Raw genomic sequence first — 60,416 nt, 5'->3', positions numbered from 1 at the left:
TGTTGTTACCTTTTGATGAGATTTGGAAGCCTTTGCTCTGCTAAAAAGGGAGATAAGCAAATGTTAGAAAAATGTTAAATACATACCAGTCGCAAACACACTTTCTCTTTAGTTTGAAACAAGACTTTCTCACTCTGCCTTTCAGTGTTACTTAATGTCCTGTATATACATGCATCCTTACATCCTTTCGGTCACCCCAAATGGTTTATATATCCCACAGTTTAGGAAACAGTGTCCATCTTTTCTGCTTAACTTGGGCTCATCCTTCAGTTCTTAGACTTAATATAAATACCTCAGATTAAATATAAAGTCCTTCCAGGACTACTCCCTAACTGATTACCTTCTCCTTACATAGTAGGCATTAAATACACTTTTACTGAAAGAATATTTCCTCGTAATACTTTTTCATAGCAATTATCACAGTATGCCATGGCGCGTTTCTGTCCATAGTCAGTCTCTTCTTAACTTGGCCATAAATTCTTGTGCACTTCTGTACCCCAGATCTTGACAAAGTGGACCCCCAAGGAATGCAAACGAGATGAAGGAATAAACCCTGCTCTGTTCCTGCAGCCTCCGGCCGGTTTAGCCCCGCCTCCTACCCCCAGCCCCGTCGAGGGCGGTGGGCGGGGCCACGCATGACGCAGGCCGCACGTTGCAGGCCTGAGAAACCGTTGCGCTTCTGAGGAGACGCCTCAACCCGCAGTTACTACAGCGCTAGGAGCTTCCGCCTCGGCCACCTACATCACCCGCATCACCATGGGAGCAGTGCTGGGCGTCTTCTCCCTCGCCAGCTGGGTGAGTTCGGGGTCTGGTGTCTCCGTCGGTCCTGTGGTTTGGGGGAGGGCGATAAGGGCTCCCCAAGCGCAGACCCCGACGGGCCTGGCGCCCGGGGCCCGGGGTTTGGGGGTCCGGCCCTCGGCTGCAGAGGGTATCCGGGGGCGTCCAGGATAAAATCCGCGATGCCCTGCAATCAGGATCAGGCGGTTCGCCTTCTGTGATTGTGGAGGAACGTAAGAGGCCAGCCCTCCATTGTTTACAATTTTGATTGCCCCGCCCCGTGAGCCGTCCGGCCTCTGGGTTCCTCCGGAGCTGGAATGGGACCTGGGACTGAGCTCGGCTCCCGGGGCCCGGGCTCTCTGGTTCACTTCCAAGCACCTTCTTAAGGTGGCGTCATTTATTTGAGCGGGGGTGGGTGGGGCTTGAATAATATTTTTATCCCCTAGCACAGGATTTGCCAAAGCTACAGAGTCTATGGCAGAGGTGAGATTTTAACCGAGGCCTGTCTGCGGTTCTGGCGCAGTGGAAAGACGGCCTCGTGGGTTATTATTCAGAATTGGAAGTCATGGCCTGAACATTTGGGGACCCTGTACAAGTCATTTCTTTCTGGTTTACCTTAAGATGAGGACAGTCACCCCAGCATTCCTCGCCTCAAGAGCTGTTGTGAGGATGAAGTGGATAAATCGGTTGAATCACTCTGTAGATTGTAAACGCCTTTTAAAAATTCCTTTTAAAAAAGGAATTTTGGGATCTATGGAAGAGAATATGATGAGTTCACTCATACACTCGCTTCCGAGGAGCATGATTCCTTAACTGCCACTACTTTTTCTTAGGGACAGAATGTATTTTCCATCCTTTAAGGTTGTTGATCTTAAATGAAAAAGGCAGTTGGTCTTTTAAGGGCCTAGGTTGTAGTGGCTCTCCAGTTTTTCAACCTTGACCCAAAGTAAGAATAAATTTTACGTGCTTGATTTAATATACCCATTTATACACAGGTTGAAATAATTCTTACCTTTGCCCCCTGCTGTACAATTTTTCTTTTCTTTCACATTAAAAAAAAAAATCCTGGTCAGTTGATTTTCTTTCTTTCTTTCTTTTTTTTTTTTTTTTACAGTTTACTAGTGGGTCAAACTCACTGTTTACAAAATAGATTTAGAAAAAAAAATAGTTAAGAAGGAAATTAATTAGGGCGTGAATTGGTAATTTGAAACTGGAAACACATTTTGGCTTTGATGTAAAGCTGAGATTTGAATTGATGCCATCAAAGCATTTCTACCTATAAATCACTTTTATATTTTATTAATTCCTTTTGTTCAAGAGGAGCAGCAAGGAATTCAGTGTACCAGAGAATGGAATGAGTGAGGGGAAGAATAATAGAAAATGAAGTCAGAAAAGTAAAGGGAGCCAGATCACGTAGATACCCATTGGCCAATTTAAGGACATTGGCTTTTACTCTTATGTGATTATGGGGATCCGTTACGGAAAGGAGGAATGATGTGATCTGACCAGTGTTTTAACAAGGTTGCTGTGTGGAGAAAAGATGTTAGAAAAGAAAGGGTAAAGCAGTGTAGGGGAGGAAAAACTTCCATTCTCAATGGGTTAGTGGTTGGGGCCTGCGAATTAAACTGAGAAAAGACAAATTAGCAAGAGAAAAAAAGAGTTCATGTACTTGTGCAACCCACATACACGCAGGGGTTCTTGGTGATGAATAACTCAAAGAGGTGGTTAGAATATAGGGCTTATTATATGCCTGACTTAATTGGGGTTAGGGTTAGGATTGGGTGGGGCAGAAAAGGGCTTCCATGGGAATAACAAATAGGTTTCTTTAGGAAAGACAAATGGGTTTTTAGGAGAACAAACAGGAGATAAGAAAGTTTGTGATAGTACTTGTTTCTGTGAGTGCAGAGGTCTTTTTATCTTCTTCGTGGCCATAAAACTTCCTTGGAGAGACAATTTATGGCAGTTGTTGCTTTCAGTCAGATGAGAAAAGCTCTGAGAAGGCATTTTTTTCTGCTTCTTTTGAATCTCACATGTCTTCATCTGAAAATAATTTTTATACTAACTCAGGGTTCTGAATGGGTTGCTATAGCAGCGAGACAGGAGCTATTGCATTTAATCCAGGTGAGGGATAATAGTAGTGGCTTGGACCAACGTGATAGCTGAGGATGCTATGAAAGTGGCCAGATTCCGGATACATTTTGAGGATAGAGCTGATGTGCTGACAAATGGAATGAGGGTTTTGGAAAAAGAGAAGGCATGGAGGATGACTCCAAGATTTTTGGCAACAGTCACATACTCTTCCTTTGGCAACAGGAAGAGTATGTGACGCAACCTGGGTCCTTGGACTCTTTAATCAACAGAAATTGATAAGAGGCCAGAGGAGAATTTCAGCCAAGCAAGAGAGAGAAAAACAAGTAACAGATGGGGGAACTGGTTCCTTAAATGGGATATGGGTAGGGGCGGATCAGTGGGTTGAGCAAGAGGTGTGGCTTAGGTAATCTGCTCTCCCCCTTGGTGGGGCTCTGTGCAGGGGTCGCGCACAGTACCCTGCTATTGCTCTGTGCACCTCCGAAGTGGCAGTTGGTTTGTGGCTTTTTTGTATCTTACCGTTCATGTGTGCAGTTATTTTGAGTCCCTTATAGTTTCTTTGTATTCTGTTGCTCAAGGGTTAGTCCATGTGCAAGCACTCAGGTAAAGGGTCCCAGGCTCCAGCCTCTCTCAAATAGAGTTGTTTACTGAGAGGGAGAAGTGACATAACATAGAGTAGGACAAGTTTGTTCCACAGATTGAGTACCTACTGTGTAAAGGTGCAAGAGATATAACACTAGGTGGGCCCCCCTCAAGGTACAAGATGTAAACAGGTAAGTAGGTGTATTGGTTTGCCAGGGCCTCATAACAAAGTACCGCAGAATGGGTGACTTAAATTACAGAAATTTATTGTCTCATGGTATTAGAGACTAGAAGTCTGAGATTAAGGTGTCAGCAGGGTTGGTTCCCTCTGAGGGTGGTGAGGTAGACTCTGTTCCAGGCCTCGTCCCCGGTTCCTGGGGGTTTGGTAGCCATCTTTGCTGTTCCTTTGCCTTATCAGGCTCTGCCTTCATCTTCACATGACGTTCTCCCTGTGATGCATGTCTGTGTCCAGATTTCTCCATTTTATGACATCAGCCGTGTTTGATTAGGGGCCCACTCTTCTCCAGTATAACATCATTTTACCTAATTACATCTGCGGCAACCCTGTTTCCAAATAAGGTCACATGCTGAGGTACTGGGGATTAGGACTTAAAACCTACGAATTTTGGAGGACACAATTCAACCTAAAGCAAACAGTAGGCAACTATCATTAGTTTATTTAATTGGCTGGGGGGAAAAATAGCTAAAGGGAGTCAGGAGTGTGAGACTACAGACAAAATAAACCCGTAGCAATTAGTGTCATTGTTTTCAGGTGTAAAATGTCTGTATTTCTATCTGCGACCAGATACAGACTTCTATTACAGTCTTTTGACCCAGATTGCAGTTAAGAGTTGGAGATGAGCCTGGGTGGTCAGTTCCCCGTGGCTGTTTTGATTATGGATATTAACGGTTACCTTGATATACAGAGCCCCTGCTATGAAAGGCATTGTGCTAGGTGCTATGTATTCCTGACATTATCTCATAAAAGATTATTACTGGGACCATACTGTAAAACCAGAATCCCCCAGCGTTGCATTTGCTGCTTCTGCTGGTGATTCTGAACTAGCCTATCCTTGTAATGTGACTTCATAACATCACCTGTCAAAGCAATTCAGGTGGTTTCCTATTCAAGTGTATAGAAGAATGACAAAGTATATCCTCTCATCTGGAATGCTCATTAGGAGAATTTAGCTGACCAAAGATCCAGGTTACTTTTTTTGCTTTAATTGAGGTAAAATTCATATTACATAAAATTAACTATTTTAAAGTGACATTCAGTGACATTTAGTATATTCACAGTGTTGGGCTATCATCATACCTGTCTGAGTCCAAAACATTTTCATCACCCCAAAGACAAACTCGATTTCTGTTTAGCAGTCTACTCTCTTCTCCCCACTCCCTCCAGCCTCTGGAAACCACTAATCTGCTTTCTATCTCTGGATTTACCTATTCTGGATATTTCATATGAATGAAATCATACAATATGTGACCTTTTGTGTCTGGCTTCTTTCACTTAGCATGATGTTTTCTAGGTTCACCTATGTTGTACCAGCTATCGGTACTTCATTTTTATGGCCAAATAACATTCCATTTTGCAGGTATACCACATTTTACTTATCCATTCATCAGTTGATAGACATTTGGATTGTTTCTGCCTTTTGACAATTGTAGATGGTGCTACCTTGAACATTCATATACAAGTTTTTGTTTGAATACCTGTTTCAGTTCTTTCGGGTGTATATGTAAGAGTGTAGTTACTGGGCCATATGATAATTCTATGTTTGACTTTGAGGAATCTCCAGGTTACTTTTTTTTTTTAAATAAATTTATTTATTTTTGGCTGTGTTGTGTCTTCATTGCTGTGCGTGGGCTTTCTTTAGTTGCGGTGAGCAGGGCTACTCTTCGTTGTGGTGTGCGGGCTTCTCATTGCCATGGCTTCTCTTGGTGTAGAGCATGGGCTCTAGGCACATGGGCTTCAGTAGTTGTGGCACGTGGGCTCAGTAGTTGTGGCTCGCGGGCTCTAGAGCGCAGGCTCAGCAGTTGTGGCGCACGGGCTTAGTTGCTCCGCAGCATGTGGGATCTTCCCAGACCAAGGCTCGAACTCCAGGTTACTCTTGAATGGAGCCGAATGTCTCTTGCTTTCATTATTTATAAGGGTTTCCATGTAATGTTGCCTTATGCTGTAATATCAGATTTGGTAGCTAGGATTCCCAGAAAACAGCAAGTGGAGTTAGTTTCTATTTTTCTCAGTGTTATTGTTTTTAAATAAAATATGCTGTCTGTGAGAACATAACCAACATTTATTGGGCTTTTACTGTGTTTTAGGCACTGTGTTGTGTGCTCATTTAATATAGCAATGTCTGAGGGAGGAAGATTCTGTTATTGAGTTTAATTTACAGATGGAGAAATAAGCTTACATTATGTAACTTGTTGAGGTAAAGTGGCAGAAATAATATCAACTCCAGAGCCCATGCTTTTAACCACTTCCTCCCAGCTATAGTTCTCAGTTAAAACTCTCAAAGCCTGGTTGGCCTCATCTTCTGTTCTGGATGTCACAAAGGAGTCCACTGAAGGAGGTCTCAAATGGTAATGATGTGCTTATTACAGGTTCCATGCCTTTGCGGTGGTGCATCATGTTTGCTGTGTAGCTGCTGTCCCAACAGTAAGAATTCCACTGTGACTCGCCTCATCTATGCTTTCATCCTCTTCCTGGGCACTATTGTATGTTGTATCATGTTTCATGAAGGGATGGAAACTCAGCTGAAGAAGGTAAGTAGAGGTAACCATAACCTTATTTAACATAGTGGTTTTTATTATTTTTATATTTTGCAGAGTTTTAGTTGTAATTAGTACTTACTTCTTCACTGTTGTGAAAGTCAAGTTCGTTGGATTTGTTGGCATTTTAAATTTTGGTCATAGTCAAGACACAGAATATAAAGGTATCAGTCTTTTCCCAAAGTAAAGGTAGTCAGAATGAACATCTTTAGTCTAACAGCTTTGGGAAAGATATTAAAAGAGTGGCCCTAAAACTTTATCTTTTCTTATATGTTTAGTTTTAAACATTTAAACTAGACTGGCCCTTCACCTTCAGAAGGAGTGGGTTGTAGCATGAAAACTCATGGGAAAATGGGAGATAACCTCATCCACAGGTAAGGGCCAAAAAGAGAGCACTCAGGACTTCCCTCGTAGTCCAGTGGTTAAGAATCCGCCTTCCAATGCAGGGGACGCGGGTTTGATCCCTGGTCGGGGAAGTAAGATCCCACATGCCGTGGAGCAACTAAGCCCGCGGGCTGCAACAAAGAGTCTGCACGCTGCAATGCAAGATCCTGTGTGCTGCAGCTAAGAGCCAACGTAGCCAATAAACAAATAAATAAAATATTAAAAAGAAAAGAGAGAGAGAGAGCTCTTGCCTTTTATTTTCAAAATGCAACTTGTTTATTCTATTTGGTGACAAGATTGTAAGTGAATTGGAAGGCAAAGAGAGAAGTCCCACAGGAGAGTCTTGCAGTTGTTTAAGTGGTCAGTTTTAAAAATCCAGGCTTTCCTATTGTGGAATAGAATCTCTCTTTAAATGTGGATATTCCCATAACATTAAAATTGCTTTTTCCAGATTCCTGGATTCTGTGATGAAGGACTTAAAACCAAGGTGGCTGATATAATCATGGATAAACATTGTGATGTGCTGGTTCGTTATAAAGCCGTATATCGAATCAACTTTGCCTTGGCCGTCTTTTTCTTTGCCTTCTTTCTGCTCATGTTAAAAGTGAAAACGAGTAAAGATCCCAGAGCAGCGATACACAATGGGTTTGTAGGAATTATTTATTATTAACTTGTTATGTTATGATGTGCACCCTCCCCTTCAGCAGTTAATGTTGCCATTTTGATGAAAGCAGTAGAGTATGTAAATCAGTGGCCCAGATGTATTTCCGACCTACTATACATGGGAAGTTGTTTCAACATCATTTTCAGTTGGAGCCCTGCAGCATGGAAGAGGTAGAGTGGACAAGGACAATCTTGTCTTTTTCCTGTATTTTTTAAAAATACCTTTGCTTAAAGTGCCTAGATTTTTATGGAACACCTATGAAACAGTTCAAGCATTGTACTAAGTACTACACACACACACACATTTTTTCTTTCTGTTGTTAAAAGATAAACATTTACCTGACATATTTAAACAGTATACAGAAAGATAAATAGTGAATATATTTGGGCCCCTGATTCACATATTCTGTCGCTTCCCGTTCCTGATCCCCGGTTCCCCTTTACAGGGAGGTTAAATAAATTGCCTAAGATGTCTCAGCTAGTGAGGGTTGGAGCTAGGATTGAAACTCAAGTCTGTCCAGCTCCAAAGCTGCTTTCTTTACACTCTGCCATACAAGGCAGTCTTTAAAGATTGACTGAAAGCCAGGTTTGGTCCTGGCCTTTGCCAGTGACGAACTGTGTGATTGTGGGCAAGGCATTTATGTCCAATCGCCTGATGTGCGGCAAGCCAACCTGAGATGCTGAGGTTTGCAGCAGAGACGGGAAGACAGACCTCAGATCTGCCTCCCCGAAGGCGAGAGGCTTTAGTTATTTATGGGATAGAGAAGCAGAGTAGTCTTAGGTTTGGGGAAAGGGAATTGGAGGTAAGGAAAAGGTGAGGTAATCAGTGTTCTGCACAGGTGTATCTGAATTACATGCTTCTTAATAGGATGTATGTTCAAAAATGGAGATGCTTAGCATAATCTGAGGGTAGAGTTTTTGGCACTCTGACATAAAAAGGATCATTCATTTTTGGCACTGACATCAAAAGGGTTATTCATTGCACATCTGTGCAGGCCCTGTCTTAGGGTCAGTGGTCCCGACCAGTCTTAGGCAGCTTGAACTGGATAAAAACTAACTCCCAGTTTCTGAAAAACGGCTTAAGCCCCCGTTACTATAGTGACCCACGAGTCAGAGGCACGTTTTCTACAGGGGTAGTTAAAAAAGAGTCTTGTGGTATATTATCTAGGCCATATGAAGGTTGGAGGGTATGAAATTTGAAAAAAAAAAATTACGATGAGCCTTTTGAAGGCAAGGCTGCAAGCGGGGGTGGTTCTATAACCAGCTGTTCCCTTAGCACTGTTGTGTAAGGCAAGCTCAAGAATTTCTGTTGGGCACCAGTGTCTGTTAACTATGGGGCACAGTTTCAGGATGGGTTTTTTAACACTATGGGGCATGGTTTTACCATGTTGTAAAGGAAGGATTTGGTGATTCACTTTCCCCCAGATCTAAGTTGATTGCTTTATATTTAGCTAACATCGTTAGTTTAGAATGCTCCAAAATTCTAGAAAAAGGCCTATCTTTAAGTGCTAAAAGTAGGGAAATAACATGTTTCTTTCTTGTGAATGTGCATGATTTGGTCTCTGTGCTAACGTTTGTCCTTAAGTTGTGTGAAGTATTGAGTGAAATAGTTTCATGTCAAATGAAGAAATAAGCCTAATCATGTTGGAAGTGGCTAGTAAGGCTTTATTTTTGCATTTTAGAAATTCATTTTTCTCAGTGTAAGGGCAAAAATTAGCATTTCATAAGTGTACTTTTATATTTTAATAGGTTTTGGTTCTTCAAAATTGCTGCCATTGTTGGTATCATGGTTGGATCTTTCTATATCCCTGGGGGCCACTTCACCACAGGTATGGTTCACTATTAGGGGGGTCAATTATAATATATACAAACTCTACAAATGATTGAGTTAAAGCTACATTTTCATTACTGATTTTTGCAGAACTGGTAATTAAATGAGATGGTGTCCAATTACCATGACTTGGTACTAATATTAAGATATTAATTGATTGATTAAAGCCGGGAGGCATTCAGCCCACTTCTCAGCTATTCTGGAACCATATGTTCGTTTGCCAATATTTTAATAGTTTCTCTTCTCACTTGGCAATACCATGTTAATCGGAGAGCTTGTCAACGTAAGGGCTTGTAACCATGTGTTCCACTATTCCTGTCTTAACCTGCTTCCTTATCGTGACATCTGTGGATTTCCACTGTGATTTTTATCCCTGTAAGTAAAGGAAAGGGCTTATATCTTTTCCATTTGGAATGTCAGACCCTAGGCTCCCCTTGGCACAAGCTAGAACAAGTTTGAAAAGGTCTGAAACCCAACAGAACACTTCTCAGAGAATGCCTTTGAGTTTGGAATTGCAATAATCTTGCTGTACTGCTGGAGACAATGTCTTTATTACCTCTCTATTACTTGAATTGAAATCTTTTTAGAATGTTGGACAGTAACATTCTGAAATGTTGCTCCTATGGTGAAGAGTAACTGTGCTTTTGGTTTGTAGCCTGGTTTTTTATTGGCATGGTGGGGGCTGCCTTCTTCATCCTCATCCAGCTGGTGCTGTTGGTGGACTTTGCTCACTCTTGGAATGAATCATGGGTAAATCGAATGGAAGAAGGGAACCCAAGGTGCTGGTATGCGGGTAGGTATCTAAACCCCTATGAGAGCCATACTGCATTATGCTACGTTAAATAGGGTGAAAATTGGTCCTCGTTAGTATAAGAGTTTGTTATGACTGTGGGCATTCATGTTTGTTTTCTTTTTTCTAGCTTTACTGTCTGTCACAAGCATGTTTTATATCCTGTCAATCATCTCTGTCGTATTGCTCTACACATACTACACCAAACCAGATGGCTGCACAGAAAACAAGTTCTTCATCAGTTTTAATCTGATCCTTTGCATTGTGGTTTCTATTATGTCAATCCATCCAAAAATTCAGGTATGGTTGTGATTTCTGCTTCTTCCTCCTGTGAAGGATTTTTAATGAATGCTAAACTTGAAACCTAGGTGACCTGTTGTATGAATTTATGTCCAAGTTTATCTACTTAAACATTTTTCTACTTCAACACGATAAAGTCTTCTTAATTATAACTTAATCACTCTAAAATGTGCCATGGAGGGCCAGTAAATGAATAATTTCCCTATTATTTAAGAAAAAAATCTATGTAACTTGAGAATTTATCATTCTTATAAAATTGTTTATATCATGAGACTGATTCTTAGGAATCTTTAGCAAAGATATTTTAGGGGAATTCAACTAGAAAAAATAATTGATTTTAATATTTAAAACAACTCATGCTCCTGAGTTTCCTCATTTAAATACAATATTTTTAAAATTCAGATATGAATTTAGGTGTGAAAAGAACATCTAGACATCACCTCTCCTTTTTTATTTTTATTATTATTATTATTTTTTTTTTTTTTTTTTTTTTTTTTTGCGGTACGCGGGCCTCTCACTGTTGTGGCCCCTCCCCTTGGGGAGCACAGGTTCCGGACGCGCAGGCTCAGCGGCCATGGCTCAGGGGCCCAGCCGCTCCGCGGCATGTGGGATCCTCCCGGATCGGGGCACGAACCCGTGTCCCCTGCATCGGCAGGCGGACTCCCAACTACTGCGCCACCAGGGAAGCCCTCTCCTTTTTAAAAAAAAAAAAAGTTATTTTATTTTTGGCTGCGTTGGGTCTTTGTTGCTGGGCATGGGCTTTCTCTAGTTGCGGTGAGCGGGGGCTACTCTTCGTTGCGGTGCGCGGGCTTCTCATTGCGGTGGCTTCTCTTGTTGCGGAGCTCCGGCTCTAGGCGTGTGGGCTTCAGTCGTTGTGGCTCGCGGGCTCTAGAGCGCAGGCTCAGTAGTTGTGGCGCACGGGCTTAGTTGCTCCACGGCATGTGGGATCTTACCGGACCAGGGCTCGAACCCGTGTCCCCTGCATTGGCAGGCAGATTCTTAACCACTGCGCCACCAGGGAAGCCCACCTCTCCTTTTAAAAGTGAGAAAACCGAAGTTCCAGAGAGGTGATGGGTCACCAAGCTAGCCAGTGGCAAAGCTTAGCTTAGATTTCACTGTACCAAGGAACTAGTAGTAAATCTAAGCCTTTGTATGATCTACAGGAATTTCCAGGATTATGAAATGCCTGAGAACCAGTAGTGCATGCCTCCTCTTTCTTGGTTCTTTTTCAAGCTAACTCAAACTGAAAGGTTACTTGTCATCTTTCAACTGTCAGGCAGAATTAGAAGGTTCTCAATTAATAACAATTCAGTGGGTCCCAGGAAGTATGCTGGGTTTTAGAAATTCAGCCCTTGCAATTCCTATGGCATTGTTTTCTTTTTGATTCTGTAGGAACACCAGCCTCGTTCTGGCCTCCTGCAGTCCTCTATCATCACCCTCTACACCATGTACCTCACGTGGTCAGCCATGTCCAATGAACCTGGTAAGGGAGTTTTAATAACGCATTCATTTGGTGAAAAGAAAGTAAGAAATGAGAATGTCCCTGGAAGCCCAGTGGTTAGGACTCCATGCTTTCACTTCTGTGGGTCTGGGTTTGATCCCTGGTCGGCAAACTAAGATCCTACAAGCCGCGCCACGCAGCCAGAAAAAAAAAGAAAAAGAAAAAAGAAAGTAAGAAATTACTCCTTTGGTGGGTGCAGAAACTAGAGCTGGAGCAAATGTCAGACAAACAAATGAACAGACAAAAAACTTCACTTAAATGTACAGTGTCCACGGTATTTACCTTTCACGTTTTATTCTCCATGTCTATTCATGGCTATTCAGAGCTGACAGCCTAAAGGACCACAGTCCTTTATATAGTCCAGGCTTTTCCCTGGACTAAGTCAAACTAGTTAAGAGCTGAACAAGGCAACATTGTTTTGGCCCTTTGTAGAATTACTTTAATTGAGTGTTACTTTGGTGGTACAGGCTGCAGAAGAAACAGCTGCAGGAAATCTCCTTTTGTAGATCTTACGGGATTGTTTCTCAGTGGGGGTATTTTATGGACTCCTTTTCGAGGAAAACCATTATTTCAGACCATTCAGTGATGACTCAACTTATTTTTATTGTATTCCTATGTAACTATGTAGAAACAAAACTAGGGATAAACTCCTTGTGCTGTTTTTTTTTTTTTGCTAACCAGGCCAAGTTTATTGAATCTAGCCCTATTTTGCAAACAAATTAGTTTTTTTTTTAAGTTTTTATTTTATATTGGAGTATAGTTGATTAGCAATGTTTTGATAGTTTCAGGTGTACAGCAAAGTGATTCAGTTATACATTTTCCCATTTAGGTTGTTACATAATATTGAGTAGAATGTCCTGTGTTATACAGTAGGTCATTGTTGATTATCCATTTTAAATATAGCAGTGTGTACATGTCAATCCCAACCTCCCTAACTATCCCTTCCCCCCCGGTAATCATAAGTTTGTTTTCTAAGTCTGTGTAAACTTGTGCTTTAAACACAACTATAGAGCCAAAAAGACTTGCCAGTTAAATTTCAAACCCAGTGAAATCAAGATTGACATTTATGATATCTGACAAATACTTTGTTGTTGTAGTTTCATTTCCTTTTTTCTAAAACTAAGTCTGTAGTTGCAACACAGATGCGTTACTGACTGCCCAGTTGCAGGTTCTTTGAAGTGTAGCATTCCTATGTTTTAAATCACGAATGAGTGATGTATAGCACACCCCTCAAATCCTTTTGGACCAAGATGAGTTATACTGAAAGATATAAACAGTTTTTCATTTTCAGATCATTCCTGCAACCCTGGCCTATTGAGCATCATTATGCACATGACCTCACCAACCTTGGCTCCTGCAAATGCAACTGCTCTTGCCCCTACTCCTGCTGCACCGTCGCAGAGTGGGCCTTCTCTGAATAAAGAGAACTTTATTGGGCTGGTCGTCTTTGTTCTCTCCCTTTTGTATTCTAGGTAAGTTTAAAAGTACTTAGGACAAAATTCTTAGGAAGGTTAGTAATAGAGTGAAGAAGCTATTTTGCTTTCAAAAAACAGTGAGAAGAATTACAAAAATTTAACTCTTCCTTATTAAAGTCATTGACTTGCTTCAGTTACCTTGCTGTGTACATTTCTTTAAGTTCAGTAAATCCTCTCATCAAATAATTCCTCCCAGGCTTACTAAGAGATATGTTCTCCTTTGTATAGGAGGATAAAGCCTTTACCTGACTCTGGATCAGCTAGAATACTGGCTCTGAAAATTGGTTGGCTTATCTTTTTTTAAAACAATCTTTATTTTCTGATCACTGTAAATAAAATTTAAACAACTACAGAATTTTATACATGAAATGTTAGTCTGTAGTTAATCCAGGACACCAGATATAACCTATGTTAGCAGTATTCACTCATTCTCCCACCCATTTTTATTGATATTGTCTGTATAAGTGCATGTTACTTTAATAATTTTAAAATATGCAATAATCAAAATGGGCAAGGATATATTTATATAAATTAATAGCTTAAGTGAGAACAGTAGGAAATGAAATGGTCCTCCCTCTAAATTTACCTCTGCTATGATTAACATTTTGGTACATATTATTTCAGGCTTTTTTCCTTTGTTTATACTTACTGTCTATTGACCTATCTGTATCTATATAATTATGCATATTTTTATAAATAGTTACATAATTTTATTTATATCACTTGATATCTAATTTTTTCAAAATAAATTGGGAGCGGGCTTCCCTGGTGGCGCAGTGGTTGAGAGTCTGCCTGCTGATGCAGGGGACACGGGTTCATGCCCTGGTCCGGGAAGATCCCACATGCCGCGGAGCGGCTAGGCCTGTGAGCCATGGCCGCTGAGCCTGCACGTCCGGAGCCTGTGCTCTGCAACGGGAGAGGCCACAACAGTGAGAGGCCTGCGTACCACAAAATAAATAAATAAATTGGGAGCATTCTATATAACAGTATATATACTTTCTGAAATGCCTATGAATTGGTCATAATTTGGACAGCTTTGCACATAATGTGTAGATTTATCCTTTTTTCTTTTTTTAATGATTGCTTAAAATATGGGTTGGCAAATAACAGCCCTTTGGGCTGGCTTCCTGTTTTTGTAAATAAAGTTTTATTGGCATACAGCTATGTTCATTTGTTTTCATACTGTCTGTGACTGTTTTTGTTTGTTTTCCTTTGATTCTTGATATTGGGGGCAAAGCTTTTAGTCTTTCACTATTAAGTATGATGTTAGCCCTGACTGTCTGTTTGTTTGTTTGTTTGTTTTTGCGGTACACGGGCCTCTCACTGCTGCGGCCCCTCCCGTTGCGGAGCTCCGGACGCGCAGGCTCAGCGGCCATGGCTCACGGGCCCAGCCACTCCGTGGCACGTGGGATCTTCCCGGGCCGGGGCACGAACCCGTGTCCCCTGCATCGGCAGGCGGACTCTCAACCACTGCGCCACCAGGGAAGCCCAGCCCTGGCTATTTGATAGATGCCCTTTATCAGTTTGAGGATGTTCTTCTCTATTTCTATTTTGAGTTTTTATCATGAAAAAAATATCAGATTTTTGTAAAATGCTTTCTCTTTGTTGAGATGTTCATGTGGGTTTTGTCCTTTATTTGTATGTACTTTTTTATTCAGTCATTTAACAAACTTTTAGTGAATATCTGCTGTGTACTAGAAATGCATAGATGACTAAGGTCATTGTCAAAAAGTTCTATGAATAGCAAGGAAGACAGGAACAGTAAGTGATATAGCAGAAGGAAGAGTAAGGAGCTGTGGGAATTTAATCCAGCCTAGTGATAGGGTGATGCCAGGGAAGACCTCCTAGAGGGCACAGCATGATCAGAGAATTTAAAGGGTGATTAAGTTAGCTGGGAGAAGGTGGGGAGTGCATTCCAAGCAAAGGAGAGAGGTACTTGTGAAGTCCTGAAGCAGACATTGAGAGCATAGTATGTTTTGGGAAACTCCTAGGCAGTTAAACCCTCAAATTGTAACTGATGAGAGTACTGTCTCTGTCTTGTGATGACAGGCATTTAAGCAAACCCTTCAGAAGCCCTTCGGTCCCCAAAGCAGGAGCAGTTCAGAAATAACCTTCATGTGTATAGACCAGTGACAGCATTTCGTGTTCATGGCCCCTTTCTTTTTTTTTTTTTTTGCGGTACGCGGGCCTTTCACTGTTGTGGCCTCTCCCGTTGCGGAGCACAGGCTCCGGACGCGCAGGCTCAGCGGCCATGGCTCACGGGCCCAGCCGCTCCGCGGCATGTGGGATCTTCCCGGACCGGGGCACGAACCCATGTCCCCTGCATCGGCAGGCGGACTCTCAACCACTGTGCCACCAGCGAAGCCCAATGGCCCCTTTCTGACTTACCTTCTTGGGGTCGCTCTCCAGCATCCGCAATGCCAGCAATAGCCAAGTAAGCAAGCTGACCCTGTCAGGAAGTGACAGCGTGATCCTCCGTGATACGACTGCCAACGGCGCCAGCGATGAGGAAGATGGACGGCCTCGGCGGGCTGTGGACAACGAGCGAGAGGGCGTGCAGTACAACTACTCCATATTCCACCTCATGCTCTGCTCGGCTTCCTTGTACATAATGATGACCCTGACCAACTGGTACAGGTAGGAGGCAGAGAGAGAGAGAATCGAGGGAAAAACACTTAGCCCCTCAGGGTTGCCTGTAAAGTCTCCATCCATTGTCCTGACTTCAGAATCCCCTTTCTTTACCCTTATAATGAAGTTGTGTTCAGTGCTCTTTTCTGAAATACTTTTGACTTTTTCTCCTCTTGCATTTGAAATCCAGTTGGAATTCTTACGGTGAAAATCACGGGAAGCCCTTCCAAACTTGAGTTACTTGAGAGAGAAAATCATGACATTAAGTGAGCTGACTTGTCTTTGTTCCCTGATTTTTCTCTGTCTAGAGATGTCCGTATAGAGTATTCTGATCAAAGTAATCATGTGGTAAGGAAGGAGAGTTTCAGGGAGGTCATTTCAATCTAGACTTTGACCAATATGTAGAAGAGCTAGATGTTCCTGAAGAACTTTTTGCAAGGAATAGTCACAGTTCTTCATGCAGGCAAGAAGATAAAAGCTGTTTGAGAGGCAGAGTTCCCTGGTCATAAAAACTAAAAATCACAGCTTTCTCAAGTCTCTTCTAGAAACTTACTAGGGAGTCGTGTCAGTCGAATTTCACTGGAGCATTTCTTAGCTTTTGCTGAGGGGCTGCTGAATGCTGAAATTAGGCTCCTTTACCTACCTCTCTGCTGTTTTCTTAGCCCTGATGCAAACTTCCAGACCATGACCAGCAAGTGGCCAGCTGTGTGGGTCAAGATCAGTTCCAGCTGGGTCTGCCTCCTCCTCTACGTCTGGACCCTTGTGGCTCCGCTCGTCCTCACCGGTCGAGACTTCAGCTGAAGCTCTGAGTGCCAAGGACACACTGAAATTCATAAAGGTCTCCTTTGCTGAAAGCTCACATCCCTTTTACTTTTGCTTCAACTAATATATTAAGCAAACTCTCTGCAAATAAGACTATATCCAAGTTTATATCAGAGGGCAAGAGTGAATGATGCTTGATGCAGGATCAGAACTTTTCGTTTATATCTATATTATGTTTATTTGTAAGGATATAGAGTAAAAGGAACGTTTTGCCTTTTAAAGTGAACTACAGCTGTGCTGTGAAGAGAGTTCTTTATTAAGACTTATAGGTTCCTACAACTTTGATTTAACATGTAAGACAGAAAAATGTTGGATATTTGAGGCTGTCGTTAATATATTTCTATTGCAAAATCTTTAAAAAGCATAGTAATTATAATAATGCATTTCTATGACAGTTTTCTTCTGTGAAAGTCTTGTGTGAAACAAGCTCTTTGTTCAGTCCTTAAACTCATAGTGCTTGGGGAGAGGAATACATGTGTGGGTCTTGCCCCAGAAGAGGGGTTGCTAGTATGGCTACTGTTTCTATATCTTGAGTTTTTTCGTTTACTTTTTTTTATACTACAGTCTTGATGCTGCTTGATTTAAGCCTGTGGCTTTGCCAGAAATGTTAATTTCAATTAAATGCTTTGTAGGTTTGGTTAAACTGAAGATTCACTTGGGAAAACTGTGCAACTTTAGTCTGTGTAATTATCTTGTTATGAGTATGTAAAAGTATAATGCATGTGAATTTATTATTTGCACTATAAAGGTATTTGATTAAAATAGAAAGACAAGCTTTTAAGGCCCTTTCTTTAACAGCTTTTATCAGTTAGCAGCCATTCTATGTTTTTCTTTTTTTTTGGACATATGGACAGTCAGGTTTATAAATCATCTTGCAGAATGCTCCTGTTCCTTCTAAAACTTAAGGTCTGGCTGGTGAGTAGAGTCTTGAACTCATTTGGAAATGGTACTAAATATCTTTTCTGGGCAAGACACTTGGGTAGATGAGCGAGAAGGTCAGCACTGCCGGGAAGCTTTCGGGAGAGGCAGCACACAGGGCGGTAGAACAGAACAGCGCACTCAGGGAAGATTTACTGCGCGTTCTGTACCAGGCCCTGTCAGGTTCTGGGATGCACCTTTCAACATGACAGGCAGCGGCTCTGCCATCTTGGACTTAGAGTTTCGAGGAGGATATAATGAGCTGACAGGTAGTACAACGTGTTGTGATTAGTGCTGTGATTTAGGAATTGCAGAGAACTCAAAGTAGAGGTGCTAGGTTGGGGTGTCATGGTAGGCTTCTTGGAAAAAGTGTTGTCTAAGCCAAGAAACGTTAGGAGTTAGCTAATAAAAGAGAAATGGGGAAGTGGAATGGCATTGCTGAAGGGTAGACTAAATGGTATGTTAAGGGTAGGGAGATTAAAAAAAAAAAAAACATGTTCAGTGAAGCTGTAAAGGGGAGAAGTGGGCAGGGACTAGGTCACGAAGGGCTTTGTAAACCACACTGAAGAGTTTGGACCTTATGCGAGGGCAACAGGGAACATATTCACATATTCAGAGTGACGTGGATGAATGATGTCTTGAGTCACTGTGGCTGATATATGGAGAATGGATTTAGGGACATGAGACCGGGGCAGTCCATATAATAAGATTTGAAACAAAGAAGTCAAAGTGAGGATGGAGAGAAACTGACAGCTGAGAGTTACTGAGTAATTAAAAATTTTAACTTGGCAATTGATTAGCTATGGGGGAGAGGTAGATTCCTGAGTCATGCTGATTTAATCACCTGAGTGTATGGTGGTTCCGTTTATATGGTGAGAAAAACCGGAAGGGGAGGAACAATTTGCACTAGAAGAGAAGATGGGAGGTGGTCCCTCAAGATGGCTAAGAGTCAGACTGTTTAGGTTTGCAAACAAGCTTTGCCATTTTCTATCAGTCAGACTGGTCAGTTAATACTTATTGAGTATATACTATGCTTTATGACCTTGGGCAAATGACAATCTGTCTGAGCCTCAGTGTTTCCTTTGTTTGGAAGTTTATCTTAGTACAAAAGATTGTTTAGGGAGTAAAACTACTTTGCAAGGTGCTTAACCCATTTTAAGCATATCTGGTGGTAGCTGCTAATCTCCGTGTGGGCTAATATGAGACCAGACAATAGTCAAAGGTCAGAGATATTCACCCATAATCTGGTGGAGGTTAGATTTGAGGTGTTCTTACAGAATTAAACAGATGGGACATAGAGGGGACAGTATCAGTTGAGCTGTAGGTGAGGGGTCAGGAAACAGGGCTTGATATGAAGTGTTGGAACCACCACCATTTAAACCAGTACCTTATGCCGTGGTTCAGAGATAAAGTTGCCAGGGATTTGGGGGGCAGTTCGGGGAGGTGTAGCCCCTTACTTTGCCATTGAAAAGCAATCACCTCATTTTCCTTAAAGCAGGGCCAGCCAGTTTTAAGACTTTTAAAGGTCCTGAACTTCCAGAACATTACCGTGTACCATCCCCCGCCTTATGTCCTTTAAGGTAAAAGCAATACTAAACTGTAAAGTAAATGTAACAAAGTCCAATAAAGGTTTTATTTTCTTCTCATGATGACAACTTTGATATTAATTTGAAATAACAAATTCTCTTTAAAAACGAGAGGGCAGTGTCCCTGCTTTGCTTGTCTATACCCTAAGAATAAGTTAAAGTTGGCCTGTTGCTAGGACACCCAGTAGTTTACTCAAGACTCAAGTGAATTACACACGTTGAGTGCTGAATTATACACATGCATAAAATATGTCAGTATTTTCGGTAAGCCCAGGATTATACTATAAAGCAAGGGAGTATTGAATCCTCAGACCTCATGGTGTTATCGCATTCCAGAAGAGTCACCTGGTGTCTTATCACCATGAACAGGCCTCTCTGTCCCCCACTGTTGCAGATTGGGGTCCCTGGCTTTGAGGTCAGCAGTGTGCGCTAGGAATTCATCAAAGGCAACATCGTGGCTGCCAATTACATGCTTAGAGCTGGGAGAAAGCTTATAGGCAGGCCCTTGTTGGATTTCCCTGTCTGGGTTGCTCTTGCTAGGTACTCAGTTGGATGGGAAATAAAACTCTTGACAACCAAAGATACTCCCAAAGAATGGCCATAGACCTGGTTTTCAGTGCTTTTTGATGTTCTGGGCCAAACCATGACTGAGGCCTAATTTAAACCAGGACAGCTTCTTCGTCCACTCCAAGTCCTGCTTGATTATATTTTTCTTTTTACACAGTCAAGCTCAAATGAGTATCCAGTAATATGACTCATGCATTTGATCTCTGTGGATTGATGGCAGATGCCAGGCTTACGCTTATTAATGGGAGCTGCTGTTCATCTCTTTACACTTGTGCGTTTGTCTATCCATCCTGTTAGCTAGGAGCCCAAATCAGGCAGCCTACTCAGTGGTCTCCTAATTACTGCTGAATGACTCAAGCCACGTGATGCCTATAGCCTCAGGTGAAGAAAAATGAGAGCTACCCCAAAATAGCAACATGTACCAAGCAATGAACAGACATTATCTACAGCCCTGTAAGGTGCTGATGGTTCTCCCCCTTTTATAGATCAAACCAAGGTGTAGAGAAGTTAGTGTCTTGCCCACAGGTACTTAGTAAGAGGCAAAGCAGAGAAACAAACCCAGGGCTTGATTTTTTCCAATTAGACGCCAATTTCCCTTGGCCCATAAGGATGTAGGAGACAAGATAAACTAGAGACTGCCTAGAGACATGTAGGGGAGCCAGCTGGCTCTCTAAACGCATCACTAATGAAGGAAAGCTAGTAGCTCCCTAAAGGCAATAACTGCTACCTCACTGGGTCACTGTATCCCAAGGTACTGGCACCTTATCAGATAAGAGAGTGAACATTTGGTTAAAAAAAATTTTTTTCCAGAAAAGTAGTACCCTAAAGGATTTTATTACTCACCAGCTTTAAATGCAATAACATGAAACATTTGGGGCCACTGATTATATAGAAGTGCTGAACCAGTACTGTGAGAGGAGTGGATGCTGGGGAAACTAAGAGGTGTTATACAAGAGAAAGCAGAAGTGCTGACTCATAACATGGAAAATCACTCCTGTGGCTTGTAAAGTACCTAAGTTGATCCTTTTAACACTGTTGTGAGGTAGAAAGGATTGGAGCCATTAGCTTCATCTTTCCAGATGTGAGAAACAGACTAAGTTCCTTAGAGAAGGCTGCCCTGAAGAGCTGGTATGTTGCAGTGTAAGTACTTACTGTTGGCATCATCAAAAGCCAACAGTAAGTGTATGGATATCCTGAGTATTTCTCAACTGACCCATCACCAACACACCAGACCCAACACAGACGGGGACCTAGCTTCTGTCTCCTCTGGGGAGATGAATAGGGGGCAGAGAAGAAGCCATTAGCTTAGAGAAACAGCTAAGCAGCATGGGACCAGAGATGTTGAAGCCACACCCTAGTCACCCCTCAAGGAATTGGGTTTACTTACAGGTGCTTCCAGAATAAAATGTTCAGTTACAACTTGGGTCTCAGAGGTTAAGAACTTCTGCTTTATATTTTCTAAGAAGCCAGAAAACAAGCCAGTTTTTAAACTTGACACTTTCTCACGATAAAATGCCTTCCTTCTTTCTGTGGTCTGTCTGTGGGCTAACTAACTGCTCAGCCTGGCTCCAGCCATCAGGAGGAAATCGTGAGCTGCAGTCACACTGCCTGACCTTGAATCCCAATGCTACTTAACTAGCTGTGTGTCCTTGGGCAAGCTAGCTTAACTTTTCTGTGCCTCACTTTCCCCACAGGGGCAATAATACTATTTCATTAAGGGTGCTTGAAGATTCAATGAGATTTTGTATGTGAAGTGCTTAACACGATGGATACCCAGCCCACACTCAGGAATCGTTAGCTGTCAGGGTTCAAGGCCAGTCTGGGAAGCATACCTGGGCCTTGTGAAACGAAAAGCTTGCGTATCTATCACTGTGGGCATCTAGCTCCACCTCTTTTCTTGACATTGGTGTCTTCTCACTGCACACGATCTTCAGAGGCAGCCAGCCCAGGGTCTAGAGAATGCACGTGCTGCCACAGCGCCCCTGCCGGCCTCCCCAGGAAAGAGGCTCTGCCCAGGCCACTGTGTACCGTGAAGAATAAACCCTCAGAACCTTTACCCAAACTGCCACTGTCACAAAAGAACTCCACACACACTCAACCTTACAGAGATTTTTATTTAAGACCCAGTCATGCATACTAAAATTACATGTTTTCACCATTTTGACTTAGAAAATGCACTAGAAAAATAAACTTTTGATCAAAACAAACACTGAAGTAGATGTATCCACCACCATGTGTCCCTATACTTGAAGCCAAACTGAATTTCAGTTTGAAGCGAGGAATGCGACCAGTGGCCAAAATGGTGCCCCAGTCTGGTCACAAAATTAGTCCACCTCTCACCCCTTCAGAGTGGTGTCAGAGGCTCTTGGCCCCAGAGAATTTTCAAGTATTTCACTTGTAACGGGTTCCCAGCTGATATACCAAGAGGCCGAGGCATATCCACAAGAATCCCAATGGCAGCTACTTAACTGCCCAACTAAACATGGCGCCCTGTAAAATGAAAGGAAAAGCAGCTAATTGGCAAAGAGGAAAAAAGGTCACTAGCATCTCCATCCACAAATCACCCTGGGCCTTCCCATGGAGCAAGCTCTATAAAGGAAGAATATTTATTGTTGTTTAATACTTGTATCTGATGTTGTTTAATACTTGTATTTCAAGCAAACCGTTTCTGAGTGAGGAGAGCAGAAGGGAATTTACTTGAGATTAACAAAATTCACAGATCCCAATACCGAAAAGGATGACCAGAACTGACATCTTTCCTGAACAGTCGATGCGTTTCCGTTTGCTATCTCCACACCTCTCATGCCATGGGACAGCCATACTTACATCATTACCTTAGCGAACATTTCACTTCCTAAATGAAAGAAGAGGTGTCAAAGGAACACCTTAAAATGCGGTGCTACCCAAATGAAAAAGCAATCCCGTGACTGATCTGAGAATCAGATGGCATTTAAAGCAGCTGCCCACTCAGGAAAAATTCTGAAAGGCTCAATATCTCATAGGAATTCCAGGAAAATCTCTCTTATTACCCTGGCTCTATTTCTGGCAAAAATGTAGTATCTTGCGAACTGAAGTGTCTGTAAACCTCTAAGGACCGGCGGCTCCTTGTGAAAGCGGGATGAAGTACTAGGGAACTGAAGCCACCTTTGCCAAGAGCAAATAAACTCAAGAGGGGAAGCCAGGGTTGCACTTAGGGCTATTTCTGTAGATTTCTTCCAGTCTCTGGCTGTGAAGGTAGAACAGGATTCCAGGAAGAGGCACAATTTTCCAGAATTCTATGTAGAAGAGAGGAAGAACATGCACCCCCCCCCCCCAAATTTCTCAAGCTTACAGATTCATTTGCAAGCTTTAGGGTCAGTTCATTCAGTCCTAAATTTCCTAAAGAATCACCCAGATGCAGGGAAAAAAAGAACAAAGCCTCTCATGCCAGGAACAGAGGGTTCAGAGCTCCGAGTGTAGACACCCTTATCGTGTGACGATCCAGGGATGTTTGGTGGCTGATCTGAGGCCACGTGGCAAAGTAAAGCTGGAACTCGGGTCTCCTGGTTTACTATTCCTTTCCCTTACCTATGCCATGCTACCTGGAATTGCGGGAAAAGTTCATTTTCAGGTGTTTGTGAAATGGATCAGAACTTTTCCGTGAAGGAGAACACTCACAGTTCTCCAGGTGTTCAACTACTTGCTCCATCGCTGTGCCCTCACTGCTGAGTGAAGCTCCCAGCATGCGCCTGTGGTCATTCCCCTGCCCTGCCTGGGGCAACTTCACACAGACGCCTGGTGAAGCCATGTGGAGACCACCGTGTTCTCCACCCAGGGAGGTCCTGGTTTCACAGCTTGGTTCAAACCTCCTGAGGTGCCCAAACCATTTGATCTCTCTGGAGCCAACATAAAACACAGCAGCTCCAGAAGGTAGATAACCCTTGGCTCTGACTCCTTTCAGAAGCTGAATGAAACAGCTCCCTGATCCAACTGGGAAGGCCTGGGAAAAGGGCAACATCCTTCCTGGTCTTTGAGAAATTTCTCTATGTGAGCTTGGTCATCCCTAAGTTAAGACATGTAGACGAAGGCAATTGGCCAGCAATGCAATGCACAGTTTAAACCCTGGAAACTTGAACGATTCATGTCTAACCTTTTTGTTTTGTTTTTTAATCACTCTATCCTCTTTGGGACCTAAGAAAGCCTCTAACCAACTCTCCCATCCAGGCAGTTGAGTTCTGAACCCTCTACTATAGCCATCCCACTTGTCCTATTTAGACCTTTCCAGCAATGCTGGTCACACTGTCATTGTCAGATGGGACTACAGGCAGCCAGGGGTATGCATTTTGACATTTCCCTCTCAGCCAGGTCCCTAGAACATCCAGGGTTAGCATCTATGGTGAAAAGAATTCTCCCTAGAACTGGCACTAATGAGGTAAGTTATTTCCACCAACAACTTCTCCAGACATTTTTAAAAGTGCTAGAGAGATGAACAGCTTATTAACACCTGACTGGCCTTTGAATTTCAGAGGACTGTTCTAATCCTAACTGAGCCATCCACCTTGCCTGCTGCTCTAACAGATGCACGGAGAAGGTACACACACAACGTGTGGTACTTGTCACTTTTTTTTTTTTTTGGTCACACCACGCAGCATATGGGATCTTAGGTCCCCGACCAGGGATCTAACCAGTGCCCCCTGCACTGGAAGCGTGGAGTCTTAACCACTGGACCGCCAGGGAAGGGGAAGTCCCACTTGTCACTTTTTAACACCACCATTTGCATGGAATGAATATGAAGGGAAATAGGTCAAAAGCTGTCAGATGAACCACTTAATTTGATGCGTGGGCTAAGGCTAAATTCTTGACAGAAAGGGTCTAAAGTGCTGAAATGCAGAACTAGCATTCAGTCTGGCTGAACACGAGAGAGAAACTCAAGTGGGCTGGGGTGGCAGGGGGTGAGGGTGGAGGTCCCAGAATAACTTGCCCTTGCGTTCATTTCCAGAAGCCAAAATCTAAGAATCCCAAGGAAGTTAACCATTCACCGTTGCCAGGTTTAAAATATACCCCCGAGTCTCAGGAATGGCAGGAATTCATCCAAGATTCTGGGCATCTCACCTGCCCTCACAAAGGCCATCCTTTTCAAGTTTAACCCTCACCATGAAAAGAAAATGGGGATTGCTCAGTCCACTGTTTCTTTAAAGGCAGGGCCAAAAAATGACGCCTCCCTCTTGGAAAGGCCCAGGCGTACTAAGAAAAACAGGATCCAACCACTGGTATCTAGAGAGTCCTCTTTCTAGGCAGAAAACTGACGTCTAACGTTCAATCAATCACTAAACCAAATCCCAGAACCTCGGTAGTAGCCAAAAGGGCCCTCAGGATCACTTCATTCAGCCTCATTTTACAGATGAGAAAGCTGAGGCCCAGGTCTCTTAATTCTTAGGCCAGAATTCTTTTATTTTATTTTTTAAAATAAATTTATTTATTTTTGACTGCGTTGGGTCTTCGTTGCTGCACGTGGACTTTCTCTAATTGTGGCTAGCAGGGGCTACTCCTCGTTGCAGTGCACGGGCTTCTCAATGCGGTGGCTTCTCTTGTTGCAGAGCACGGGCTCTAGGCGTGTGCGCTTCAGTAGTTGTGGCATGCGGGCTCAGTAGTTGTGGCTCACGGGGTCTTGAGCGCAGCTTCAGTAGCTGTGGCACACGGGCTTAGCTGCTCCGCGGCATGTGGGATCTTCCTGGGCCAGGGCTCGAACCCGTGTCCCCTGCATTGGCAGGCGGATTCTTAACCACTGCACCACCAGGGAAGCCCCCAGAATTCTTTTAGCTACACAGGCCTGGCATCCAGTCTTTTAGGTTGAGTCAAATCACATACATCTAGGATCATGTATGATTCCACTGAGAACCAGACCTAAGGCTTTATGGGTTTGGGAAAACTTTTTCTATTGCAAGATTCAACCCACGAATCCCAGAGGCCCGTGAGGTCCGTGGCTCCTGAAGTTGATCAGGAGGCGCTGCTTCGGTCTGGGTGCTCGCATGATTCAGTGAAGGTGCTTTCCAGACCCAGTGATGGACTAACACTTCAAGCTTCTTGATGAGCACAGAGGTCTGCAGTTAGGCTTCATGTGAAGAACACAAACTCCCATTGTCTCACGTGTGGCCACTTTGCAGCCTTGGTCAAACTGTTTCATAGGTGTGTGCTGACTGGCCAATCAGGTTGTTTTCTCTTAGAACGTGGGATCAGAGTGAACTTTGGTCCTGATTTTTCTTGCTTTGAGCTGTGTCAAAACCAGATACGGCTTCAGATGAAGGGCTGCACACTGGGATTCCAAACGTTTGGAATCGCTGGGGGAGCTTTCTCCATGTGTTCCATAGGAGTCATTCAAGTAACCAAAGCCTCACCCCGCGGCGTACCTCAGAGCCCTACAGGCTTTCCCTCCACGCTGCAGTTCTGTTACAAGGAGCAAGACAATCCATGGCTTCTCAAATTCTCCTTGGACCTCTCCAAAGAAAGAAGAAAAGGTTTTAAAGATGGTGACATTCACAGGGGACTGGCTAGTAGCAGGAGTACAGCTGTGATTTCACAGCCCGCATGGAGTCATCACACGGCGCCTCTGGGCTCAGCCCCTCGGGCGGCAAGGCCTGGCCCAGGATGCTGTCGCAGGGAGGGCCAGGTTGGCAGAACTCCCTCACAAAGTCCTCCTCCGAGGCCAGCAGCGCCGCGTTCCAGGCGGTGATGTCCAGCTCTCCGGCCGTGCCCCCGTACTCCTTGGGGAGAATGTTTCTTGGAAGGTTTGAATGGAGAGAGTTCAGGTCAGACCCATGAAGGAAAAACTACAGAGGATGAAAGGAAAGCACACACGTCCTTAGGTTAACCAGTAACTCAGGAGGTGCTCAAACGAATATCTGTTGAATGAATAAAGGAACAGTTGATGCCAACTCTACCCAGTTCCTCGAAAAGCTTGAGGATCCTTAATCCTCTTTTCCTTACACCCCATATCCTGCTGGCTGGTAAGGGGTATAAGGAAATGCATCCGGAATTCTAGCCCTTCCCTGCCACCCTAATGGTACCAGGCCACCATCCCTTCTTACCTGGATTCCTACAACAGCTTCCTCACTCGTCTCTGTGTTCACACCCTTGTCCCACCACGATCTAAACACTTTTCAACATGCGTCGGATCAAGTCACTCCTCTAATATGTACAAGCTTCCCGTTTCCACGTTACTCAGACTAAAAGCCGGACTCCCTACGATGGCCCACACAACCTGGCCCCTGTTACCCCTCTGCCTCCCACTCCTACCACCTGCCCCTGCTGCTCCCCCAAGCCACTCCCATCTCAGGGTCCCCCAGATCACTGTAAGGTTCACTCCCTCATTGCTTTCAAGTCTTTGCTCAAACGCCAGCTTCTCAGTGACACCACTTCTAACTACCCTGTTGAATACTACAACCCCTTCCCCACTTCCAGCACCCACCGTCCCCGTTCTCTGCTTTATTTTTCTCCATAGTACTTAGCACATCCTTATCCTAGATAGCATATGTAATCCATCGTCTGTGTCTCTTTCTAGAATGAGAGGGATTTTGGGGGCAGAGATTTTGGTCTGTTTTGTTCATCGAGAACATACTTGCACAGAGTAGTTGATCAAAACATATTTTTGAGTGAATGAACGAACATACGAAGGACCAAGTGAACAAGATTGTGGGCCACCAGTAAGGTCATTTCACAGATGTAAAAGACCTCTTCCAAAGCTGCTTTGGTAAAAGCAGGTTCCAAATGGGAGCTCCAGGAACCAACATGGGTTCAAACCCAGGTAGGGAGGCCACTAAATCAGAGGTTCTCAAACCTAACCATGTATCAGAATCACCTAAGGAGATTTTAAAAGCATAGATCCTGGGCTCCATCCCCGAACTGATGAGTTAAAATCTTCAGGGAAAGGGCCTGGGAATCTGGATCTGGATTTTAAGTTCCCTCGCTTACACACTTGAGATTCTCTATATGTTTCCTCTTTGAAAAAGAGAACAAAATTCAAGAATATTTGAGTGACCAGAACCATGTTCCCAGGCCTAGGAAAGAAGGAGAAAAATACCACCCACCACATTTCAATCGTGATCCTGGGAAAAGTTGAAAGAGAAGTGGCTCTTCAGGGTCAGAGAGGAAGACTGTCTTTGAAAGTGACATCTATCCTTTCTTAAATAAGAATTAAACTAAAAACTCACAGATCTCATAAACCTTGAATTACTCCACAAACTACGAGCAAGACCACAATTTAGGTAAGTGGAAAGGCTTAAATAGCATTTTTAAAGCCCAAGGAGTTGTAGTAAGAAATTGCCGGGCTTCCCTGGTGGTGCAGTAGTTAAGAATCCGCCTGCCAATGCAGGGGACACGGGTTCAAGCCCTGGTCCGGGAAGATCCCACATGCTGTGGAGCAACTAAGCCCATGTGCCACAACTACTGAGCCCGCGTGCCACAACTACTGAAGCCCGTGCTCCGCAACATGAGAAGCCACCACAATGAGAAGCCCGCGCACAGCAACGAAAACCCAACAGCCAAAAATAAATAAATGTATTAAAAAAAAAAAAAAAGAAATTGACATGACTCTTTTTAACTACCTGCCCAGTGACTACCCTTTGCCATGTCCTCTTACACATAAAACACAATGTTGGTTCACAATGCCCAGGCCAGGATATTAAAAAGTCTAAATGATCACAGAGCAGGGACGTTCCTACTATAACAATCCTAGTTCTGCTCTCTCCACTGGCAAATATTATATTCTCATTAATTTCATCTCCCCCTCACAGAAAGGAGTGTTCATTTATTTTATCTGTAACCTTGCACTTTCCAAATCAGTAGTCCCAGGGCAAGAATAATACGCTAAGTTTACTGTCATCACAATAAATTTATAGATGTCACAAAAAAGGCAGCATTAAAAAAAAATTGAAGTATCTTAAGTCGATAGGATCATCACTTACTCTGTTTGCTATTTTCTCCTTCAGAAACGGTTTTATGATGGCAAAAATGCCTTTAAATATTCGAGGTTCGTTCACTACATGGACTGCTTTTATCCGAATGGGGAAACCATCCTGTGGGGGAAGGGAAGGGGGTGTTAGAACCTGTGGAGCATCTGGAAACTGTCCATTACCACAGCCTGGGAACTTTTTTTTGTACCCCAGATCATCATACAGGACTAGAAAACCACTGATCCAAATGAATTATCCTTACACCTGAATCTGCAAAGAAGAGTGGACGCTAAGGAAAGCCAAAGTATTGTCTCAAAGCCAGGATTCACATTTCTGATAATGACCAGAGGTGACATTTAAAGGCTTAAATAATCAGTCTGGTGTGCAGTAGTGGCTCAAACACACCACTGAGGAGAATCGTGGTGTCACTGAACCTCCAGAGCTCATGGGAGGCAGCACCCCACGGGCTGGGTCAGAACAAAGCTCCAACCTGCGAGAGCTGGGAGGCGCAGGCCAGGCTACATCCTGAAGGTCTCGGTTTCCTTTCAACAAGGAAAGATAATTCTTGCCTTGTCTATTTCAGAGGATTCCCTGAAGGACTGAATGGGTTATAAAGACTGTAAGTGTGCTTTGCAGCTACGAGGATATACTGCACAGCACAGGGAATTATAGCCATTATTTTGTAATAACTTTTAATGGAGTATAATCTATAAAAATACTGAATCATTGTGCTGTACACCTTGAACTAACATAATATTGTAAATCAACTATACTTCAATTTTTTAAAAAAAGTGCTTTGCATGTGCAAACCATTTCACACACTACTGGTGTGTAAGGAACTTTATGGTTCCCAGAGACTTGAGTTCTGAAACACAGAACATGAGGTGTGAAAGCATCTGACCAAAACAGCCCAACAGGGCTCCCAATGCCCAGGTCCCACAGAAAGGAGGAGAGGTTCCATCACTTCAGCAGAAACCTTCTCAGTTTCGTTTGTTGAGAATTTCTCTGCCTTCTGTACCAAAAAAAAAAAAAAAGCAGAGAGCATTTCTCTGTTTTTTGGACTCTTACCCTAAAGCTGATCTTGCCTAGAAACTACTGGAGACCCTGATGAGAATGAGTGGTGAATTGGACTTTTACGTTTCTTCCCATAATGCTTTTCTATTGTTCTGACTGTGGAGAGGAGGTGGGGTTTGTGTATCAGGTGGAATTAGAGGTAAGTGGACAGGGCCCTGGGGAAACCAAACAGCCACAGGACAGGACAGGCACACGACACACAGGGGCCATACCTGAAGGATGCCAATCACCTTTTTGGCTATAAAAGGGCCAAAATGAGATGCCTTTGATAAGCTCACTCCTTTGTAGTCTGCAAGAATTACAATTCCATTCACCTGGGTTTCTTCAGACTGAATGAGTTTTTCTAACGTCAGGTATATGGCTCGGATATTTTCGGTAATTGGATAGTTGCTCGGGATCCATCTGTCTAAGGTCATAAGAGATGGACAGTATGTTACAGAAATGAACACAAACAACTAATCAGACAGGCTACGATTTATCTCCTTCCTAAAACTATTGTTTAAAAATGGAAAAGATAGAATTCTACTGGCATGACTATTTAGATCTCTAAGTGGTAGCTGATGTTTCTTAACTCCAAACATAGCAGCACATTCTGAAATGGAAATGCAATTGAGTGGTGAGGATGAAACAGTGAGTTCTGAAGTCAGACACATGCGGGGGTTTGAATCTTACTAGTTGTGTGACCTTGGGCAAGTTACCTTCTCACCATGGGCCTACATATTATCCCATACATAGAATAGGATAACAATACTGGCTTCATGGACATCTGCACCTTCTGCCATCACAAGTCCCCTTATCTTCATGAGACCACCCTGATTTTCCTTAGGGAACTACCCCTTCCCATGCTAGCCATACAGTTTGGGTAAACGGACTTCACTCCTGGGTCCAAAGCTGGGCTTGGCCAATACGGGTATTATAACCTCCTGGCCACAAGCATGTGATCCAAGCCAGGTCAAGCAGAACCATGGGGACTCAATTCTGGGACCTTGGCCCTTTGGAAACAGAAGATCTCTCTTCTTTCTTGTAGTGGTGAGGCTGGGAGCCTGAGACTCAGGGACCCCATGAGGCAAGAGCTGGTCTGAGAATGAAGCCCAGACTGAGGACAGCAGAGGTGGAGATGGCCTTCCAATGCTGTTGTCTGAGCAAATCCCCCTTTCCAGGCTGGATGCTCCTTTAATGTTCCCCATATGATCGAGGAGTCTTTCTCTCTTTGGGGAAAAGATGAAAAGGACAACTTTTGAGTGTTAACCACTATTCTCAAGAAAATCCCACTAACGTCTCAGTGTCTCTTTCTTACAAAGGTGAAACTCCACAGGGGGACTTCCCTGGTGGCGCAGTGGTTAAGACTCTGTGCTCCCAATGCAGGGGGCCCAGGCTCGATCCTTTGTCAGGGAACTAGATCCCACATGCATGCCGCAACTAAGAGTTCACATGCCACAACTAAGACCCAGTGCAACCAAATAAATAAATAAATAAATATTAAAAGAAGAAAAAAACTCCACAGGATTGCCACCAATGGGATTTGTGATATGTGCAAAATTCCTATGAAAAAACCTTTGTCCAAAAATTATGCCAGCTTGTTGTTTGATGTTGCTGCCAATTGAACCTGCTTCTACGTAACTGGCTATCATCCTTTTCAATCACATATGTCTCAAAAGAGCTTATAAAAAGGCAAAGCCAATACCTAGTTAAGAACAAAATCTGTATCTGCCTCCTGCTAAAATGTGGAGTCGGTGGGGAGGGATCCAGACCTGCTGCAGACATATGGGGAAAAAAATCCATCACACGAGCAAAGAGTTCAAACCACACAAGCAAAGGGGTGAAACCAGTGTGGTAATATCTGACTGTTTCCGTTTATTCGTATGAGGTGAGCACAGAGGAGGAACAGAAACTCTCGCTGACTGGTTCCTAGGTTTCTTGGTGCCCTGACGTCTCCACCGCATTGCTTATTTTAAAATGAATGCCCCTCATTTTGGAAAGCACCGAAAACGGCAGGCAAAGCAGTTAACACTGTGCCTGGTACACAGTAATGGCTCAAGAGAATGTGGTTTAGTCTACCAAAAGGGTTTGGTAAAGGACTAAAGGAAGTGGCAACGTGGGGCCTGCAGGCAGAGGAAGGTGCCCTGCCGCTTCCACTCGCATCAGTTTCCAGAGGCATTTGTATGCATGAGCAGAAAGGGCAGTCAGCAGGTTCTCATGTTCCCAGCGTGCTTGGGAAGAAGAACACAGCAATCTTACTTTCACATTTTCTTTTCAGTTCTGCTCTGATGGAAAATGTTGAGGTTGGGGGCAGAGTGGAGAACTCTCCAGAGTTTATAATGCATTTGGTGTCAGGGAGGAGAAGAGGACGAAGAATCAGAAGGCTTGAGTTCTAGGACACCTCGGTCGTTGTGTCAACCAAAAAAATGTTCCCACGCATTTCTAAATGCTTCTGGGCAGGGGGAGGTGCCTCTGTTGAAAACTACTGTGCCAAAGAAATGCCAGGTGTCCCGATTACCATCATGCAGTGCTGAGATCTGAAAGTGAATCTAAAGTGAATACTTTCAAGGGCTTAACAAAGCAGAGGGAGGGCGGAGAGGACAGAGGAGGCACGTGGTAGGCAGATACCTTTCCAGGCATCTGCCCAGCCCAGACCCTTTCACTGATACCTGTATCTCACGTGCTCACTAAGGAGTGAAAGGGTAGGAGCTGAGGGGGGGTGTCCTGGCAGCCCCGCTTGTACACGATGACCAGGGTCGCTTTCTCAGCCCACCAGATTCCCAACCCTAGAAATCTGGAATTTGCATTGAAAGAACTTAGTTGGGTGGCCAGGTAAACCTGGGAGCTGAGGGGTGTACTGAGGGAGCAGAAGCCAGTCCACGGACAGAAGTGTGAGGAAGATGTGCAAAGGGCAGCAGAGATGTGGTCCAGAGAGACACACAGACTGACAGACAGTCAGAAGCAGAGACAGGGAGAATGGCGGGCTTAGTTCCTGATGGGGGAATGAATTGGATTCTGGGTCTTGGCTCCTGGGCCCGGCAACAGCCGTGTTCCTTCAGATCTCTGGTGCTGTGCTTCCATCTCCTTAGACTAAATCCTCCTTTTGTCTTAAGCCGGTAGAGCAGGGTTTTGTTCTCTTTCGATCAAAAGAGACTTGACTGGGACTTCCCTGGTGGCTCAGTGGATAAGACTCCATGCTCCCAATGCAGGGGGCCTGGGTTCGATCCCTGGTCAGGGAACTAGATCCCACATGCATGACGCAAATAAGAGTTTGCATGCCACAACTAAGGAGCCCGCGCTGCAACTAAGACCCACAACCAAATAAATATATATACGTGTGTGTGTACATATATATATATATATATATATATATATATATATAAAAGAGCCCTGACTAAGGCAAGGAGGGGACAAAAGGGAATAAGAAAGAGAGAGAGGGCGCTGAGCAGACGCATCCCAAGCTGTACCCACGCCCCACCCCCAGAGACGGTGAGGGTGGTACCTGGACGGAGGCAGAGGATGTGGCAGCCCCTGGGGTCGGTGTGGGGCAGTACAGTGAGGAATCCGGAAGCCAGGACCTCTTTCAAGGCCGAGGGCCGCAGGTTGTTGAAGACTTCGGGCCAGCTTCTCCGGCAGCTGTGGTAGTTGATCAGGAGCTGGAGGGCCCGGTCGTAGTCAAACTTGCGGGCTCGGAGGAAGCGCAGCAGGAAGGCGTCCTCGAGGGAGGTGCTCAGGTTCGGGCACTCCTTGCGCACCATGTCCCGGAGGGCCTGGACATCGCGGAGCCTCCATTCTGGCTTCTCCTGCAGTTCCTCCCTGGCTTTGGCCACCAGGTCCTCGGTCAGCGAGCACACATAGCCGGTGCGTGCGGGGGGCGGCGGCAGCTCACTTTCCGAAAGTGAGGCCGCGGAAGGGCTGGTTCTCAGAGAGTCACTTTCTTCTGACATTAGCTCCCAGGATCCCTGCAAAAACAGAAGCCCTGCGTGATGTGGAGAAAGCCCAGCACCGCTCATTCCAAATCAGAGAGCAGCACGAGGGAGGGGGGCAGAGACGATTTTTGTCAAGCCAAGAACCTCAGAGCAGTGGTTCTTGACTGGAGGAGTATCTGAACCACGTGCCTAAGCCCAGCCCCAGACGGCATGAAGGAAGAATCTCCGCAGAGGCACCCAGGCAGCTAGAGCAGGATGCACACACCCCTTATCAAACACACTGGCCTTGCTCACAGAGGTATGAACAGGTGCTCAACCTGACTTGTAATTAAAGAAATGCAAACTAAAACACCTTTGAAATTCAGATTAGCAAAAATGCAAAACAGGTCCTCTGGTATGCTTGCTGTTGGTGGGAGAATAAATTGACATAGGGTAGTTTGTCAATATCTATGAAGATTTCAAACCACATACCCTTACAAGTATCATATGATATCACTTGTATGTGGAATCTAAAACAGTGATACAGATGAACTTATTTACAAAACAGAAATAGACTCACAGACAGAAAACAAACTTACGGTTACCAAAGGGGGAAGAGGGGGAGGGATAAATTAGGAATTTGGGATTAACAGATACACACTACTGTTTATAATATAGATAAACAACAAGGACCTACACAGGGAACTATATTCAGTATCTTATAATACCCTGTTAATGGAAAAGAATCTGAAAAAGAATAGATATATATGTATAACTGAATCACTTTGCTGTAAACCTGAAACATTGTAAATCAACTATACTTCAGTTAAAAAAAAACACATACCTTTGGCCCAGCATTCCATTTCTAGGACATGTACTTGTATGTGTGTGCAAAATATGCACACCAGGATGATTGTTACAAGTATTGATTATAATGGCAAAAGACTGGAAATACTACCTACATCACCCAGCTGGAGACTGGTTAAATAATATTACCATATGAGTGGAATACTATTCAGTCGTGAAAAGGAATTAGGCAGATCTTTATGAATTGACACGTTAAGGAAAAAGAAAGCAGTTGCAGAAAAGTGTGAAAAAAAGACCTGCATTTAAAGGAAGCCATAAACAAGACGAAAAGACAACCCTCAGAATGGGAGAAAGTATTTGCAAATGAAGCAATGGACAAGGGATTAATCTCCAAAATATACAAACAGCTCATGCAGCTCAATATCAAAAGAACAAACAACCCAATCAAAAAATGGGCAGAAGACCTAAATAGACATTTCTCCAAAGATGACATACAGATGGCGAAGAGGCACATAAGATGGTCAACATCACTAATTATTAGAGAAATGCAAATCAAAACTACAATGAAGTATCACCTCATACCAGTCAGAATGGCCATCATCAAAAAATCTACAAAAAACAATAAATGCTGGAGAGGCTGTGGAGAAAAGGGAATCCTCTTGCACTGTTGGTAGGAATGTAAATTGATACAGCCACTATGGAGAACAGTATGGAGGTTCCTTAAAAAACCTAAAAATAGAATTACCATATGACCCAGCAATCCCACTGTTGGGTACATACCCTGAGAAAACCATAATTCAAAAAGACACCTGCACCCCAAAGTTCATTGCAGCATTACTTGCAATAGCCAGGTCATGGAAGCAACCTAAATGCCCATCGACAAATGAATGGATAAAGGAGATGTGGTAAATATATACAATGGAATATTACTCAGCCATGAAAAGGAACGAAATTGGGTCATTTGTAGAGCCGTGGATGGACCTAGAGACTGTCATACAGAGAGAAGTAAGTCAGAAAGAGAAAAACAAATATTGTTTATTAATGCATATATGTGGAATCTAGAAAAATGGCACAGATGAACCTGTTTGCAAGGCAGAAATAGCGACACAGACATAGGGAACAAACATATGGAAACCAAGGTGGGGGGGTGGGATGAATTGGAATATTGGGATTGACATATATACACTAATATGCATAAAACAGATAACTAATGAGAACCTGCTGTATAGCAGAGGGAACTCTACTCAATGCTCTGTGGTGACCTAAACGGGAAGGAAATCCAAAAAACAGGGGATATATGTATACATATAGCTGATTCACTTCACTGTACAGCAGAAACTAACACAACATTGTAAAGCAACTATACCCCAATTAAAAAAAAAAAGACTTGCATTTACATTTTAAAAATATATGCATATATACTTGTGAATGCACCTGAAATTTCTGGAAGGAAGTACAAGAAAACTGTTAACCATGGTTCCCTCTAGGGAACAGAACTAGACACTGGACATTTAAGGAGAGAGAAAGAGACTCTTTACTGTACTGTTAAATTTTTTACCATATCCACATGTGACTTAGCATGGCGGCTGTGAAACTGATCAGATCTCCTGTCGGGGTGGAACATAACTGATGGGTGTCCCCAGCTGCTGTCCCTCCGGATCCACCACCCAGTGGATGCACACTTTCCACAGACTGTCCCTGGCCAATGACTGAGTGAAACGTAGGACTCCTTGAACAGGCCTCAAGGACTCCCTATCTGCCTGGCCGAATCTTTTCTGGAACCACAGTGCAGTCCAAGACTTCCTGCCCAAACCTCCGGCACAGGGACTGGCCTCAAATCGCTATCAGAAGCTCTCCCTGATTTCTCCAGTTCCCCTCCCTTTTATGTGTTGCTGCCATTAAATTTCTTGCATGTCTAATCCCATCCTAGTGTCTGCCTCTTGGAAGGTCTGAACTAACACACCTATTAAAGGAAAAAACAAAACAAACAAAACAAAATAACACAGCTGCCTTAGATATTTCAGGAATAAGGTTGCAGCAGGGCTGCCCAGTTCCAAAGCCCAAGCTCTTGTCCATGGGCTGTCACTGGTCCCCCACTCGGAACTCAACAAGGAAGGCAGGAACCATCTTGGGGTCTCTGCACAGGCCACGGCAGCCACAGTGACCAGGTCACCCCCTCTAAATCTTAGGTCTGCACACTCTGTTCCTTGTGTTCTAACCTCCAGCCTCACCCAGCTTCTTTCACTTCCTCCCAAAGGTGGTTTTCTTATCCTCTGCACATCCTGTTTCCTCTGCCTAGCATGCTCATCCTCCAGTGCTTCTGCCCAATACCAATTCACCCTTCGGTGCCCATTAGATGCTACTTCATTTATTCAACAAATATTGAGCACTTGGTAGGTACCAGGCCCTCGTCCAGGCCCTGGGGGCAATTACTAGAAGATAATAAGTGCTATGGAGAGAAATAAAAGAGGCAAGGGGGTTGCAAGTACCTGGGGATAGGACTTGCAATTTTAAGTACCGTGATCAGGGAAGTCCTCACCCAAGTGACATGTGTGAGAAGATGAAGATGAGGGAGCAAGCCATTCTGGGGGAAGAAAAAGTGCAAAGCCTGAGGCAGGACCATGCCTGGCTTTTTCAAGGAACAGGGAGGAGGCCAGTATGGCAAGAGCCAAATGCGCAAGGTGGACAATACTGGCAGATGAATTGAGAGAGGAACTGGGGACCCAGTTGGTACTGGGCTTTGTAGGCCAGTAAGAGCATAGTTACTCTGACTTCAGTGGGAGTCAAGGAGGGTTTTGAGTAGACTGACATGATCGGATTCAGATTTCAAAAAGATCACTGGGATATCTTGAGAATGGACTGTAAGAGAATGAGAACAGAGGCAAAGAGACCATTTAGAAGCTACTGCAATAATCCAGGTGAGGGATGATGGTGCTTAAAGCGGGAAGCCTTCTCTGACTCCGGGCCAGGTTAGGAGCTCCCCTCACCCCTGCAGGAGCTCTTCCGCATAGCGCTTCTCTGTTGCGACTGTAGGCAATTTGAGCACAACATCCACATCTGTCTTGTTCATCACCTTAAACCCACCCAGCACTTAAGAGAGTGTCAGACACAGTCTGTGCTCCATAAATATTTGTTGGATGAGTTTCATCTGCTTGGCAGGAGGTACGCTGAGTGAGGAATAGATCAACAATCATGGTTCACAGGACCCACCCTGGGCTCTGTTTTCCTGGCAGTCACCAACAGATGCCTGTAATCCCAATCGAGTAATTAGCCAGAAGACAGACTGTAGCATCCACGGACTACAGGCCTAGCCTCAACGTCCCTCTCCAGCCTGTCTCCCACCTTTCCCCCTCTCAATGCACATGAAATGTCAGCCAAAGCAAACTAATGACCCACCATTCTTGGAACACCTCATGCATTTCTGATACATCTGCCTGGAATTTCCTTGCCTCATTTGTTCTCAACCAGACAACTCATCACCTTCCAGGCCCAGCTTCAATGTCACCTCCTCTACGAAGCCTTCCTTGACTCCCCCAGGGTGACTCTCTCCCGTTTTCCACAGCACTGGGTTCCTACATCTCTTTCAGAAAATGCAGGTCAGTGTCTTGTGTGTTTACCTGAAATTCCTCCAAGCCAGTTTCACCCATCCATTCATTTATCAAAGAATTACTGATCACCTGTGGCAGGCACTGTGCTTACAGGTGCTGGGCACACAACAATGAACAATATAATTCTTTGCCTTATGAAATTTAACTCATAGTGGAATGATGAAAAGAGATAATATGTACTTGAGCATTTTACCATGTATCAAGTACTGTGATAAGCACTTTACATCCATCTCTTGTTTAATCTTCACAATATTTGGTGAGGGCACTAATTCTGTTCCTAGTTTACAAAGGGGGAAACTGCCCACTAGAATGTAAATTCCATGGGGGCAGACAACTTGCCTGCCGCGTTCACTGCTATCCCCAGTGCCTGGCCCATGATGGTACTCTGTAAATACTAGCGGATGATGTGAGGATAAGGGCCCAAGGGTACACACCTAGTGAGGCAGAGCAAGGATGTATCTAGCCCCACACTGGGCTCTACGCTGCACCTAGAGCTTCCTGTTTAATCTCCAGGGCCTTGGCAGTATCAACCACAGAGCAGGACCCAGTCACAGTCTGGTAAATGAATTGATGGGTGGGCACACAGATGGGTGCAAACACCATTTGTTAGGGTCAAGCCGGGGAATCTTCCCCACCTGGAGCCTATCATTTTTTTAAGCATCACCTTCCTTCCCGTCCTACCCCAAGAAGAGGTCAGGAATCACCGTTCCTGAAGCCCCAGAGACCCCACGTCCCGTCGACACCTTCCGAGGCCCCCACTTCCGGCTGTCACCCCTTCCCCAGGTGTCCCCATTTCCTGGGGTCTCTCTCGGATGCCCCACTTCCGGTCGTCCCTCCCTCTCAAGGGTCCCTCTCCCTGGCCCCCGTGGCACACCGGCTCGCGGGCACTCACCGGCCCGGCTACGGGGCGGAGCGCGGGTCAATCGGCGGCGGGAGCCTCGTCCGGCAGCGCGCACAGAACCGACCCGCACTCCCCACCCGGCCGGCCCGGCCGCTCGCGCCGGAAGTGACGTACGCAGAGCGTTGGAAGGCGGGGCACCGCCCGCGAGTGCGCATGTGCGACATCTCCTCGCAGTGCCGGCCTTCGGTCCCCACCTGGCGGCCGGGATGGCGCGGTGGGACCTGAGCCTGGGAAGAGCGTGGCTGGGAGGCACAGGGAGCACGACCAGGTTGAGCTGGTATAGATGAGGAAGCTGAGGCCCAGAGAAGGAAGGGAAGAAACTGCTGTTTTCCGAGAACATATTAACTATGTACCTGGTGTTTTACATCCATCATCTCATTAAATCCTCAAATGGAATCCTACTATTTTATGAAAGGGAAACGCAATCAATGAAGTATAGAGTTTCAAACCTAGACCTTGGGATTAGCATTCCACAATTCTCCCCACCAGAGCTGCCACCAGGGCTGGCTGCTCCAAAGGGTAAGATTCCAATTCAGGGGACATCTGTCTGTCTTTAGCCAAGTGACTTTGAGCAAGTCCCCATTCCTCCTTGGGCCTTAGTTTCCTCATCTGTAACATGATTCTTGCTCTGGAACATTGATTCAATAATTGTTTCCTGCTTTGGGGTTCATGAAGTCCTTTTCAGAAAGTGGTAGTTTGAAAAAGGCTTTACTAGCGCCCGCCTCCAGTCCATTAAAACCCCCAGCACAACCCCCCCCGCCCCACCCCACCCATATATTTTGTGCAGCTACAACTTTGAGACGATCTTGAGGCCCCGCTTTCAAGCAGAGTAATACTAATGTCTTGGTAAAGACACTAAACCATTTCTAGAGAGAAATTGTGTGGTCCAGGAGGACTCAACAGCCCAAAGGAGTATCCAGGAGATGACCTTAAACAATCTGTTCCTTTCCCTACCCTTGGGGCAAGAGGAGTTGCAGGGAGATGGGAACTGACATAGGTGGGCCAGAGGAACATGACAGTTTCTGCCAGATGTTAGATGGGCTGGGGGTAGGGGTGGAGGATCCTGGGTTTCACTCCTGCTCTGGCTCTATCACTTCTAAGATAAAGTACAGAAGACTCAGTTAAATTTGAATTTCATACAAACAATAATTTCTTTTTAAGTATGCAACTTTTAGGATGTACTTATACCAAAAAATTGTTGTCTATTAGAAATTCAAATTTAACTGGGCATCCTGCGGTCTTTTTGGGGTTTTTTAATTTTAAAATTGTTTTGGCCACACCGCGCAGCTTGTGGGATCCTAGTTCCCCAACCAGGGATTGAACTTCGGCCCTCGGCAATGAGAGCGCGGAGTCCTACCCACTGGACCACCAGGGAAGTCCTGGACATCCTGTGTTTATGTTCGATTTTTTTCCCTAAATCTATGTATTAGTTTCATATTGCTGCTGTAATAAATTATTACAAACTTAGTGGCTTGAAACAACACAAATTTATTTTATAGTTCTGCAGGTCAGAAGTCTGAAGTCAAGGTGCTGGCAAGGATGCATTCTCTCTGGGGACTTCAGTGTGGGGGGGGGGAATGCATTTCCTTGCCTTTTTAGCTTCCAGAGGCCACTTGCATTCCATAAATCATGATCCCTTCCTTGAATTGCTTTAACCTCTTACTTCTGGTGTCATATCTACTGCTGACTCTGATCTTCCTGCCTGCCCCATGCCCCATGGCGGGGCAATCTGAGAACAGCGGCTGACACTGGAAAGGACTGTGCCAGCTCCTATCGTGGGTGAGGGCAAGGGCCCTGCCATAAGGCCTAAGGGCTAATGGAGTTTAACTCCTTTGAATTCTTTTTTTTTTTTTTTCGGTATGTGGGCCTCTCACTGTTGTGGCCTCTCCCGTCGCGGAGCACAGGCCCTGGACGCGCAGGCTCAACGGCCATGGCTCACGGGCCCAGCCGCTCCACGGCATGTGGGATCTTTCCGGACCGGGGCACGAACCCGTGTCCCCTGCTTCAGCAGGCGGACTCTCAGCTACTGCGCCACCAGGTAAGCTCACCTTTGAATTCTTGAAATAACCACCAAGTCTTCCAGGAAGGTCCTGTGCTGAGGAGAAACGATAGGGAAGGGAATCAAAACTTAGCAGAATAAGGAAAGCAGACATGAAAGAAAGGGCTAGATGAAAGTGGGGGCAGGGGGAAGTGTGGAGGGGAGGGACAGTTAGGGAGTTCAGGATTGACATGTATGCACTGCTATATTTAAAATGGATAACCAACAAGGACCTACTGTATAACACAGGGAATTCTGCTCAATATTATGTAACAACCTAAATGGGAAAAGAATTTGAAAAAGAACAGATGTATATGAATATATAACTGAATCACTGTTCTGTACACCTGGAACTAACACAACATTGTTAATCAACTATATCCCAGTATAAAATAAAATAAAAAAAGAAAGTGGGGACAGGGTACAGAGCCGAGCCAGAAAAACCTCAGAGAACAGACCATAGTTTTTTGTTTTTTTTTAACAATATGTAACTAAGCCTCCTTCTCAGTGTTCAGAAAAAACAATCTCACATTAAAACAAGCAATGGAAAAGTATCAAAGTCAAATCCTAGGAATACAAAATTTACTATGAAAGAGCGAGACAGAGGGAGAGAGAATAAAGAGGAAAATAACATGCCTACAGACAGTGAAAGCATTCCAAAAAGACATTTTTAAAAAAAGATTAAAACAGGCTAAAGATATTCACAAAGTGATATGACAAAAAAAGAACAACATAAATCAGAATTATAAAAATCCAGAAAAGGGGTGATATCTTGTGCAAGAACTAAAGATAAAAGAAAAACTATTTTAAAAAATGAAAACTAAACTAAATGGAATATAAGGGCAAAAATAAAATCAGCAAATAGTGTTTTGAGATAAATAGGAAAAAGAGGGTAATTTGTAAAAATGAAAATTAAAAATGAAAGAATTTGAGACGAAGTGACATATATTAAAGATGGGCAATGAAAATCCAACATATGAATAACAGGAGTCACTGAAGGGAAAAAAAAAAATCAAAGCAAGGGAATACATCAACGACCCAGAATGACCAGTATCAAGACATAGTTTAGGGACTTTCCTGGTGGCGCAATGGTTAAGAATCCACCCGCCAGTGCAGGGGACATGGGTTCGAGCCCTGGTCCAGGAAGACCCCACATGCCATGGACCAACTAAGCCCATGCACCACAACTACTGAGCCCACATGCCACAACTACTGAAACCCACACACCTAGAGCCCGTGCTCCGCAACAAGAGAAGCCACCGCAATGAGAAGCCCGCGCACAGCAATGAAGACCCACCACAGCCATAAATTAATTAATTAATTAAATAAATTTTAAAAAACGACATAGTTTGGTAAAATGACTAGTTTTTAAAGAGAAAAGAAAAAAATTTTATGTACAACTTTTTAAAAAAATACATCGTGGTGATCATTCCATATTAGTATTTAATGCATGACTACTTCTTTTTTTTCCATACATTTATTTATTTTTATTTTTATTTATTTTTTGCTGCGTTGGATCTTTTTTGCTGAGCGCAGGCTTTCTCTAGTTGTAGCGAGCGGGGGCTACTCTTCTTTGTGGTGCTCGGACTTCTCACTGCGGTGGCTTCTCTTGTTGTGGAGCACGGGCTCTAGGCGCCCGGGCTTCAGTAGTTGCAGCACGTGGGCTCAGTAGTTGTGGCACATGGGCTTAGTTGCTCTGCAGCATGTGGGATCTTCCTGGACCAGGGCTTGAACCTGTGTCCCCTGCATTGGCAGGCAGATTCTTAACCACTGCACCACCAGGGAAGCTCCTCATGTACAACTTTTAAACTACAATAATGATGTACCTTAATTACTTCCATGCACACAGATCTAACATTACAGTTTTTTTTAAATAAACACAATTAAGATTTCTAGGAGCATTTTATAATAAAGTAATTCCTAATTTTTCTTTGTAGATAGATCAAGCACCTCCAAATTACAAATTCCTATATGCGGTGAGCGCTTTAGTTAAAATGAATACTTAAGTAAATTAAGTACATGAACAGCCTTAGGATAAGCTGACATTATATATTCCGCTAAGTAGGCAACAAACCATAGTGCCAAATGGAAAAAGTGTATTTGCAAATAAATTTCAAAAACTAAGTTAACTTTTTATAATTAAATACAGAAAATATATTGATTTGCTAAAATAAATAAGATGTGATGTAGTAACACTTCACTATAAAGAATGCATACCAGAACATTTATAAATGGTGAGTGAATCTTATTAAGAATAGTTTACTACAATAAAAGTTGGCCTAATAGAAGTGCATATTGTGAAGCACTATGGGTGGTATATGTTTTGCCACATACTTTTGTTACCTTGAGGTAGATAATACGTGTACCAAATTTGGCAGTCATTTCCAGTTGCTGCTGGTATCATGTGTTTTTAAGAAATGTGTACAGTATGAAAAACTTGAAAATACTCATGAATGAAAAATGTTTTAGGAAAAAAATATTTTCATGCAATTATGTACAGTCTCACTGTGTAAATTCAAGGCAAGATTTTTGTTTCCTGTAAAACAGATCATTGTTCTATGAGAGAATGTTTTTTACTTGTCTTAGTGCATTTCTTTTGTCTCCTCCTGCATTGCATTATTTTGCTCTATTCTTTATTTTTGTGTGCAAACGACATGCCAGTTAAAATGAAAACCATCTCACATGTAGGAAAAAAGTCTGGATTCTAAAAACCAAGAAAAAATCCTTTCTAAATGACACCATCTGATTCAAGTTAAAAAATGACTTAAACATTAGTAATAAAGAAGACAAAACACATTTCATGAAGAATACAAAAAGAAATGTCTGCTGAGTGTTTTAGTTCAGATGTTTCAGAATGCTGCTGCATGTTTTATGAGGAATCTGAGGGGAAGATTTCATAGCAGAAGGTGTTAATGTGGCCTGTGTTGACTTAAGTGGTGACCCAACTGGACTGTGAAACTGTGGGATGCCTATGGATTCAAGCTCCTTGTTAAAGAGGAACTCCCCACTGCTGTTCAGAAATCCTTCCTCATTTCCTCTCTCCCCAAGCTTCCCATCCTCTACCAGCTCAGTTTCTAGCATTTCAGTATCCCCTTTCCTGCTAAAGAACTTGTCCAGGTAACTGGTGTAAGTGTTTTCCTTTTCAATTTGCTCATCCTTCTTTACCTCACAACAAAACTGATTTATGAGGAAACAGTCCTCCCCACCACCCACGAACTGGCTATCCCAAGAAGACTGGTACAAGCCTTCTAATTGAGCCAAATTGGCCATTCCTTTTTCCTGTTTTTCTCGGCTTACTGACTTTGATATCAAACTTTTCAATTCTAGTTGGGACACTGAGCTAGTCAAGTCATTTAATTTGTCAACAACATCAGTAGGCTCATGTTGTGAACTAAGTTGAATAGTTCCTGCAATAAAGGAATCAAAGTCAAATCCCTGATTCTTTTCCCTTTCTTTTTCAGCCAGTTGCTGCGATGCTTCCTCTAGAGCTATCTGGGCTTTAACCAATCCATTCCTTTCACATTTTGACTTGCCTTTCTTATCAGATTTTTCTTTGCTTTGTTCTTTCCAATTGGAAAGATCTATAATAAGCTTGGGTTCATAGTAATGATTAACTTCCCTCTCTCTCCAGACTAAGTTATCTAAATGTGATGATGACCTCGTTTTGTAGTCACAAATATGGCTACGCTCCAGATCACAATATTTGTTTTCATGATGATCTGGGTATTGCCAACAAGGCTCAGTAGAGTAACTGGTGTCAAAAGCAGGATCCTCCAAATGCTTCTCACAATCTCCATCCAAATATTTTCAAGGATCGACTTGTACTTCTTCTTCATCAGTGACATGGCACAGAGCTCTTGGGTCAAGCTGAACTTCATCAATATCAAAGTTGTTATGTATAGGCCAATCATGCTCTGGAAATTGACAATCATGGTACCTTTCCCAGTTATAAATGTGACTATGAGTTTCATCCGTAAGCAAAATATCATCAACTTCATCTTCAATACGAAAAGGATGACTTGAAATTGGCTCATCCATTGGAAAAGAATAAATGCTCATGTAAGGATGGGAAAGCGCTTCTTCTGCTGTCAACCGATCCATGGAACTAAATGTCAAAATTTGTCCCAGGAAATCCAGTGCTTCTCGACTAATTCCCAGAAGCAGCTGAGTTAAAGGTTTGTGTGGCTCAGTCATGTCATTTCTAATGTAAACTGGAATTATGCTGAGAAGCTCCTGTCAATCTTCCTCATGTACAACAGGAATAGACTCTAAAATCAGCTGCATCTGTTCAAGTTCATGGGCACCTGCAAAGAGGGTTTTACCAGTCAGTATTTCAGCAAAGATGCAGCCTGCCGCCCACATGTCAATGGCTTTAGTATAATTATTAGGAGAAAGTAAAAGACGTGGAGATCTGTACCATTTAGTAACCAATCCTTCAGAAAGATGACCCTTATGGGAACAATGGGGATCTATGATCCGTGCAAGACCAAAGCCGCCTATCTTCAGCACCAAGTCTTCAGTATTGATGAAAAGATTAGCTGGTTTGAGATCTCTGTGCAGTACGTTTGCTGAGTGAATATATTTGAGCCCACGTAGCAGCTGATGCTACAGCTGATGAAAAGCCTGGCATGCTCTTCCAGTAACGGGCCCTGCTCCAGCACATTAGCCAAGTCTGTCTCCATGTACTCCTGAACAGTGTAAACACTGTTCAGCTTGGTAAGACCCCACAACATCTGTTAACTGGCTTCCACTAGGACCAAGAATTTCAAACACCTTCACAATGTTATCATGGTCAAGTCTTCTAATAATTTTGATTTCACGTAGAGCATGTTTGACACTCTGGGGATCAGTAAGGACAATTTTCTTGACGTCACAGTCATTTTGTCACAGTCATTGTCTACAGCAGAAAAAACCAAGCCATTGCCTCCACAACCCAATGGTTTTAAGTCCATATACCTAGAGCCCAGATCAAAACCATGAATGTTCATGAGACTTTCAAATTTCTCTGCCATTTTGAAACCCTTATTATTGCCTTTTCCTTCTGAATTGTTGAACTTGTGTAAATAAGGAAGAAAAGTGGCCTCAAAAGGAAAGGTCTTTCAAAAATGTAGAAAAAAATTAATTTTGCTTCCACAGCAAGATGGTTTCATTGCATATGCCAACCAGGCCCGTTGAGTTCCCCTTAGATTTAAAGCTCCAATAGCTCTACTCATACTGAGAATGAAAAAGATTGCAGTACTCATAGTTCAAGAAAGGGGCAGCAACTTTGCAGATATTTAAAGAAAACACTCAAGAAACTCAAACGGAACGAAATGACCTACCATGCACTCAGATTTACTGTGCTGAAGGATTTAACATTTAACAAAAATGTGAATAAATATGCACACAACAGGCTTCTATGAACATTCTCCTCACAGGGCAGATACATTCAGTGATGGACTGGCCCTGAGCAGCCAGCATCACTCTAAGGTGCTGGTAAGCACTGTTTCCCTTTTGCTTCTTTTCTTCCTTTGTTGCTGTATATTTCAACAGGAAGCCCTGGTGTCTGTTGGTTAACAGATGTCTTTTGTTAGTGATCAGGTGGCTCCAGCTCACCACAATCACAATCAGAGCTAACGTCCATCTTACTCTGATACAATGGGACTTGCCGACTCATCTAGGGAGTGCGGGGGCCCACGGACAGCCCCCAGTGTCGGCTCGGGTCTCCAGCTGTGCTGCCAGCAGCGGCATCTCCGTGGCTCTCTCTTTGCTGTAGTCACTGCCATGTAACCAAGAAAAATTCTTTAGGCATCTTGGGCATCTAGACAAAAAGATTTTATTATGAGGTTATAATCAGACCCTTCATCAGCAGTGCTTTCTGCCAGAAACAAATGGTGTAATATATTCAAGATACTCAAAGAAAGAAAGTATGAGTCAAAGATTTTATATCCAGCAAAACTGACTTTCTGTAAAGAACTATTATCAACCTGAAAGCACTCAGGGAGTACTTTCTCCATGAGCCCTTTCTGAAGAGTCTACTAGGGAGTGAGCTTCAGGAATGGTTAAGCATTCAATATATATCTATTGGTAGAACTAAAGCTAAATGATGGTAAAAAGAGAGACAATAAAGCATGTAATGCCTATATGCTCTAACAGTGTAGCTGTAGTACAGTCCCTCAGAGTGGTAGAGAATGGGAACGGTGTATCAAAATTTTTTGTATCCATTTTCAATATTCTAATTGACAGTGGTAGTTTTACTACCACATACAAGACTGTTGTATGTGTAAAGTGGGCTAAAGCAAATCAGTAATTATAGAATCTTTCAATTTTATCATCTCCTGTGTCCTTGAAAATCAAATATTCTAAGTGTGGAGGGAAAGGACATACAGATGTAATATAGAAGAGGTTAATTAAAAGCCCTGTAATGCTGTATTTGCATTGGAAAAATCAGTATGAGTTCAAGAGGTGCCTTTTTTAAAAAAAGAAATGCATACTATGTATGTATATACACACATACATATAAATATATATACATACATAAAATATACATATGTATGTATACATATATACATATTTTTATATGTGTATACATATATATGTATATTTGTATACATATACATATGTGGTTATATTTTATATATGTATATGTTTATATATAAATATTTATAGATATAAAATACCTAGTTCTATCCACTAGAAAGGCGTAGAAGCAATGACTATTCTAGTAGTACCTACCACTCAGATTCTAGTTTTGAAATGCCATTTTCTATTTAAAAAAATAAAAGGACATCCTGGAGAAACTGCTGATTCTAGGTCAGCAGCAGGAAATATACAAGATAAGCCTGGAATATCTTGTCATATCAGACAACAAGGAAGCTATCAAAGGCCCTAGGGTCACATCCAAAGGACTCAGAAACCAACCTGAAGATGGGACAATTTCAGCTGCAACAAAGACAATAACTGCAATCGACTGAAACTCATCAAGTATGTTTCAGTCCCTGAGTTCATAATAATATTTGGCAAAAACACTAATTGCTTACCTTCTGAGGATGGCATTGCTTTTCCCCGTGCAAACTCTACCACTGGGTAAACAGTCATAGATTAAGAAAAGCATCTTCTTATGAATTTATTACCACTAATACAGGAAAAAAATGATGCAATATTGTCATTTTGCAACCTGCAATGTATTAATATATCTTAGCCATTGTACACAACAGCAGCTAACATCAAGAAAAGAGCAAAACTCCAGCCATCTATGTGCTTCTCGATAAAAGAACACAGAGCTGCCTGAAATCATGCCAACAGGATGGAACCTAGGTCTGATCCAGCTGCTAATTTGCAGGAAATGAAGAGGTCAAAGGGCCATCCTGAGCTGTAGTATGAGGATGCAATTGACAAAATCCAGACTTTGAGAAACTGTCCAGGTCAATCAGCCTCAGTTCTTCAACAGATAAACTGCAAGGGAAAGAAAGAGATATAGACGGAAACTTTGGATTAAAAGAGGCCTAAAAACATATCAAATTTTTTTAAAATGGGCAAAACTAAACTTTAATGTCTAGGGATGCACACTTGGATGATTAAACCACTTAGAAATGCAAGGGTAGGGACTTCCCTGGTGGCGCAGTGGTTAGGAATCTGCCTGCCACTGTAGCAGACCGGGTTCGAGCCCTGGTCCTTGAAGACCCACATATCGCAGAGCAGCTAAGCCCATGTGCCACAACTACTGAGCCTGTGCCCTACAGCCCGCGAGCCACAACTGCTGAAGCCCGCACGCCTAGAGCCCGTGCTCCACAACAAGAGAAGCCACCGCAATGAGAAGCCCACACACCACAACAAAGAGTAGCCCCCGCTCGCAGCAACTAGCGAAAGCGACGAAGACCCAACGCAGTCAAAAATAAATAAATTAATAAATTTTTTTTTAAATGCAAGGATAAAATTACTATAAAAGTCAGGTAAGTGGTTACTTTTGTGGGGAGGGAGGGGCTATGACTGGGATTGGGTACATGGAAGCGCCTCTGGGGTGGCTGCAAAGTTCTATGTTGTGATGGGGTGGTAAGTACAAGGGTGTTTCCCTTGAGATAACTCACTAAGCCACAATTTTAATTTGTATGATTTTCTGCATCTGTAGTTTGTTTTACAATATAAAGGTTTTAAAAATGAAAACATAAGCACCTACCTCACTGTGTGTTTGTGGATGTGTGTACATATACACATCTATGAATATATGGCTTCTGGGAGCACCAGCTACATAGTAGGTACTCACTAAATATGAGTTCCGGTCCCTGTTAATCCTGTCAAACACCCTTACCGGTCTGATTTCAGTGCCATGACTAACTTGTGTGACTAATCAAAAGTAGTTAATGCTTATTAAGTGATTATTATGTGCCAGGCACTGTTCCCAGTATATCTAATCTAACTGACTCCTCATAACCCTATTATTATTATTCCCATTTTACAGAGATGAAAACTGAGACTCAGAAAGGTTTTCCGTGGCCACACAGAAGGTGAGAGTAGCCTGGTTTTGAACCCAGGCAGTCTGGCTCCCCAGTGGCTCTTACTATTTTCTATAGGTGCCCAGTGCCCCTGTTTGTGATACTAACCCTCCACCCCCCTTATAGAATGCCTGCCAATGTCTGTGCCATCCCTTGACACTCATTACCTGAATCTCACAACAGTCCTAGAAGGTGCAGATGCTCGTTAGCCTGCATTTGACAGATGAGAACTCAGAGGCGTGAAGGAACTTGCCCAAAGTAAATGGCCGTGTCATGGGTTTGAATCATGGTTGGGGAGGGTTCATACTCTTTGGCCCTGTCAATCTGAAGGACGAAATGTTCCCTGCTCTTAACCGGATGCTCACCAGATGGATCTGACCCAGTCTGAGGTCATGGGTTGCCCAACCAGCCATCCAGTGCCTGACTTGGCTTGAGAATTATCCAGACCGGGGCTGGGAGAAGTCAGGGGCTTGGCGGGTGCCAGATACGCCTGACCCCATCAGGGAGTCGTGCGAAGCTCGTGATCTGTGGGCCCCGTGAGCCAGGGACTTCTGTTTCTCTGTGCGCCAAGCTTTTTGCTCATAAGAGCCTCGGAATCAGGACCCAGAATAGAGCTGGTCACCTCTCTGACTTGAAATAAAGATGTGCCGTGGGCTGGCTGTGTGGATTTCCCAGAAGAGGTGAGAGCCCAGCTGTGTTTTTCTGGTCACACATTGATTTTCTAACCTGAGTCAGCGTGACTGCTTGGAGGCATAGGCAACTGGGCTGAAGCACTTCCCTAACAGGGCCTGGAATGGTGAGGGGACCAGGAGGGATGGAGACATCACACCCCCTGCCCCCAGTACCACCCGAAGAGCCTGCCCGGCTCAGCCTCACTGTATTATTTACACCCAGAAGGACCGAGTTCTTACCAAATACCAGGCACTGTGCCCAGCGCTTCATAAGTATTCACCCAACTAACCTCGCAAAGATTCTATTGGATAGGGGCTCTCACAAGTAACACTTGACAGGTGAGAAAACTGAGACCCAGGGAGGCAAAATCACATAGAAACAGTCCCTCGAAGATGGAGTTGCTGGTCCGTGACTGTGGACCCAGAGTCAGATCCGGCAGCGCTTTGGAGATTCACGACATCACTCAGCCTTCACAACAGGCCAGTTAGGTAGGTATTGTCACCTCCACGAAGATATGAGAAAGCTGAGGCTCAGGGAGGTGGATGTGACTTGTCCAATGTTTCTAGAAGGTTCTGCCGTGACAGCTAGTGATCACTTTTCAAGAGCACAGTCCAAAGTTCACAACTGATAAAATTTGGCCGCGGTCACTCAAAACCCCTGTATGGGGGGCTTCCCTGGTGGCGCAGTGGTTGAGAGTCCGCCTGACGATGCAGGGGACGCGGGTTCGTGCCCCAGTCCGGGAAGATCCCACATGCCACAGAGTGGCTGGGCCCGTGAGCCATGGCCGCTGAGCCTGCGCGTCCGGAGCCTGTGCTCCGCAATGGGAGAGGCCACAACAGTGAGAGGCCCGCGTACCGCAAAACAAAAACAAAAACAAAAACAAAAACCCTGTATGTATGATTACTTCCACTTTCACCCATGTTTTCCTATGATGGGAAGAGGAGCACGGACTCTTTTGGGGGCCATCTTCTGGGAAGGGTAGAATGGGGTAATGGGCACTCTTCTGCAGGAGGTGACTATGTGGAGAGGCTAACATGTGACCCCTGTGGGGGCCTTGTGGTCCGATGTAAGCAGAGACATCTAGAGGCTGGGAGAAATGGGCTGCCCAGCTGCACTGGTGAAGAAGCCAGAGAGTGTGGGTGTGCTGAGGTCAGGCCACACGCCCAGGTGCTTCAGGGCAAAGTCCGCTTGAGTATTTCCCATGAACCAGCATGGGCAGAGAGCACATATAAGGGGCCATCTTGGGCCCTGTCCCATAGGACCTTCAGCAAGAAGCTAGAATTCGATGTTAGATGCCTACGGGCTGAGGAAGGAGTTGCTAGGGACTCCCAGGAAGAGACCCCCTTGCATCCATCAAGGTCAAGAAGGGCTGGCACAATGGCCATTACCATGAGCCCGCAACAGCGTCCCATGACAGAAAGGGGCAGCTTTATTTTTTTACTTTTTATTTATTTATTTACTTTTGCAGTACGCGGGCCTCTCACTGTTGTGGCCTCTCACTGTTGTGGCCTCTCCCGTTGCAGAGCACAGGCTCCGGACGCGCAGGCTCAGCGGCCATGGCTCACAGGCCCAGCCGCTCCGCGGCATGTGGGATCCTCCTGGACCGGGGCACGAACCCGAGTCCCCTACATCGGCAGGCGGACTCTCAACCACTGTGCCACCAGGGAAGCCCAGGGGCAGCTTTAAATGTCTGCTGGGCACAGAGAGCTCAGAGCCAGCCAGGATGGCGGCAGGTCAAGTGAGACCCTCCTCTCCTTTCCCTGTCTCTACCCAGCCCCCTTGGCCCCATGTGTGGGAGAGGGGAGGAAAAGGAGAGGCCCTACCCCCGCTACCATCTCCAGGGCAGCAGTGGGGCTGCCAGGCTGAAGCAGTACCAGGCGGGGCCAGGGGAGAAGGTCTAAACCCAAATCAGGCTGGGAGTTTTGATTAGTAGCTTGACTGGACATCCTGATTGCTAAATTGATATTGTGTTTGTGACCTAAAGTGACCATAGCACTGTCAGTTTCTAGAGAGTGAGCAGAAAAGTAATGGGGATGGGTTTTCACCTAGTGGTGCGGAAAAGTCTCTCCACTGAATACATTTTAAAAGGGACATTGGAAGGCAAAAATAAAAGTGTGTTTTGATCATGCCACAGGTAAGGTTTGTTCAACATACTGGTCGCAGCAAGATGGAGAATTATCCACAATAAGCCTGAGAAGTGAATGTTACAGAATGCCCTAGAGCTTGGTTCATTAGGCAGGCAAGACGTGTGAGTGCTTCTGGGAACCTCTTGGGTCCTTTATGGGGCCCGCACGCCCATCCCCCCCAGATGCTTCAGTTGTTGGCTTCTAATGGCCTACTGTTTCTTCTTCTCCTGAGAACTGTGTCAGGAGTCACTTCACCCGCTGAGTAACTCACAGCCAATGGCCAGCTGGTACCGAGGGACAGGAACGAAAGACCAGCCCCCTCGCAAGACTTCACCTGAGACCACATCCCTGCTCTGTTCCCTCCCTATCCGCTTCCCTCCCTCCCTTATAGGTTCCCTCCTTAATAAACCAAAGTACCCAACCCTGCCTCAGGCTCCACTTCCAGGGAACCTGCCTGAAGACAGCTGGAGCCTCAGGACATGCTTTTTCTTGCCTCGCTGCGGCATGCAGGGTCTTAGTTCCCCAACCAGGGATCAACCAGTTCCCCAACCAGGGATCAACCCGTTCCCCCGGAAGTGGAAGCACGGAGTCTTAACCACTGGACCACCAGGGAAGTCCAGGGCATGCTTTTGTGATAGGGCCATCTTACTAGTTCTGAGCCAGGTCCTCCATTAGCAAGACTTGTGGACCCCAGATCGGACTGACCTAGGTTCAAAACCCAGCACAATCACTTAACTGCTGTGTGCCCTTGGCCAATGTCTGCTTACTACACCTTAGTTTTCCTCATCTGTAAAATGGAAAAAAACAACCACCACCTCACACAGCTTTATAAGGATCGAACATACACAAACACCAAGCACAGTGCCTGGCACCGTCAATGTCTCTATTATTATTCCTCCAGGCTAGCAGCACTGACCCCATGCAAAGGAGGCAGCCTTTACCATCTAGTTGAGGATGCTGGGTCCTGGGATAAGTCGCCAGACCGTGGGATGGCTGGGGTTCAGTTGTAATAAAATAGCCGCCTTTAATGAAGCACTTACTGTGTCCTAGTCTCCATATGTCCTAGTTCACTGTATCTTCACTACCTTTCAAAGCTGACATGATTATCTCCATTTTACACATGAGAAAACAGAGGCTCAGGAAGTCTTAAGAAACTGTTTATGGGGTCCACAGATTAAAAAAAGAAAACTAGTGCATCTAGAATGGCTAAAATTGAAAAGGCTAACTGTAGCAACTAGAACTCTCATACACTGCTGGTGGAAGTGCAAGATAGCACAACTACTTTGTTGTACTGTCTTGCACTACTTTGGAAAATAGTTTGTAGCAGTTTCTTAAAAAGTTAAACATATACTTATATGACCCAGCAATCATACTCCTAGGTATTTACCCAAGAGTAATGAAAATATTTGTGTACTCAAAGACGTGTACCTGAATGTTCTTAGCAGCTTCTTTTATAATAGCCCAGAATACTGGGGAAAAAATGTCCATCCACAGGAGAATGAGATAAACAAACTGTGATATATGTATTACTATATATATATACATATATATATATCACAGAATATATATGTATATATAATTTAGCAATAAAAAAGAACAAACTATTGCTATGTGAGCAATATGGATGAATCTCAAAATAGAATGAAAAAAGCCAGACAAAAAAGTACGAACTGTGTGATGTCATTTCTATAAAATTCCAGAAAATTTAAAGTAATCTATAGTGAAAGAAAGTAATCTATGGTGACCATGGTTGCCTGTGAATGGGGATGCAATGAGGAGGGGACGGCTTATAAAGGGGCCTTAGGAGAAAATTTTGGGGTGATGGAAATGTTCATCATCTTGATTGTGGTGGATGAGTTCATGGGTATGTGCAGATATCAAAATTCATCAAATTATACAATTTAAGTAGGTGTCATTTATTGTATATCAATTATACTTCAATAATGCTGTTAAAAAAAAAATCTAGAGAGTGACACAATTAGGATTTGAACCCATGTGTGTCTGATGTGAAATCACTTGAGCTGATAAGCCAGTAAAAGTCCTCCTTTCTGGGCTGGAGACATAGAACCAGTCCAAATGGTACCACCTCCAGGAAGGCTTCCTGTCCCCTCTAAGGAGAACTGTGGCCTTTTGGAAACCACATCCCCTGTGGCCTCAGCCCACACTGCCCTCTTACCTGCCTTGAGGATTTGTCAGTGGCTCCTTTCTCCACTTGGGAACCTTCCCTTGTGTCCTCCCCCATATTAGCCTCCTGGTTGAGAGCCCTGCGCCAGAATCAGATGGACAGGGATTTGAATCCCAGCTCAGCCATTTACACCCATTGTCTGACCTTGGATAATTCCTTACCTCTTTGACCTTCAGCTTCCTCATCTGAATAATAATAGAAGCTACTTCAAGATTGCCTCAAGGATCAAGCGAGAGATAGTTCATGTTAAACAATTAGCGTAGAGCCTGGTGTGTAATAAAGCACTCAATAAATGTTAACTATTATTGATCTTCACCGGGGCAGTGGCTGCTGACTGTTGAAGTTTCTCAGGCTTTGAATCAAGTACTTACTGCCCCAGCTATATTTATCGACATGGAAAGATGCCCAAAGCATACTCTTGAGAGGAAAAAAGCAGGCTATACAACCATATATGCCTCACAGGTCATTTTAAAGATTAAAGGGGAAAAATGGACATATATCTCTTAGCACAGTGCCTGTACACGTGAAGGGCCCACTGAAAGCTAGCTGTGATTATTATTATTATTCTTTAACATCTTTATTGGAGTATAATCGCTTTACAATGTTGTGTTAATTTCTGGGCTTTCCTGGTGGCACAGTGGTTAAGAATCCTCCTGCCAATGCAGGGGACACTGGTTCAAGCCCTGGTCTGGGAAGATCCCACATGCCGCAGAGCGACAAAGCCTATGTGCCACAACTCCTGAGCCTGTGCTCTAGAGCCCACGAGCCACAACTACTGAACCCCACGTGCCTAGAGCCCGTGCTCCACAATAAGAGAAGCCACCATGATGAGGAGCCCGCGCACCGCAACAAAGAGTAGCCCCCGCTCGTAACTAGAGAAAACCCGTGCGAAGCAACAAAGACCCAAAGCAAAACAAGACAAAAAAAAGTTGTGTTAGTTTCTGCTGTATAACAAAGTGAATCAGCTATATGTATACACATATCCCCTCCGTCTTGCTCCTAGCTAGCTGTGATTATTAATGTGAAAGCATTTCTGTAGCTTGTCCAATGCTACTTTCAAATGTTATCATGTGAGTTCCTGTAAAACAAGATGATGTTTGTCATCGCGCTTTGACAATGAGTCGGAGAGACAAGCCTGTGCATTCCCTTCTGCCCTCCTTCTGATGCAGTTCAGGGGGCTATTGTGGGCAGAGCTGGAGTTGAACTTGGGACACATTGGTCTCCTGTGGATTCTGGTACTTCCTTATGTGGTCCTGGAACAAAAGCAAAGCAAAGCATTGCCCTTTGGAATTGAGACTCCAAGCTTGGATAAAGGTTGTTCTTTGCAGGAACTGAGGTGCTATGACAACGTATAGACACTCGAGGGCGCTCCAACCAATCTACAATAGAGGAAATTACAGAAGGGGGTGATAATAATGCAGCTGTTACATTTAATAGTAGCTTCTGTTTACTGAGTTCTTACTATGAGCTCTTCAAATGTGCTAAGAGACTCACAAACTTTATCTCATTTTACCCTTCCAAGCACCCCATCAGTTAGATACTATTACCAAAGATTTTAAAGATAGGGTGTATTGCTCTTTAGAATTTAAAAAATATTTTTATGGAGTCACAATTCACAACTTTTATAAACTGTACAAACACTAAGTGTACAGCTTGATAAATTGTTGAAAGCATACACACACAGGTAACCCCCACACACATCAAGATATAAAAATTTTCTAACACCCCTTCCATTCACCCCCACTCTCACCCAAGGCAACCGCTATCCTGACTTCTATCACCATTTATTCATTTTGCTTGTTTTTGAACTTCGTGTAAATCATATCATACATGTGCAATGTTTTGCGTTGCGAGGTCTAACGCATAAAAATCCAGGACATCAGTTAAATTTGAATTTCCCGTGGGACATATTTATGCTAAAAAAAAATTCTTTATCTGAAATTCAAATTTAACTGAACATCCTATATTTTATCAGGCTACTCTAGTAGTCTTTTTTTTTTCCTAGTAGTCTTTTGTGCCTGGTTCCTTTTAACATAGTTGTGAGATTCACCCACGTTGTTTTGGTTATTGGTAACTTACTCTTTTTCATTGCTGTGTAGTATTCCATTCCATGACTATATCACAATATATTTATTCTTTGTACTGTTGAGGGGAAGGGAAGCTTACTCTTAGAAAGGCAGCCTAGATAGTGCTAAGCAGTGCACTCTGGCATCAGGTGCCTAAGGGACTTGAATCCTAGCTCCACCTCTTCCTACTTGTGAGACCTTAGCCAAGTGACTTCATCTCTCTGTGCTTCAGCTGGTTTGACTTTAATGTGGGCTGATAATAGTACCTTGGAGGTTGTTGTAAGGTTTAAAGGAGATATTACATATATGTCTCTTAGAATAGGGCTCGGTACAGAGTTAGTACCTGATGAATGTTGCCAGTGTCATGGTACCCATTAGACCTAGGACAAAATTGAAGTTCAGAGGCATTAAGAGACTTGCTGAAAGTCACATATCTGGTAAGTCGTGGAGCCCTTTTGTCATCAATATTGGCTCAATTAAAGTCATTCACTCAACTTTTTTTTTTTTTTTGAGCACCTGCTATGCACTGGGCACTGTTTAAGGCCTTGAAGTGGCACGATGAGCAAACCAGCCAAAGCCCCTGCCATTATAAAATATACATTCTCTGGGTGCTCAAGTTGCTGTTTCTCTGCTATGCGCTTTACCTGGGCTTCTCATTAGTTACTTGAAATAATGTCTGAAAGGCACTTAGCATGGAGCCCCACAGGCATTACTGTTCCAGAAACAACAGCTATTAGCCAGAGAGTAGCAATCTCTATGGCAACAGTGTGTGATGGGCTCAGCAGTCCCATTTTACAGATGAGAAAACTGATGCTTGGGGAGGTTAAGGGACTGGCTTGAGGTGACACAGCTAGTACTGGCAGAACAGGAATTCAACATCATGTCCACCTGACTCCAAAACCCTCCTCGGTTCTCAATGCTTGTTTTTCTATCTTGAGCTCTGCTCTGGAGTGCAGATGTTAGAGGTTCAAGTCCCAGCTTTGTGACTCCAGGCAAGTTATTTGCTGCCCGCGAGCCCTAGTTTCCACACCTCTACACAGAATTGCCTTGGGGATCTACAGAAAGCTCTTGGGGTAGATACAGGCAGAGAACAAACAGACACTAGTGGAGATCTAGCGTCAGGAGGGGGCTTTTGAATGTGTAAGCTGCTCAACCCTTAAATCAAAAACCTTCCTTACAGGGAATTCCCTGGCAGTCCAGTGGTTAGGACTCTGCGCTTCCACCGCAGAGGGCATGGGTTTGACCCCTGGTCGGGGAACTAAGATCCACATGCCACGTGGTGCAGCCAATAAATAAATAAACTTCTGATTACTGTAAGAAAAACAAAAACAAAAGCCTTCCTTACGTAAATGAGCTTAAACACATGGAAAGATGCCTAGAATATCTTATTGAGTATATTTAAAAATCCGGTTTGAAAACCACAAGCCGATGTAACTCCTATGTGCGGAGGAGTCGCTGAACAATTACTTAGGTAGCAGCACTTATTCTGTGTGGGTTCTGTCCTAGGTGCTCCGGAAGTAGTTTCTTCCTTTAGCGCTCCTAACAGCCCTGTGTGGCAGGTGCTGCCTTAGCCAGTTGTGCAGGTGGAGAAACTGAGGCCGGGGAGAGTCAACACTCTCAAGGCTGCCTGGGTAGCTTGGAGCTGCCACCCAGACCACGACACTTTGGCCTCGGAGGCTGTGCTCTTGAACCCTTAGCTCTGCTAACTCTGCTACTGGTGGTTTTTTCTCTGGGTAGTAAAACTTCAGTGTTTTGAACTTTCTTCTTTGTGCTTCTCTGCATTATTTGAGCTTTTATGCTATGGAGATTTTGTTTTTCATGAAACCAAACAATACACTAGGGTTCTAAAGTGGGTTTTTGATGTCTTTAGGAATTAGCTGTGAATGCTTGTAGGGACAAGCCACTCCCAGTCTTTTTTGTGATGGGGAGACTGCAGTCCTTGGAGTTGGGGACTCACAGCCCAGCCCTGTTGTCCCCCCACTCCAGGGCACTCTGTGACCCTGGGCAAGTCACGGTGTCTAGTCACCACGTTCCTCTGACAAGGCTTGTACACAGAGTAGGCCTCAGTAAGCGTCGCCTGCTGCAGGAGGAGCCGGTTACTGTACCCCCTGGATCTCGTTCCACTTCCAAAATCCGCTCCCTGCCTTCCCCCAGGGCCCCGAGAATTAGTGAATGAACCACGTCACTATAAAGTGCTAATAGTTTATAGGTTTTTTAAAACGCAAGTGGCAAGAGACACAAGCCACAGCCAGATGGATGACTAATGGGGGCCCATGGGCTGGGGGGTGTGGCCGTCCAAGAACCCCAGAAATCACTGCCCAGGCTGGTAGGGGAAGGGCTCAAGCCTCACCCCAGGAAGGGGTTGTTGGGAGTTTTCTGCCTGTGACCCCACTCATGACCCCAACTCCTATCACCCCAGCCTCAAAAAGGCTGGGCCCACAGAGCCATAAATTCCTGCTATCATTAGACAGTATCTCTACAGCTCAGGCTGTTTGCCAGGAGCCCTACAATTATTTTTATCACTTACGAGTCCTATAATTATTTTTTATCACTTTTTTCTCACAGCAGACTTGCAAGCAGGGCTAGTTTTGCTTTTTTTCGGTTTGGATTTGGGGGAAACACAGCCCCCGGAGGGTGTCAGGGAATTTCCTGGCTTTGCCCAAAGCGCTAGAGTGGGTCAGGGTTTGAACTCACCCGCTCAGGGGCTGAGCTGGGGCTTTGTGTGAGGCCAGAAGTTTGGGAGAATTGGGAGGTGGAAACTGGGACCCATCAGGAGCCAGGGATAGGCTTCAGGCTCGGCTACTTCTTGGCTGTGTGACCAGGGCAAGTCACTCGACTTCCCTGTGCCTCAGTTTCTTCATCAGTCAAATGAGGAAATAATAAAAATACCCAACTCATAAGTTAGTACATTTAAGTGCTCAAACACTGTGAGATTCTATTTGATCTCGAGTTGGGCCCTAGATTTTAAATTGAGACCCTGGCTTCCTGGTTGACTTGGGCAAGTCCCTTGTCCTCTCTGAGCCTCAGATTCCTCATCTGTAAAACGGACATTATCTTGCTTGCCTCACACCTTGGCTCTCGCATCTCCAGTCCTATCAGCATGACCTTCTTCAGGTCCTCAAACAGCCAACCGTTCCCTCTGCTTGGAACTGAGCCCAACCCTCCCAGCCCCAGCTTTGCTTGGGTAACTCTCCATTATCATCCCAGACATCTTTCCTTCTCTCCCTCCCTTCTTTTCTTTACTTATTCAATAAATATTTATTGAGCACCTACTATGTGCCAGGACTGTGCTAAGTGGTAGAGAAGACAGGCAAAGTCCCTGTCTTCATGAAGGGAAGATAGACAATAAACTAAAAAGAGAATCAAACCAAAACAAAACAAAAACCAAGGCAATTACAAACTATATTAAACACTTCATAAAGGAGGATTAGAGCACCATAAGAGGAAGTAACTGGGAAAGGTCACTTTCCAGAGAGGCTTCTCCAAGGAGACACTTCTGTTTAAATTAATAATCTATTTGAATGTGCACACGGTACAAATTTCAAGCAGTACACAATGTCACCCAGCCAAAAGCGCTTCTCCCTGCCATCTTCCCATCCCCAGTTTTGCAGTCCTCCCCCAGAGAGGCCCCTGTGTTGGCAGCTTCTTGAGAGTGGATGACATTTGTGGTGACATCTGAAATGCAAGAATCAGCAGCCAATTGAAGAGGTGAGAGAAGGGGAGTCCAGGCAGAGGGAAGGGCAAGAACAAAGGCCCTGAGCTGGACCAGCGTTACTGGAGAGAGGAGAGCAGAGGCAATCAATGTGGAATTCGGATGTCACTCTCTGTGGCCCGGGTATAACTTTTGAGTTGGGGTAGGGTAGGAGTGGCCATCTTCTGACTTGTATTTTATAAAAACACTCTGGGGAGAATTGATTTAGAGACCTGAGAGGGGCAGGGAGTTTAGTGAGGTGGCGACTATGGAGTT

The 60,416-nt window shown here is 44.0% G+C and overlaps 2 protein-coding genes and 1 pseudogene across 5 annotated transcripts; 1 reads left to right on the top strand and 2 right to left on the bottom strand.

Annotated features, from left to right (window-relative positions):
- The first annotated feature begins 631 nt into the window (after window positions 1–631).
- Window positions 632–19,183, top strand: SERINC3 (serine incorporator 3). Its single transcript, XM_067708218.1, has 10 exons — window positions 632–795; window positions 6,055–6,216; window positions 7,058–7,251; window positions 9,019–9,098; window positions 9,756–9,893; window positions 10,021–10,190; window positions 11,583–11,673; window positions 12,983–13,163; window positions 15,576–15,803; window positions 16,457–19,183. The coding sequence occupies exons 1-10, from the start codon at window positions 757–759 to the stop codon at window positions 16,593–16,595; spliced, it is 1,422 nt and encodes a 473-aa protein (XP_067564319.1). The 5' UTR covers window positions 632–756; the 3' UTR covers window positions 16,596–19,183.
- A 2,598-nt stretch (window positions 19,184–21,781) lies between these two features.
- On the bottom strand, window positions 21,782–38,990 carry TTPAL (alpha tocopherol transfer protein like). 4 transcript variants are annotated; one of them, XM_067708211.1, is made up of 5 exons: window positions 38,883–38,990; window positions 33,170–33,629; window positions 29,901–30,094; window positions 28,627–28,737; window positions 21,782–26,493 (listed from the first exon to the last, which is right to left on the bottom strand). In XM_067708211.1, the coding sequence occupies exons 2-5, from the start codon at window positions 33,612–33,614 to the stop codon at window positions 26,215–26,217; spliced, it is 1,029 nt and encodes a 342-aa protein (XP_067564312.1). In that variant the 5' UTR covers window positions 33,615–33,629; window positions 38,883–38,990; the 3' UTR covers window positions 21,782–26,214. The 4 variants fall into 4 exon arrangements, with proteins under 4 accessions (XP_067564312.1, XP_067564313.1, XP_067564314.1 ...); XM_067708212.1 differs by lacking the exon at window positions 38,883–38,990 and adding an exon at window positions 38,626–38,836; XM_067708213.1 differs by lacking the exon at window positions 38,883–38,990 and adding an exon at window positions 38,672–38,836.
- A 4,438-nt stretch (window positions 38,991–43,428) lies between these two features.
- On the bottom strand, window positions 43,429–48,073 carry LOC137207872 (mitogen-activated protein kinase 6 pseudogene; annotated as a pseudogene).
- Window positions 48,074–60,416: the final 12,343 nt, after the last annotated feature.

The sequence above is a fragment of the Pseudorca crassidens genome, chromosome 15 (assembly GCF_039906515.1).
Source record: "Pseudorca crassidens isolate mPseCra1 chromosome 15, mPseCra1.hap1, whole genome shotgun sequence".
NCBI lineage: Eukaryota > Metazoa > Chordata > Mammalia > Artiodactyla > Delphinidae > Pseudorca > Pseudorca crassidens.
The sequence above is the reverse complement of the archived record's forward strand: the minus strand, read 5'-3'. Positions and strand labels throughout refer to the sequence as shown.

Excerpts from the sequence above, each read along its gene's own strand:
- TTPAL (XM_067708211.1), bottom strand. The coding sequence starts at position 33,614 with ATGTCAGAAGAAAGTGACTCTCTGAGAACCAGCCCTTCCGCGGCCTCA. Across the intron at positions 28,738-29,900 it reads AGGTGATTGGCATCCTTCAG|GATGGTTTCCCCATTCGGAT; the intron begins GTATGGCCCCTG and ends CTTCCCCCACAG. Across the intron at positions 26,494-28,626 it reads AGGAGAAAATAGCAAACAGA|TTTTTCCTTCATGGGTCTGA; the intron begins GTAAGTGATGAT and ends CATCCTCTGTAG.
- SERINC3 (XM_067708218.1), top strand. The coding sequence starts at position 757 with ATGGGAGCAGTGCTGGGCGTCTTCTCCCTCGCCAGCTGG. Across the intron at positions 9,894-10,020 it reads CCCAAGGTGCTGGTATGCGG|CTTTACTGTCTGTCACAAGC; the intron begins GTAGGTATCTAA and ends TCTTTTTTCTAG. Across the intron at positions 11,674-12,982 it reads AGCCATGTCCAATGAACCTG|ATCATTCCTGCAACCCTGGC; the intron begins GTAAGGGAGTTT and ends TTTCATTTTCAG.